We start from the raw sequence: 72,089 nt of genomic DNA, 5'->3' as shown, positions 1-72,089 counted from the left end.
ATTACCATCACCAATTGTGAGTTTCTCCTTACCACCATAAGGTGTGTGAACAGTCAGATTGTCAAGATTGGAAGTGAGATGTGTTGATGCTCCACTATCGGTGAACCATGATCCATGATCAATGACCTCCGAGGTGGCCACAAAAGCAGATGGAGAGGCGGAATTGGAAGCTGGAGAAGACTAAGGTGAATTGCGTGGGTCAGATCCCATGAAAGCCTCATTAAACCGATTGTAACACACAGCGGCAGAATGACCATATTTGCCGCATACTTGGCAAGTGGGACGAGAGGAATGAGGTTTGCCACCCCTGCTACGAGACCCACGTGGAGGGCCGAAGCGAGAGGAATGAGGAGTGAAGCCACGATTGCTGGGGAAAGACGAGCCAGGACGTTTGTGAGGAGGAAATGAGGACTTCTGGGCGAAGTTAGCAGTAGGAGACTGAAGATCCGTAATGAGCCGAGAAGACGGCGAAAGGGCACTAAGACGTTCCAATCGACTATCAAAGCGAAGCAGAATATCTTGAAGTTCAGGCCAAGTGAGATCCGAGCGAGCCTCAAGCTGTACAACAATGGACAAGTAGTCGGAGTCCAAACCATTCAACACGTTAGTGACTAAATGAGAATCAGGATACGGGGAACCTGCAAGAGTGAGAGTATCTGCCCAAGTGCGCATTTGATGAAGAAAGTCAGACATGGTCAAGCTCCCTTTGCGAGAGGTCTGAAGCTTAGTGCGAGTGTCATCCAAACGAGCCTTGGAATATGCACCATATAGAGAATCGAGGGCACGCCAGAGAGAAGCGGCAGAGTCGCAGCCCATAACGTCAGTGGCAACGGCTTCCGTCATGGAGCCGTAGAGCCAGCCCATCAAGAGCTGGTCATTGATGACCCAGTTTTCAAACTCAGGGTTCGGCTGAGGGGGAAGAGGATCTGCAGAAAGAAACTCAGGTGGGCGGGGCTTTGAGCCATCTAAATGTCCAAACAGTCGATGACCACGAATAACAGTGGAAACCACCGTCTTCCACAAGGAAAAATTGTGACGGTCAAGTCGTACACCACATGGATGAGTGAGAGAGCCACCAAACGGAACGAGAGGGGCTGTGTTGAAGGCAGGGAGGGAGCTGGATAGTAACGAACTGTCAAAGGCAGCTGCACCAATGGCGGTGGCGCCTGAGGCACTCTGTGCTGGAGTCTGATCAAGTCCAGGAGTCGTCATGACGGCGGTGGCTGGTGGACAGGTGACTGATACCAAGATAGAAAAGAGAATAAAGACAGAATATACGATTGAATATTCTTATCAGCTCAAAAGATGCTGATGAATTCTTTTCATTTATATAGGCACTTTTCTGCATATTACATTGTATAACAGTAGCCATTACAATTCTTACACGTATTCAATATTACTAACAGAATTGGAATATTGTGTAACAAATTCCTCAAACTCTGTACAATCATTACAGCTGTGATTTGCCAGGGACCACTAGAGCCTGGAACATTCTGTTGCAGTAACCATTCTGCTGCATTGCTGGTGCAGGTGGATTTCATGTCTTAACATTATATGCTCTCTAACAAAATATATTTTGTTGCTCAAGATTTTAGTTCTCATTGAATTTGTCTCTTTACAAAATTCGATAATTGACGTATGATATTACATGAAGGAAAAAACTATAGAACTACGAAAACTTGACAACATCAATCTGATTGGCATCTTATTTATATTGGTCGTAATTATTTTATAACATTTTGCTTGTTATTGCTGAACTTAAAATTAATGTGTGTGGATTAGGTTATTTGAATCTCAAACTATGTATTTTTTGTTGTAGTTTGTTTTGGGTTCCAGTTTGAGATTGTGGTTGGTTTTGAATTCTAATAAAAAATGCTCAAGTTTAAGTTTGATAATTGGATATTTGCTGGGAGTACAAGCGTCTTAAAATCTTTGTCAACATTGCTCGTATTATTAGTATGTTGATTAAGTTTGATGACACAACTATAACACGTAAATTGAGTTATTTTCTACGCATTTTGATTAGTGTTATATTTTTTTTACGTGCTGGATTCTATTTTGATTAAAGAGGATGGCTTTCAGTATTCTACTCAAAATCAGTGACTAAAAAATAATTGACTTATGGATTGCAATATTGATGAGTTTTATTTTGATTCTTTCAATAAAAAAGTTGCTGGACATAACAATTTGGTACACTGATATTGTTGATTGTTGAACGAATGAATCCGATTGTATTGTTTTTTTTTTACTTCATTCAAGTCAATGAGATGTGCATGTCTGTATTATCAATTAGATTAGAGCACTGCTCTACTCCATTTTTTAAAATACTTCATCAAAACACACATTTTTCTATTTTATGTCTAAATTTTACATTATACCATATATTAGTTTCTTTATATATTTCTCTACATTATTTAGATATTATATCTTTAAACATATTTTATTACTTAAAGTAAAATAAAATAATTGAAAAATTAAAAAATATATATATACTAAATGGAGAGAGAAAGCTTATAAAGAAAAATAATAATATTAAAATATTATATAAATGATATGTAAATGTGGATATGAATTAATTGGAGTTTGTGCATAGCTATAAATATATGTATAAAGGAACTGATGGAATATGTTTTTATGAGTTTTAGCTAAATATTATAGAGAAAGTGTATTACAAAATATATCACCAAAACATACATTTTTATAATTTACCTCAAACTTTTACATTATACCATACATCTGCTTCTCTATTTTTTCTCTACATCATTTATATATTGTATTTTTTAAAATATTTTATTCATTTTAAGAAATAAAATAATTAAATATAATAGTATCATACTCATATATATATATACACAAAAGTTTATAAAAAAATAATAAAATATTTATAACTTGATGAATAGTGTTTCACTATATATAGAGAAATACTATTCATTTAGGTAAAAAAAATATAACTTTACATCACCTATTGGAAGACTACCTATCTATATTATAAAGAATAACACATTTTAGCTCATCCATTGAAAATGCTCTTAGTTATAGAAAGAAGATAATGATAATAATAATTTGGTGCTCTCTCATTAAGACCACCACCACCAAGCTTATCTAGTAATCTCTAGGCTATTTTGGAGCTTGAATTTTATTAAAAAAAAGAAAGGGACTATTTTATTTTTTATTTTTTTGTATTTGGAGTTCAATAAAAAGTGGGAGAGAATTTATAGAAGGAAAAATGAGGAAAAAATTGTAATCAAAAGTGAGATTTTATTTTCTTTATTTTGGTGAGAAAAGTTAAGGAAAACTAATTTTGGCTCCCAATATGTCTCTCTCAACAAGTTTAACATTTATTTACTAGTGTGGTGGTGACATAGTGACAAAAGATGATCTATCAAGGTTTTCTTTCGGCTTATCTAAGGATCAATTTCCACCAGCTGTAGTGAGGTTGAAATTATTGTCTCTCCAGCAGGTCTGTCTTTTCTTAGGTTGAAGTGACCTTTGATATTTGGTAGACTCCATAGATAGTTATTGGGAAAACATAAGACATGTCCATTTATATTTCACATGTGGTTTTAGTATATGTCTAAAATGGCCCTGGGCTGGGGCGTAAGGACACCACCGATCCCTTTTTTTATTTTCAATATATATATATATACACACATGTACATGTATTAAAATACAAATGCTTGTTTGTTTAGAGAGAGAAAGTAAAAGAAAGTTGGTGTAGATATTGGTTGTTTAGAGGGAGAAAGTGTAAGTGAAAGAAAAAATTATAAGCAAAAGTGAAAGTAAGAAAAAAATTGTACACAAAAGTAACATTGTATTTGGGTAGATAGAAAGAACTAACGTACAGAGAGTAAGGGAGAGAATGTATTTTTAATGCATACAAAGTATCCTTCATATTTTATAAATATGTTAATATTACTCTAGTTTGGTTTGCTTTCACTACGAAAGTAACTCACTCTATAAGAGAAGTAACAAGCAAATTATTAATTTTTCAGCTAAAAAGAGTAAAGCATATTGAGAAGAGAACTTAACATAAATATGGGAATCTTAGCTAAACTTTAAATATATATGGACAAAAAAATAATTAAGTCAAATATGGTAATACACGGTTAATACAAAAATATAAATATGGAATTCCCATAAACTAACCAACCAGATTCCCATAATTTTCGATCAAGAAAAAGATTTCGCCCACTGCCAATCAAGAAATTTTTTGTCCGCGTACAGCAATTCATCCACCATTTTTTCCGATCACAGCTTCATATTCTCCATTGTTTCCGATCAAAATCCGATCAAGAATTGGTGGCTGCTACTCTCATCATCGTCTCCTTTTGGTAAATATCCCGACAGTAACATCATCTTTCTCCAGTCATCCAATTAAAAATTCAATTCAATTTCAGATCTTCTTCTTCTTCTTCTCTGGCAGATCTTCTTCTCCAATAAACAGATCTTCTTCTCCGATTACATCCCCTGCTTTTACGTTCGTTCACATCAGCAAAAGCAGAAATCCATCAACTTCTCTTATTTCTCAAACAGGTAAGCAAATCTTTCTTCAAATATACGACATGCAAAATATGTACACAAAGAATCTGCAAATTACTTCCTGATAAAAATCTTGACTCAAACTACTTGTTTCAAAACTTTTTTAATTACACACATGAAACCAGTTACATCACAAAAAAGTTCAACATTACATAATTCAAATATTACAAAATAATATAAAAATAACAACAAAATAAATACAGTAACCAGTTACATACGAAAAATAATAATAATAACATTCTGCATAATAAATTATTATGAAAAATGTAAAAATACAAATTGATTTACGTTTATGAAACCAGTTACACAATATAATTTTAACTTTGCATATTTGAAAAATAAAAAAAATAAAAATAAAAAAGACAACACATTCACTAAAGTAACCAGTTACACACACAAAAACAGAATTTACTGCAACATAAATAATTATGGAACCTGGAAAATAGTTCTCGATTCAGTAAAAGAAACCAGTTACTAAAATAATTTCAACATTAATAATATTCATTCACTAACACAACCAGATACATTTTAAACATCACTAAAAATTATGTTGTGCTATATTGCAGATATGGAGACCATAATGACATTGATTCGTTTTGGAGGAAAATGGACAGATAGATATCAGTATGATGAGTACACCATGACTGGACTGGTAATACCAACAAATTTTTCTCTAAACAATTTGGTTCATTTAGTGAAAACTGAGATAAAATGCAATATTCAAAATATTGAGCTGAGTTATCAGTTATCACCAGGTATGCCACCAATGAAATTACTCACTGACAATTCAGTCCTATTCTACTACATTAAGCTGAAGAAAAAAAAAGCAAAATGAAGTAACTGAGCTACCACTATGCATCACCACTGTTGATCAAACAATAGCTGAAACTGTTCAACACACTACATATGAAGAAGAAACACAAAAACAGAACACAGATTTAGAAAAGCTAGTTCTTCAACTAAACAACGAGCAATCAGCTACAGAATTACAATATCATGAAGCAACCTACACGAGAAATAACCAGGTACAAACCTTCCCAAATATTACAGACATAGCTGATGATGTAGCAGAATTTATCATAGAGAGAACAGAAGAAAACAAAAGAAAAAGAAAAGAAGAAACATAAATTATAACTGATCATAAAATTTTCAAAGTTGAAGAAGGCCAGATTTATAAGGACAAAAAGCGCTTAAAATCAGCTCTATGTTATTATGCTATGATCCACAATTTCCAATTCAAGACAAAAAGATCTGAACCAAGAGAGTACCTGGTAACCTGTGTGGATGACAATTGTAACTGGTTACTTAGAGCTTCAAAGTTCAGGAAAACATAAACATTTAAAATCAGAAAGTATGTAAAAACTCACACCTGCTCCTTGGATATCATTATGGAAGACCACAGGCAGGCTAATTGCAATGTCATTGGGGAACTAATAAAATCAAAATACATGTCAATAAAGAGAGTACGCACACCACATGACATAATCAACGACATGCTAGATGATTTTGGTGTTTCAATGGGGTACCAAAAAGCCTGGAGAGCAAGAGAAAAAGCTTTAGAATTGGCAAGGGGAAACCAAGATGATTCATACCAAAAACTTCCCATCTACCTTCACATGCTAAAAGTCTCGAACCCAGGTACAATTACACACCTGGTTACAGACAATACAGATCACTTCAAATATATGTACCTAGCATTTGCAAATTCCATCAAAGGATGGAAACACTGTAGGCTAGTCATTGTGATAGATGGAACTTACTTGAAGACATCATTTGAGAGAACTTTATTCACTGCTTCAACAATGGATGCTAACAACAACATATTCCCATTAACCTTTGGAATAGGAGACTCTGAAAATGATTCATCATGGTTATGGTTTTTCACAAAGCTAAAGGAGACATATGGAGAAAGAGAAGGTACTGTTTTCTTCTTTATATTCTTATTGAAACAAACTAAACTCATAAAATTATCAGTTTAATAATAACCTAGCAATAAAATAGTAAAAACAGTGTAAAAAAAAATTCATATAAATTAATGAAACCAGTTACTCAATTAGGACAGAATAACCAGTTACTCCATTGTGATTTTGCAAACAGGTATGGCAATCATTTCAGACAGGCATAAAAGCATAGAAAATGCTATAGACGATGTATACCCAAAAGCTTTCCATGGAGCATGCATATTCCACCTGTTAAACAACATCAAAGTCAATTTCGGTGTCCATGGGGAGGACCTAAACCTAAACTTTGTCAAAGTAGCAAAGGCATATAGGGTACAATCATTTGAGCACTACATGCATGAAATAGACAAGATTGACACACGCATAAGACCGTATTTACAAAAAATTGGATATTCAACTTGGTCTAGATGCCATGCTCCAACAAGAAGATATACAATGATGACATCAAATATAGCTGAATCAATAAATGCTGCATTGAAAGTTGCGAGAACGCTGCCAATCACTACAATGATGGAGGGCCTTCGAAGTTTAGTTCAAAAATGGGTATGGAAAAATGGTAACAAAGCAAACGGAACATTCACACAAGTAACAATAGATACTGAAACTGTGCTTAGAGAAAACTTTATTCGTGCCATTAAATTTCAGGTACCTGACATATATTGAGCATAGAATATTATTTACCAAAACTTTTAGTAACCAGTTACTCAAAAATATAACAGTATCCAGTTTCTAACATGTATTTCTCTACTAAAATAAACAGGTCTTCCCAGTAAACACTATACTGTACCAAGTTGTGGTTGAACAGAAATGAATTTTTTTGGTCAACCTAATGGAGAAAACATGTGAATGAAAAAGGTTCCAACAAGACGAAATACCGTGTGCACATGCAATAACAGTATTCGCCAAAACACGACTGAAAACATATGATTATGTTGCTGATTACTACAAAACTAAAACTATGAAAGCAACATATGACTCAACTGTTCATCCATTGCCAAATGAAAGCGAATGGACACTGCCAGAGACTTTAAACAAAATTGTCCTACCACCAAAATCAAGAAAACCACCAGGCCGCCCTAGAAGGAAAAGAATCAGATCTAGAGGAGAACCAAAGGTACAAATAAAATGTGGAAGATGCGCGCAGCCAGAGCATAATAGAAAAACATGCAGGAATGAACCAATCCCAAAGCAGCGAAACCCAACAAAGTCAAAGAAAATAGACAAATAATTTTTATAAAGAATGGATATACTACAATTTCAATAATTTCATTTGATGTAATAAAATTGTATCTTAATGTTTTCTACTTCAATAAAAGTACAAACTTTTTAAGCATTTTACATTTTATAAACTTGATACTCAACTTCATGGTTCCAAACACAAAGATATTCAAAATCTGAAGACTCAAGTACCTGGTTACAACACATATTATAGAAAGAAAAAAAACAGATACTATAAGTAAATTTAACAAACGACTACATATACATGTAACCAACGGTTTAAAAACCTAATTATATAACCACAAATCTTTCACAAAAAACAAAAAAATATAAATGCTATAAACTTGATACTCAACTTCTAGGTTCCAACACAAGATATTCAAAATTTGAAGATTCAAGTACCTGGTTACAACACATAAAATAGAAAGAAAAAAAAGCAGTTACTATAAGTAAATTTAACAAACGATTATATATTAATGAAACCAACTACTTAAACAACCTAGTTATATAATCACAAATCGTTCACACAAAAAAAAAACAAGAAACATAAATAAATCAAAAAATAATTAAAAAAAATAGAAATAAAAACTAAAGAAACAGTAACCAGTTACCTGAAACATATAGCTTTTACTATCTAACACAGAAGAAACCGGTTACACCATCTTCATACAATAATAATCGAAACCTATATGAAAAAAAAACATGTACATAACAATATCTTCACACTTTAAAAAAAAAAAATCACCAACTCTATTGAAAAAAAAATATACACATAAAAATAAAATACATTAAAAAAAACTTTATAGTAAGCCAAAAATTGAAACCAATTCTTTACATTGACTAAAAAAAAAAAAAACCATATATAAGTACAGTACTAAAACAGTATCCAGTTACAAACCACAACTTCACTATTAAACAAAGAAAAAAAAAAAGACATGTCGTTAATACAGCTAAAAAAAAAAAAACTCCAACATCTCTACTTATAATTCCTCCTCCTCTTTGATTTATTTGATGGAGCATCATCTTCTGTCTTGTACCCACCAATCTGCTTCTTTTTTGCATGACTATACAAGTTAATGGCAAGATAATCACGATAGGTAGCAATTTTGGCAGGCATGCTCTTCGTGATGTCATCAATCTTCCCATGGATAAACAAATCAGCATACTTGATAACAAATACTCCATAATCACTGCAAAAAAAAAAAAAAAAAAACAACATATGAAATTATTTAAAACAAACAAAATAGAAAAATAAACAACAATATACAAAAACCAGTTACTTACTTATCCTCTTGAAACAGTAAGTCTTTGGCAAAGTTAAAATCAATTGGATCCTTCTTCCCAACAGAATATGGACCAACATTCAAGTCCAAATCTTTCCTAGAACAATAAAAATCAAGAAAATCTAGAAAATATGGTAAAACAACAGAATAAGCCTTCACATATGGCAAAGCAATACTCTCATTCTTCTTCCCCGTCAAAGAATTGTAAACAGTTAACATCCTACTCTTAATGGAAAAGTGAATAAAAACCCAATGCAACTGAACCTTCACATGCACAGGAAAAAGAACATGATCCACATCCACCCAAGGAGTGTTACAAAACAAATATTCACCAATAATGTAATCTGAAATGAGGTTATCAAAACGAATGCTGCTTGAATCACATTTGGCTGCCACAAAGTTATCATACAAACTCTTGATAGTTGCATCAAACCAAGAGTCTGTAGTTGTAACCCTCTTGTTCAAACCATCAATCAACTTAATCTTCTTCCTTAAGTAATAAAAACATACATTGATATGCTACAAAAAATAAATAAACATACAAAAATTAGGAACCTGGATACTAGCCAGTATAAAATAAAAAAAAACAAGCTACACACAATGCTACAAGAACCTAGTTACTACCCATAAATAATAAAAACAATTTACACACAGTACTAAAAGGAACCTGGTTACTTGTCTTAACCATGATCAACAAAAAAAACAAAACATCTAAACAAACAAATACTAATTAATAAACATTATACCAAGAACCTGGATACTAGCCAATATATAATAAAAAAAACAAGTTACACACAATGCTACAAGAACCTGGTTACTACCCATAAATAATAAAAACAATTTACACACAGTACTAAAAGGAACCTGGTTACTTGTCTTAACCATGATCAACAAAAAAAAAAAAAAACATCTAAACAAACAAATACTAATTAATAAACATTATTCCAAGAACCTGGTTACTTACAGTGTCCATAAGGTCTTCCCCACAAGTTTGAAGCTTGTAAAACCACATCTTCTCAAAAATTTTAACAAAAGAATAATCCATTGGTGGATTGATAATGTTATTGACATCAGAAAATTTATTCTTCCTTCAAAACAAAAATATATATATATATATATTAACAAACAATTAAATATCAAGAATAATAATATTAAACAAAATATAAAATAACATACTTATTCTTAAAATTCATTTTATCCTCAATCCAATAAATATAATCCAGGCATTCATTCTTTGAAACATTCTGCCCAATTTCATCTTCAAATGGAAGCAATCCTCTAACAATCACCACTTCCTCTCCCTTCCTCTTCATAGTTTCTTTTACTTCAGAAGAACCAAACTCAGTAACAAAAGGAGATTTGACATGAGTACTAGGTTTAGGCTCCCTCTTTTCAATAGCAACAGGAACTTCATCATCATCACCAACCATCACAACTTTCTAATCATCCTTACTCCCACTAAATCTCTTTTCTCCTTCAGCATACTTAACAGTTTTATCAATAACATTCAAAATCTCTGGATCCACATATACTTCTTCAAAACTTAAACCAACTAAACTGAACTCAGGCTCTTTGAAAAATCCTATAATGAATAAAAATAAAATCAATTACAACAAATTCAATTTTAAATAAAATAATACAAGAAACAAAAACAAAAATAAATTTCAAAACCTTATCTCCACCCACAACATTTGATAACTCCAACCCAGAATAAACAGCATCAAAATTTTCATTTAAATCATTCTCGACACCCTAAAATAAATAATGAAACTGGTTACAACAGTAACTGGTTACACTAATCAAATACAAAAACTCTTCAACTGTTTAAGAAACATAAACCAGTTACCTTACTACCATCAAACTCTTCAGCTGAATCAATTCCACAATCCTAGCCAAAAAAAAAAAAAAAAACAATCTGGTTACAACAAAAAATGGTTAAAAAAAAATAAACCATAAAAACAAACAAGTTATCAGAAATAGGACTGGACACATTATCAAAATCAGCTGGCTTTTCCACTTCATTAAAATCAGCACTTTCATCACTTGTATTTGCAACTTTTTCAGAATTTTTTGCAACAAATTTTGCAATCATTGCAGACAAATCACTGAGTTTCCCCATGAACTCAAATCTCATAACTGCAATGTCACTAGTAATAGATTCTTGGCTTGCTTTTATTGATGAGATTGATTCACAAATCAATCTCAACTTTTCACTATCAACCTAAAAAAAACAAAATAAAATACTTTACAAAACAGCAAAAAAAAAAAAAAAACATAAAAAGAAACCTATAAATTTCAAAACAAAATAATATTTTTTTTAACTAAAACAAACAACAAAACTAACCAGTACCTGGGTACCCGAACTACTGTCTCCATCTTCAGCACACACCTTCGACAAGTATAGAGGCTCAAACTTAAACTTCTTCACTGCCGGTTTCTTCCTCTCCTCAGAAGATGGATAGACATTCAGGATAGTCAACTGAATAAATTAAAAATATATATATAAAAAATCAAGAAACTGGTTACCATCAACTGAAACCAGGTACACAAACACAAATTCAAAAATGAATAAAACAAATTTAGCAAGTAACCAGTTACAAAACAAACATATTATACCTTCTGATTGTTGAAAACTTTTCCCACCAAGTTTGAATAGAAGGCATTATCAGTACTCTTCCAATTCAACAAACGTGGAAATTTTTTCCCAACACGTTGACAAAACTCAGGACTCAACTCAGATATACTTTCATATATCCATACAAGAAAAGCAATTGGAAACCCAAGAAGTTTGTAAGGGTGAAGGCCAACCTTCCCATCAACGAAAAGTCCATCAAAGATTTTATTTCCACCCTTCAAAGCAGTTTTCAAATAATGAAAACTCCTATCCCATACAAACTTCCCAAAACTAATATTTGCTAATTCAGAAAAATCTCGATCAACCATCTCAAATAAGAAATCATCAACCAACTTCTCACTAGTATAGCCGTACAAATAGTTAACTAAGATATGAACTATACCCAATTTGACAACATCCTCATCATCAACTAAATCCTTACTAATAAAAGCATTTCGTAATTCAAACTTTGACACCTTACCAACAAAACGGCCAAATATTTTTTTCTTAAACAAAACTTTCTTTTTTTGAAAACGACTTAAATCAAAATCACCATCACATCTAAGACTCGTAACTAGAGCAAACTCTTCAACAGAAAACCTACAAACTCTACGACCAAGCTTAAACCACATTTCCCTTCCTCCCTCTCATGAGACACCTCTCTCAATAACACAAGCAGGGCAAGTTGAGTTTGAAAATGAATATCACATACTTCTAAAAAGTGCCCAAATGGCGTCTTCTTAAACAATGATTTATGACTTTTCGTCAACTTAGATTTCAAGTCAGTAATGACACTCTTGTCATTAAAATGTTGAACCTTACTACCAAACCTCTTGGAGGGGTTTATCTTTAAATGAGCCTGCAGAAAAAAAAAAAAACAATTAAACATGTAACCAGTTTCAAAAAATACAAACATGAAAAATTGATAAGTACTTTACATTTATAAAACCACTTATATGTATTTAACTTTGTATGGTTGAAATATACATATATAAAAAAAAAAATTCATTCACTAAGGAAACCAGTTACAAACTCATTAAGCAAAGTATTCCACTGTTATCTGCAAAGTAACCAGGTACACATGTAACCAGGTACAAAAAAAAAAAAACAGTTCAACAATAAAAAAAAAAACACAACAATAACAATAAAAACAAACACAAAACAGAATTGAACATTATGCAAATTAACTACAAATCTACAAGAAACCAGATACACAACCATAAAAAAATAAAACAAACAGAATCCACCGAATGTGAAACACAATAACAGAAACATAAACAGATGAATTTTTTTTTATTATTATACTTAAAAAAATAAACACATACTACAACATGTTTAGTCTCATGAGAATCATCTCCAGCGTCCTTACTACCAGATGCACACGAATCCTTCGTCTGTTTAACAGTGGAAGGAGATTTACTTGTCTTCCTTGCAACAGAGGAAGGGGATTTACTCTTCTTCCTTGCAACAGACTTCAAGTGTGTAATGTTATTCCTTCGAGGAAGAATCTCGCCAATATCATCCCCTACATTCTTCGATTCATCCTCTACTATACCAGAAATTTTCTTCTCAGAACCAAAAACACCACCGATTTCACCAGAGTGATCCATGACACAACTTCGAAAATTAAAATATACAATGCACTGCATAAAAAAAAAAAAACTGTTAACCCAAACTCTTAAGTCTCCTTGTTTTGATGATTAACAAATATTTGATTATTATTTGTTACTAATGATTTGTTGATTTTGTAGCAAAAACCAAAGTGAATTAGCACTTCAAAGTCAAACGTATGACCAAGGGCAAAATGGTCATTTTACCAAATTTTCTGGAAATGACCTGAAATGGACTTCAAGACTCAAGAAACTCAAGATAAAGGTTTAATTTCATTTCTTAGTCTTGTAAAGTGATTGCAAGTATACTTTAAGTCATAAGTATAAAATTTGGCTCACTCACGTACTAAAAAATGGTGATTTTTTAAAATGAGAAATAAATATCCAAAATTCACTTTTAAGAAAATACATCCCGATACGGTCGTAACGCAATTGGAATTTTTGAAATCGGATAAACGAGCTAAAAGTTATAAAGAATTGAAAAACGGGAAAATATGCATAATTCGGATTTTGCTCTCTGTTTGCCATCTGGAATTCCGGATTGGCAACCGGAATTCCGGTTGCTTCCAGACCGGAATTCCGGTTCCCCATCCGGACTTCCGGTTCGCGGCAGACAGCTTCGAAAATTAACCCCTAACGGCTATAAACGGCTAGTTTTTTCCCAAACTCTATATAAACTCGTTTTTCACTCAAAGTTGGAGGTTGGCTGAGCATTTATTACATATACCAAACCTAATCTATTGATTTCAAAGAGCTCTCAAAGTTTAACTCATCCAAACACATTTTCACACACTTGAGCCAAAATTTGTATTTATTTCTTCTAAGTGTGCTTGCTAATCACTCTAGGTTTCTCATTGTATTATCATACTTCTAGAGTGATTTTTGCTTGTAATATCAAACACATTCCCATATTGAGATTGAGGTGAGGTTGGCACCGGTTTTGTAAACAACCCGGTTAGAGTGAGATTGACACTTCAACAATCCGAAAAAGAGGTTGATAGTCCTTGGTGGTGGAAAACTATTGTAAGAGGTTTGGAAATACCTTGGTGAAAAATTCACGGCTGTAAGGGTTAGTCAAGCCCGCTAACTTGGCTCGATAGTTGAACTCAAAGCTAGGTCCATAGCTTTGAAGACCAAGGACGTAGGTGGCTTAGTTCTACCGAACCTTGTAAAATTTGAGAGTTTGCAATTTCTTAATCTTCAACTCTTTACATTACAAGTTTGATTATTTGCTATATCTATTTGATTGCCATATTATTTGCTTTTACTTGATAAATTTGATTTATTGCATAATTAGGCATATTAAGTTTTAAATTTCCGAAATTAGTTTAAATTTCCAATTCACCCCCCTCTTGGAAACATATCTTGGGTTAACACAAACAACACAAATGAAAAAAGAATAACAGATATACATATATATAGAGCACAAATTACAAATAACTACCCATAAACTTCCAAAAAAAAAAACTGACAAAAACCCCACTAAAAAACTAACGATAAAATCGTGCACAAAAATTAAAAACCACCATTAACACAGATTAAAAAACAACCACCCACGACAGAAAAATAGATAATACAAAGCAAAATTAACAATCAATATACATTAAAAAAATAATAATAATAAACCCTGAAACCGGGTACTCACCGATACGAAAACACCACAAAGAGGCACAAAATCCACAACAAGAAACTTATAAAAATCCTAAAAAAAAGAACAAAAAGAATAAATCAACACAAAAAATCAAATGCTGAAGGAAAGAAAAAATTCGAACCAAACGATATATAAAAAACGTGATACTGAAGCAAACGGAAAATACACACCTGAAACCAGGTACTCACCGAGGCGAAGACACACACAGAGGGCACAAAATCCACAACGAAAAACTCAAATAAACCCTAAAACAGAACGAAAACTAAGAACAAATATCATCACTGCCAATTGCTGAATAAAATATACTAATATAATTAAGAAAACGTGATGCAGATAAAAACGTGATAGAGTATATGTACTCAAGTACCTGCATGCATACTGAGAATTGATTTTCCTTACAAAAAAAAATTTCAAAAAAACAAAAAATAATAATAATAATAAAAATACTTAAAATGACTGAAAAATCCTCACAAAAATTCACATAAATGCATAATAAACAACTACTGCATAATAAACAACTACTGAATTAAAATTTTATTACAAAAAAATTTACCAAAATAATAAAAATAATAATAAAAAAGACAGAAATTCCCTAAAAAAAAAAAAAAAATTACCCATTTAGAATAAATAAACTTATATCCGTGACAACTTATAAATGTAATGGGCCTGGCCTTATATTAATCTGGGTCTTCAAGTGTCGTGTTTGGATCATTGAAATCCATTGGGTTTACTTGGTGGGCCCAAAACCAGCATCAGTCCATTTTCTCAGTTTCAGTGGCGTCTTCGTCTTCTTAGGGCAGGAAGAACAGAGCAGGTATGGAGGGCGGCAAATGATGTGTTTACGAAGTCATTTCTAAGCAAAGTTAAAGCAGACCACATTACCGTTGTGTTACAGGTATTTCCTTTCCTTTTTAATTTTTTTGTTTCAGAGGATGGTTCTCAAACTTACTTTTCAGTCGCACTTTCAACTTTATATAACGTTTATTTCTCTTTTCTAAGCATCTGTTTGGTTCCTAGGAAAATTTGTTTTGAAGAATAAACTAATGTATAATAGAAATGCTTTTGATTTTCTATGCCTGTTAAGGTATACATGTTGCTCAGTTTAATTGAGTGGCGTCGTGTTATGGTTTAAGCTTTATATTGGCTCATTATATCAATAAAAACATGAAAAAAAAAGCTCAACTAAGTGCAAGTAATAGTATATACATATGTGTGTGTGTGTGGATATTCTGGATTGAATGATTAGCTTTTGTTATTATAAAGTATGCCAAAAGATTTTTACTCTGTTTTTCTTTTTCTCGTTGAACTTTTGTAGTTCCAGGGCTCAACGGTTTTGTTTTGGTTTAAGGTTTTGTTAAAACAGTAGTATAGGATGTTTGGGGATGTAGCCTCGAGAAGTAAGCTCACTAAGAAGCTCAAAATTTCGGGTTTAAAATTCAAAGATACAAAGAAAAAGTCTCAAAGAACACGTAGTGACAATAAGGATGGTGGTGGTATGAGGAAATTTAGTTCTGATAAACCAAGGAGGGGAAGCTACAGTGAGGATGGTGGTACGAGGAACTTTAGTTCTGATAAACCAAGGAGGGGAAGCTACAGTGAGGATGGTGGTACGAGGAACTTTAGTTCTGATAAACCAAGGAGGGGAAGCTACAATGAGGATGGTGGTATGAGGAACTTCAGTTCTGATAAACCAAGGAGGGGAAGCTACAGTGAGGATGGCGGTACGAGGAACTTTAGTTCTGAGAAACCAAGGAAGGGAAGCTACAATGAGGATTGTGGTATGGGGAACTTTAGTTCTGATAAAACCAGGAAGAGAAGCTACATTGACGATAGTGGTATGAGGAACTTTAGTTCTGATAAAACAAGGAAGAAAGTCTACAATGAGGATGGCGGTATGAGGAAATTTAATTCTGATAAAACAAGGAAGAAAGTCTACAATGAGGATGGTGGTATGAGGAAATTTAGTTCTGATAAAACAAGGAGGAAAGTCTATAATGAGGATGGTGGTATGAGGAACTCTAGTTTTGATAAATCTAGGAAGAGAATCTATGCTGACCCAGAAATTGGTGGGGAGGTAGTATTTGATGGCAATGTAGATAGACCTAATAGAAAGCCTTTGTCAAAGAAAAGACAGAGCCAGGAGAAAGATGATGTTATTAGAGCAAAGGGGAACAATGTATCTCCTCGCTCAATGTGGGTTTCTAATAAGTTGGAGGATACCAATTCTGAAGCTAAAATTTCTTCTCATAAAGCTAAGAAGGCAGGAGAAAATGTTCGATTTTCTTATGTATCTCGGACAAAGGGGATTGATAAGAAGGAAGCTGGTGAACTGGGTGGTGGTGAAACTGGTTTGTTGAAGAAACATACCAAGAGTAAATTTGACTTAAGTAAGAGCTTTGACCCAAGTAAGAAAAAGTCTCAAGATATGTATTCCTCAAATTCAACCAAGAAATGGGTTAAAGACAAGAAGAACCAAGGTGAAGACTTAGAGGTTCAAGATGAGCATCCAAAGAAGACGAAACGGGTAATTCGGATAGATCCACATGATATCTCAAATAAGAGGCTGGACGATAGTCCAGTGAATGTTGGTAAGTTTTTGTCTTAATATATATCTAGTTCAATGTGTGTCATATGCATGTTGTATTTTTTTTTACCTCATTAATTCAAATTGTTTTGTTAAAACTAGAAGTTTCAGGTAGTATACTATCATTTTTGCTATTTATATTATTTATCATTATATTAGTTTAATGTTTGCTTAATGGTTTATTTTTCCTCTTTACATCATTACATGGTCTATTTCTAGTGTTTTGGATGAAAATGACTTGTGGTAACTCACCTTAACTTTTGTGATGTGCTATCATATGCTGTTACATTTTTAATTTCTCACGACTTTTTCCTTTTGTGCGTGCTTTCCAGGCAGTATAAATGAGAAGAATAACAATATGGAAGAAACAGCTGAGGTTTCAAAGAATGCACAATTTCGAGCCATCCAACCTAGTTCCTCAATCCTTTCCTATGTGGAAGATAATGTAATTTGTATGCGTCCTTCTGACGTTTGCCCCCTCTAGAGTTAATTTAGTTGTTATGCATTATTCTGATGGTGATTAGGCTATTTAAGTTATTTTTTTTGTTATTTCATTATACATGTTATGATTTTGATAATTTGATTAACAGTTTTTAGGTCGTAGACGCATGATTGAACTGCGGAGGGCAGGCTACAACACTGAGTTTTCTGCTCCTTTGGATAATATTCCCTTCTCTACTAGTTCGGAAAGAGAACGAATTGAAGAAACTGTATGTCATTTGGTGCATGTTCATGTTGAGACAATATCCTTATATTCTCTCGTCACATACACTAAAAAGATGCTGATACCATAAATTAAACCCCTTTACAATGACAAGTGAATTGCTAGATTCTTGTAATTGTCATACTCACAGGTGCTAACTATTTTGTACAGATATTTAGGAACAAAATGACATTTTTTGCTGCTGCAAAGGCTTCATCATCATTTCCTCCACCTGAGTTACCAGAGATTGCTTTCGCAGGTAGATATTTCAAAAGTTTGTTCGGTGCTTGTTTTTTTATTACTTCGGATAATTGAGAATGTTTGGTGAGGATTAATTTTGATGTCAATTCATGAATTTTACTATCCATAACATATGACAGTTTTATTCTGTCAGTGACTACATTTTGAGTTTGATTGTGGTAACTTTGTGAAGAAAATAGAACATTATGCCACTAACTTTCCATAGGCAGGATCTCTGTGATGGCTGTTTGAAATACAAATTATGGTTACTGTTCTCTTAGTTTGTAAGGTGTTGTCTTTTCTTTGTTTAATTGACAGAAATTTAGCCTTTAGAAGTGGTAATTTGTTTATGTCTGGTCGTTTAGATTTTGTATTTTAAGATCCAGTTAAGCAATGTAGTATACAATATTATTAACTTATGATTGCCATATTTAGGAAGATCAAATGTTGGAAAGTCATCGCTACTAAATTCCCTTACTAGACAGTGGGGTGTTGTGCGGACATCCGACAAACCTGGCCTCACTCAGGTGTGTAAACTTTTTCAGAAATTTTGGTGTTGGACTTTGGTCTGGCCTTTTGATTGCAGACATCTGACAATATCTGACAATATTGTGACTTTTCTGCAGACTATTAATTTCTTCGACCTGGGATCAAAGCTGTGCTTGGTTGATTTACCAGGCTATGGGTTTGCTTATGCAAAAGAAGAAGTTAAGGATGCTTGGGAAGAGCTTGTGAGTGCACAAATAAAAATAAACCTTTTATTGTTTGTATTTTTTTTCTTTGTTTCTTGCATATTTACAGCTGCATGATGATTGACTAATTAAGTTAGTAATCTTGAATCTTGAGGGGTGTTGGATTAGATACTCTAATTTGCACTGTCACTGTTTATCTTGCTTCCCTTAGTATGCCATGAAGGTGTCTGAAATTTTTGATTGTACTGTATTTACTTTTCAAGGTGTATAGTGGACTGCTTGTTTTGTTCTAATTTTACAACTGGCTTTCCCGTGTTAGTGAATCTAAAATATCTACTTATTTGATATGCTAATTAACATTTGCAATTTTTTTTTAATTTGTAGGTGAAGGAGTACGTTTCCACAAGAGTTGGTTTGAAAAGGGTATGTCTTCTGATTGATACAAAATGGGGAATGAAGCCAAGGGATCATGAACTTATTGGCTTAATGGAAAGGTACATAGACTGACTTGTAAATTGTTATCATGGTTATTATCATTATTAATTTTTTCACTTATTGAACTTTTAACTGAGTTAATGGAATGTGCACATATGCGTGTGCTAGAAAGGATTACTTTGCTGGAAACATGAAACATTTAATTACTTATTTTCTGGACCTTCGATTTCTGCATGTGAACTTTGCAAATTGCAAGCATTTGAGTATGATGATGTAAACTACTTGCTTGACAGATCTCAAACCAAATACCAGATTGTTTTGACCAAGACTGATACAGTCTTCCCAATCGATGTAGCACGTCGTGCAATGCAAGTTGAAGAGGTGACCATAGAACAAGTCTAGTGACACCAAATTGAAATTAGCATTCCTCCTTCAGTCTTTGTGAGAATACCAATTATTCTGATTATCTTTTGATTTTACAGAGCCTCAAGGCACACAAGTCTGTTGTTCAACCCCTGGTATGAAGACCATATTTGTTTGAATTATAATTTGGTATGCGGATCACAATTGTAAGCAATCTAAATTCTCTGGTTTGTTCTAAATTCAGATGATGGTAAGCTCAAAATCTGGAGCTGGTATCCGAAGTTTAAGAACAGTACTTGCGAAAATTCCTCGTTTTGCCAAACTCTAATCTTCTCAGGTAAATCTATTGTTGATGGAGCTTGTTTTCCCAAATCACTCCCTCACACCCTAGCCTCTAAACAAATATATATATCATCTCAAAATTGTTTACTTGCAAATTTATTTTTCTATACCAATCCAACATTTTGGATGGTTTATATTTTATGCATCACTCCCTCACACTCTAGCCTCTAAACAAATATATAGATCATCTCAAAATTGTTTACTTGCAAATTTATTTTTCTATACCAATCCAACATTTTGGATGGTTTATATTTTATGCATTGCTTCTGTTTTTAGGGGTTTTTTTTTCTCCAGCTAGGTGAAATTTTGCATTCTTATCTTTCCTTGCAGGCTTCCCATTTTCTGGGGAAAACTCGAAATATATTATTCAAGAAAAGAGGGGGATGAGCTAAAAAACATAGCTGAAATGGTTGGTATTGTGGAGGACAGTACTACTGATTGCTTAGTTTGACAAATCCCAGGTGTAATTTTTCATACTAGATCATTGAAATTTATCTTGGGTAGGAAATTTTGTAGATTTATTAGGATTTTTATCCTTTGTTCATCTTGACCTTAAAAAAAATCATTTCTTGATGTTGGGAGTTTCATGAAAATATAGGTTTTGATCCTTGTGGTTTCTGCAGTCGAGAATCATCTTGGCATAACAACAGTGACAATGATTTCAGAAATTGACGTTCGAACTGGCCTGTGTTGATCACACAAATAATATAAAATTATAATATGGGTCTATCCTTTTCTTTCAAGGCGGCTGTGGGAGCTGCCAAATTGGAATAGTAGTTGTGTTTTGGTTTTTAGTATGGTATATCACTCTTTTCTTTAAAGTTAATAATTCATAAAAATCATATAGATAACATAAATTGTGGTTGGTAGTTACATAAAATTAATATATGATGTTAACACTTCAATTAGTTTTTCTCAAAAAAAAAAAAAATCAATTAATAATTTGATAAATTGTATTTAGAAAAAATATAAATATGACAATCTGTGGTTAGAAAGTGGAAAATTTAGAGAATGATTTTTTTAACAAAATGCGAACAAAATCAATTAATTCACTTGCTCAGTTTAAAAATTATAAAAAAAAAGGGCGGGAATCACTCTTACAAAAACCAACAACTAAAGTAATTATAACCATACAAAGATTAACTATAAATTAAAATCATAAGACAATCTTATATATAAAGTGTATTGTAGTTCTTCCTTCTGAGTTTGAATTGTGTTTTTGTTTTAAAAAAAACAGTTTTTAGTGAATGAGGCGAAAACCCTCATGATTTTCGTTAGAGCATGCTTTTCCCAACTTTTCTTTAATAAATGAAAAACTTGACTGTTATCTGATAGTTCTCTTTGCTCATGGTCCATAAATAAATTGTTTGATTATAAAAATCTGACTTAAACATTAGCACAGATAATAGAAAAGAAGAAGCCATCTTCGCTTTTTCGGGTTTTTATTCGTTTTTGACTTTTGTGTAAGAAACACTTGACACCCTTCGGTAATATAATAATATAATAATCGGTGCCTGTGGTGTCTTTCTTTTGTAACTTATTATATTTAAAAATGATTATATGATATCGTATTTTTGAATTGTAGTCAATTATTTCATGAACACTACTTTATTAACATCAATTAAGGAGGTGTTTTGAAATTGTGTTTTTCTAAAATATTTAATGTGTCATTACTATAGTATATTTCTCTTTAATAAAAATATAGGAAGATATATATATATATAATTTTTTTTATTGAATCGAAAATCAGAATGGTTAGGGATTATAATTTTAAGGTTTTTTCATAAATGCACATTTTCATGATTTTTTTTTTTACTTTTTTACGACTTTTATGTTTTTTTTTTTTCAATTTTACTAACTCGAGTTTTAAAAATTACAGTTTCAATTAGACATTAACTCTACAACAAACAGTATTAAAAAATAACTTAAAATCAACTAGACAACAATACCATATTAATACAGTATTAAAAAAATAATTACAAATTAACTAGACATTAACTCATTACATCAACCCAAAATAAACTAAAAAACCTCAAAACAAAGTTTAATATGAGAAACTAATCACATCCCACAATAGTTTAATAACATGAAATAATTATGTCCTTTATTCACATGAGTAAGCTATATATATTTAAAACTTATCCAACATTACAATCCCCCAACACTTTAGACTTGCTCTATGCATGTTGACACGTGCATAATATATTTGCTATTACTTTGACTTGTCAACAAAACTTACTAACTACACAAAATATATATTAAATAAATTAAATCATTAAATTTGTAAAAAAAATGAAGAGAGTGCTAGCTCCAAATATTGTCTTTTGCATCAACGAAATTGAACTCGTACAACATACTGACTTTGGATGGCAGCCACCTCGAAGCTCCATGGAAAAATTCATATCAAGACCCCTCTCAAAGTTTATTGAGCTTTTAAACCACCATGAAAACCAATATCGAGTGGTGGGGGAAGAAATGTTTCGAAGGAGTTTCAGAGTCAGAGTCAGAGTCTCATCGTCTTGAAGGCTTTTTTCAGCTCTGTTCGAGAGAGGATGTCGTCCTTTGTTCAAGTCTAGTATGATGAAGCTCCAAAAAAATGACATATACTGTTTTGGAATCTATAAGTGTTGCTAGCAGAATGTACACCGTAAAAATGAAAAGAAAACATTTCGATCGTAAATATTTTGAAATCTCCGCCTCCACCTGTTACAATGGATGTCATGAGCTTGAAGTGGACGGCCGATGACAAGGGGAAGAGCGACAGACTGTGTACATCGTAAAAAATGTAAAAAAAAAAAAAAAGGCTTCGACCGTACACATGAAAAAAAATCCCACCTCATCGTATTATTGTTATTTATTTGCTTAATATAGTGCTTTGCGTAAATATCCCTACATTTTTTTCTTCAAGTGACAGAGTCTCTTTTCAGGAGAAGTCATTCCACGAACTAGGCTAAGCCCACCTGGGTAGGGAAATATATATTCAGTATTGTATGTTATGGTCATAGGCATATCCTATTGGTATTGTACATCTTCTTAGAAAAATAAGGTCTTAAGTTCAAATCTTCCTCCCCTAATGTAAAAAAAAAGTAATAATATTATAAAATAAGAAGATTTGTGACCAAAATGCTTATGTAGTCATATTTGTATCTTTATGTAGTATTTTTTTTAACCAATCTGCTGCGGACACATGATTGCTGAAATACGATTAATGGTCAAGGAGCAATGGCATACCAAAACACTTAACAACAGAGATTTTCCCTACCAAAAAATTTACTTAAAAATCTAAATGCTATAAATATTACTACATAAGGATTTCCACGACAAATCTCCCCATTTAAAAGGGAAATTTCATGTTTTATGCATGATAGTATAACATATTTATTATATATGCTAACATAATTCAACATCCTAAAAGTACGCCATTTTGTAAATTTGGACCCAATTAACCCTCACATTACCAAACATTCTCTCTATCTCACTCAAGCTCTCTCAAACACATATTTGTGGCTTCTTAGACTTGGTCATATAGGACTAGACAGAATAAATCGGTTAACAAAAGATGGACATTTGAGTCTAAGAGTTGGAGCTCTTCCAGTTTGTGAATCTTGTCTAGAAGGCAAAATGAACAAACGTCATTTCTCAACAAAAGACAATAGAGTTAAAGAACCTTTGGAGCTTGTACATATCGATGTATGTGGTCCAATTAATGTACAAGCAAGAGGTGGATATGAGTACTTCGTCACCTTTATTGATAATCACTCAAGATATGGTCATACTTATGTAATGCTTAGGAAATCTGAAACTTTTGGTAAGTTTCAAGAATTCAAAGCTGAGGCTGAGAAGCAATTAGTTAATACTCTTAAAACACTTCGATCAAATCGATACGGTGAATATTTGGATTTAGAATTCAAATATTTCATTCTGGAGCAGGGTATTCTATCCCAACTTAAAGCACCTGGAACGCCACAACAAAATAATGTTCCAGAAAGAAGAAACATGACTTTGTTGGACATGGTCAGTTCTATGTTAAGCTACTCTTCACTTCCTCTCTCATTCTGGGGATATGCACTTCAAACGACGACTTACATTTTGAATGTGCTCCCATATAAGACCATAAGCAAAACGCCACTGGAATAGTGGAATGGAAACAAACCTAGTTTGTACCATTTCCGCATTTGGGGCTGTCTTGCTCATGTTTTTAGATCTAAATCAGGGAAACTTGATTCGAGGTTTGAAGTGTGCATTTTTGTGGGCTACGCTCTAGAAACAAGAGACAGTTAATTCTATAGTCCTAAGGACAAAAATGTATTTGTTTCAACAAATACGACCTTCCTTGAACACGATTATATAAATAACTCTAAAACTCGAAGCTAGGTAGTATTGGAGGAATTCACAACTGATAAGATTTCATTACCTTCATCATCATCATTAAATGGTAAATGATAAACCGAGTAAACCATTATTCTTGAAAAGGAATCCCCAGTGCAACATCATAGTGGGAGGATTGTGAGACAACTTGTTCGCTACGTACATGAGGCACATGTCCTTGTTTCTGATATAGACAAGGACAATCCATTAACCTTCAAAGAGGCTATGGATGATCCTGAAAAGGAGAAATGGCAGGAATCCATGAACCAAGAAATGAAATCTATGTATTCCAATTCGGTCTGGGAACTTGTAGACCCACCTGAAGATGTCAGGCCCATTGTGTGTAAATGGATATACAAGAAGAAAAGATGTGTGGATGGGAAAGTGAAGATTTTCAAAGCAAGGCTAGTATCGAAATGTTACACTCAGAGAGAAGGTGTTGATTATGGAGAAACATTTTATCATGTGGCCATGCTGAAATCCATTCACATCCTTTTATCCATAGCTGCCATGTATGATTATGAGATATGACAGATGGACATCAAGACAGCCTTCCTTAATAGCCATCTTGATGAAGTAACCTGATAGAATAAAAAGAACATTCAGTCACGTTCTCTTTCTCTCTTGTTCTCTTGTTGGCGTTCAATAGCGTTTTCGAAGGAAAATCGAGTTTTAGGACCCAGATTCAAATAAGGTTAAAGTAATAACGATTATAGGGAAGATTAGAATCTTGTTAGCTAGAGGATTTAACTTGGAAACAACTTGATAAGAGGTAATCCAAGCTCTAATTTTGATAAGAGTTTTCGAGTTTTTAAACTTTGATTGGATTTTACGTTTTTGATGAGTTTGTGAATTGATTAGGACTTGGGTATTGATGGTTTTAGGCCATTAAGATGTTTGAGAACTTGTTTTTGGGATTTGGATATGCTTTGATAAGTTTATGGAGGAATTTGAAATAGGTTAAACGGAGAAAATGGCTGGGTTCGAGATTGGGTCGCGACCTTGTTCTTGGGCGCCGCGACCTGTGTGAACCCAGGACCAAGGACCAATAAGGGTTCTGCCTATGGGGGGGGGGGGGGGGGGGGGCGGCGCTGAAACTCTAGGGGCAAGTCACGGCCCGCGTCCTGAAGCCCAGGCAGAGGGTTGTCTATCTGGGAGGCGTGCCTCGACCCCCAGGGTCAAGTCGCGGCCCGCCTGAGTATTTTGGCTAGGTTGGGTTTTTGGTGATGGAAACTTAAACCTAAGGGCTCGGGATCGATCCTACTACCCGATTTGGTAGGATTCGACGTCCTGGAGGCTAGGACTCAGTCCGGAAGCCTTTATTTACTCATTTTCTATGGGATTCTATATTATGGTTGTGACTAGGTTATCGCTAGGGGCTCGGAATCAGGATCGTGCTCGAGGGTCGTTTATTGGTAACCTGTGCTTGAACTAAAGGTAAGAAAACTGCACCCAGTATTTGATACATGTGATTATGGTTTGGCCTGAATGTTGAATATAGAATTGATCAGAGCTTGAGTCTTTGTAAATGTGCATGATTATTATTATGCTTGTGATTCCCGAATTGTTGAATAGGAACATGAATAGGGCATGAACGCCTGAGTATGTGCATGATTATGTTTATGCTTGTGATTATGGATTAATCATGCTGAATGTTTTGTATCTAGATATTTGACATATGATATATGCCTCTTTGCATTATCTTATTGAGAAATGCTTGACTTATTAGTCAAGGGCGGCAATAGCGCGTTGAGCGCTGGTCGTTTTGGTTAGGCTAACCAGAAGCGCTAAGTACTCTTAAACAGAGGATAAGACTAAGGGACCCGGGGTGACTTATTAGTCCCATATCCTAGCATTGACTTATTAGTCAAGAACGGCCTTAGCACGTTGAGTGCTGGTCAGCGCCAGGTACACTTATACAAAGGATAGAGCTAAGGGCCCCGAGGTGAATTATTATTCCTATATCCTAACAATGACTTATTAGTCAAGGACGACATTAGCATGGTAAGTGTTGGTCATAAAGCATTGGCTTATTAGTCAAGGATGGCATTAGCACAGTGAGTGTTGGTCGTAAAGCATTAACTTATTAGTCAAGGACAGCATTAGCATGTTGAGTGCTGGTCACAAGGCATTGACTTATTAGTCAAGCATGGCAATAGCGCGGAGTGCTGGTCCATATGATTTAGCCTAATCAGGAGTGCATGATACACTTGATCGACCTATGGGTCAAAGATAACTAAAGCGCCAGGTGCGCTAGGCCAGTTCTAAGGCTGGTTATACAAAGGACATGGCAAAGGGCCACAGGGTGACTCATTAGTCCCATATCCTAGGGCATTGAGCCACTATGATTCCATAATCATGTATTTTGGGCATTGGGCCCAATATGATGCATTGATCATTTATCTAGGGCAATTGGCCCCATATGACATTGTAGTCATTTATATGAATGGTATGCATGCATGAGTAGAGTTATTACTGCTATGCATGCTTATTATGATTTGTAAATATGTTATTAACTGCTTATGAGCATGTTTAAGTTTTCTTGCTGAGCCTTGGCTCACAGGTGCTATATGGTGCAGGTAAAGGGAAAAGAAAGTTGGACCATCTTTGAGTTGGAAAGCTTAAGTGACGATGTATACATATGCGGTTGCACGACCACCACGGTCGAGGGTTTAAAGAGGAACTAGGGTCAAACCTTATTTTGCTGCTTAGGTCAGATGTTTATAACTCTTTTATTGTAATTAACCTTTTAAATGTATTTTGGGATCCCATGTATACAATAAACGTTTTAGTGAAACGTTTGTATCTTTGACAAAAAAAATTAACCCTAAACTGTTAATCACGTTTAGTTACACAGTTATGTCCAAATGATTCGTTTAGCGAGTTTAGCACTATTTAAAATATACAGTGTAACGGTCCCTGGGTAGTAGGGCGTTACAAGTACCTTGACCAGGCGATATAGGCACCTACGGGCACGTTTGCCCTCTGGTCGGGTGTAGGCTTGTATAAAGTAATCCCAGGAAGACCATACTTCTTAGGATACTTTGCCACCATCCTGGTCGATATGACGCTTGGAGGGGCGATGTACCTGGGTACTTCTGCTCGTGGGCCTTCATGTGGATGGGCCTTAGATTGAATTTCTGGTGGTGCAACGTTCAATGGTTGAGGGTCGTTCGAAGGACCTCGATGTTAGCAGATGGTTGGGTTGTAGGTGAGTTTGTGGTTTTTCTTTTCCTATGGACAATGTGTTTGACACGACCCATGTTTGGTTGATTCTTTGGAGGATTTTGAGGAAGGCTAGTCGTAGGAATAAGAGGTGGTGTTGAAGGCTCTGGAAAAGGCAGAGATGGTTGTTCTTGATCCTCGAACAACAGAGCAAGCATGTCGCTTTCTATTGGTCTCTCACCTCCCCAGGGGTCATGCATGAATATTTGAGAAGAGCAAATGGGAAGTGAGAATCTACGACCAATAGAGAAAGAAGAAAAAGAAAAGTAAGGATAACGTTGCTCGTGTATAAAAGTTAAGATTTTATACAACTAGCATCATCCTGATAAAAACACAATAAACATGCGAATAGGTTGGAAAAATGGATCAAAAAGCAAATATGAAAAAGTTTTTTCAGAATAACTTTTCAACTCCGAAAATAGGCGGGAAAAACCCAATTTTCCCGAAATATCCATAATCAAATTTTCACTTCGATTTTGGACCCGAAATTAGTGTAAATACATCCCATATTCTTTCTAAACATTGTTTTGTACATTATATTGGCTAAAATCCCTATTCTAGCATAGTTAATCTATGTGTTTTTTGCCTAAACTCGATTTACCCAAAAACTCGCCAAGAACAGTGTAAACCCAATTATGAAAACAGGTAAATCAAAGCCAAAATGCATGAAAATTGCTACAAAGATAAGAGGATGGGTTTGAAAACTTACTTGAAGTACGGATTGTGGAAGAAATCATGAAGGTTTTGCTTGAAGTTGCTCGAAGATGCCTCGAATTGCACTGAAGTCTCTGGGTTTCTTGAAGGTTTTTTCTGAGTGTGCTTGAAGAGAGAGAAGGTTCGGGTAAAAAATGAAAAGGAGTGAAGGGGTTTGTATTTATACTGCTTGGGGCATTAAAGGTGAGTAATGATGAGAATAGGGTTTCGATGCATGAGAAATTGCAATAACCGTCAAAACGTATCTAGGGAACCAAAAGGGTAATGATTACTTACCTTTTCGAGAAAGTAAGTATTGAGAGATGTGACGGGTCAGCCGGATTGCTGGTCGAATAAGTTTATTGTATGCTGATCGCATTAAAATAAATTTGGGGGGCAAATGTTTCCCTAAAATATTTGCATGATGACGTGGCATGTTTAAGAGGCACATGGAGAGCACGTGGCTGGTTACTGATGAAGACCTAGTCGACCAACTATCAGAGTATCAAGAGGAAATTGAGTAGCTCGATAGGCGCAAGGAATATGCTGAGCTGCAGGAAAAGAAGATGTGTTGATATATGCGATCACATCTGCTCGTATGACCAAGGCCAGTACTCAGGGACAATATGAGTTAGATATTCCCAAGATATTTGATTACTTTTATATGTAAATATCATTGTTTATGTTACTATTTTGTTATGCTTGTAGCAAAAGTTAAGGACGGCTCATAGGCCCATATGTACATCCGTGAGCCTATAAATAGGACTCATGGGATTCATTTAGGATATACGCAATATTTTGTATTCAGAAAGAACAAGTGCTTTTATACACGATTCTTTGTATTTCACTTCGGAACTTGTGAAACTTAGTGAACCCTAGTTCGCTAATCGCAGGTTTTGTAATTTACATCAATAAAAACACTAAGTGGACGTAGATTATTACCAATCTCTGGGGCCGAACCACTATAAAATTATTTTGTCGTTTTAGTTCTTAATTCTTATCATTTTTAGTGACTCCGTGTCATTGACTAAATCCAGGGTCAACAGTGTTTATTAGATCTTTTAATTCACTCGTTAAGGTTTCTTAGTCTAATGAGGCTAATGACTTTGTTTTGTAGTATCAATATCATGAATGGCTGTGAACATGATTTACGATAATGGAATCCATACTTTCCTAACAGATTGAATATTGGTTCCCTTAAGGGTTAATTCTGGAACTGAATGATTATTGAGCTCAAATCTATAATTTGATTATAGATTAATTATTCGCTGGTGAATTAATGGTACTTAAGGATCAAGATGTAATTAGAAGGGTAAAACAGTAATCTTGACCAGCTCTAATTAACGAACCAATAAATGGAGGACAGAACTACATTTATTGATTATATCAATGGACTACATGAGAAAACTCTGTAAATATAATTCTATAAATACTTAGAGTACAATTCCATATTTATAGTGAAGTAATCATGGAATTAATAAATAAGATTATTAGATTAAAGAGTTTAATTAATAATCTGATTTATTGGAGCTTCGTATTATAGGTCTATGGTCCTCAAATCACCTCTGTCCTACATTGTCAATGGTAATAATGTCAAAAAAAAGATTTGTAGAGAGAAAGATTTAATTGCAAAGGAATTAATTTTCCAGGGCAATGAAATAATTATGGGTAATTGATTAATTATGAATTAATTAATTATTTAACTATATAGTTTTTATTTTGAAAAAATATATATTAAAATAAATATCAATCATGTTTTGATTAATATAAGGAGAGAGGTTAATAATTATCTTATTTATAATAAGATATTATTTATTTATTTAAAATTGATATTTTAAGATAAAATTAATTTTGAATTAACTGATATTTATTTTAGAATAAATATATTGTCTTAGATATTGATTAAACAAGCAAATGAGAAAATTAGGGAGACCCTAATAATGTGGTGCGACACACTCACTGCACAGTGAGTGTGGTGTTATGATTGGTTAAATACAAATGGTAAAGTGTTAAAACACAAGCATTGTATAAACACTTAGTAGAATTCACATAGTTAAGATGTGAATTTGAGTTTTAAATTGTACGCACTTAGAAAATGCAAATTTGGGTCCAAAGTGATACATAAAAGTATCTAAGGGTTCCCAAAAAAGTTGGTGGCATTTGGTGCATTTTTTGGACCTTTGCTAGCAGGCAACGTGTCGCTTGTTGTATTACGTGGATTTACGTAAATGCTCAAAATAACATGTTTGGCAAGTCTAATCCTATTGGTTACAGTGATTTGGGAGACTTGATCACTCTCTCTAATCTGTCTCTACCCCCCCCCCCCCCCCCCCCCAAGAATCTCTAGTTTTCTCCAAGAACTCTCCAAAAAAGTGCTTGACTTAGAGAGTCAAAGGCTTGTTCATTCTCAATCCTCATTTCCTCAAAGAGAAGGCCTCAAGCATCAATGGTGGCTGGGAAATAGAGTATTAGGACAACGTTCTACAACGTGTATAAGCCTTGGTTTGTGTTTAATTTGCTCAAGGGTTTGCTCAAAGGATTGTTGAAAGTGGTGAATTTGCCTAGGATTTGAAGCTTCATCAAAACTTGAAGAACATCATTGTTCTACTTGGATTTGCATGTTCTTTCTCAATTTTTTTTTAAGTTTTTGTCAATCCAAATTTTGTGTAGATTCTATTTTTTGTGGTGGTGTTATCTCACTCTCCCCCAACATTCTAATACTCTATAATCTGAGATAGCATATCATGGAAGAATCTAACTCTCTTTCGGCTTTGAGATTCATGACACAAGACTTTGTTATATTAGATAGATTTGATGGGACTAATTTTGTGTGTTGGCAAGACAAGATTAAGTTCTTGCTCACTACTTTGAAAGTGTTCGATGTCTTGGATAAAGACCTAAAAGCCTTGGAAGAGCCCAAGGAAGATGATACTCAAGAAATTGGTTGAAGAAAGGAAGAAGCACGATGAAGATGAATTGATATGTAGCGGTCACATCCTCAATGCCCTCTCGGATAGACTCTACGATCTCTACACCAACACCAAGACCGCCAAGGAGATTTGGGAGACCTTGGAAAAGAAGTGCATAGCAGAAGAGGAAGGTACAAAGAAATTCCTTATTACTCAATACATGGAATTTAAATTTTATGATGATAAACCCCTTCTCTCTCAAATTCATGAGCTGCAAATTGTTGTGAATAAATTATCTACTTTTAAAATTGTATTGCCGGAACAATTTCTTGTTGGTGCCATTATAGCCAAGTTACCTCCTTCATGGAGAGGCTATAGGAAAAATATGCTCCATAGAATTGAAGAGATTTCTTTGGAGGAAATTCTCAAACACTTGAGAATTGAGGAGGAATCTCGATCTAGAGATTTGAATAATGAGAAGTCCAATGGGGAGACTACTAAGGCAAATCTTGTGGCAAATCCTCCTAACAAAGGCAAAAGAAATGGCAAGAACAAGAGCAAGGGCCAAAAACCCTTGGGGCCCAAGAAGAATGATGGTCAATTCAAGAGTTCCAAGGGACCTTGCTTTGTGTGTGGCAAGAATGACCACTTTGCTAGAGATTGTAGGTTCAAGAGGAGCCATAACAATGAAGCAAAGGTCAACTCGGCTCAAGAGGAGCTAGTGGCTACACTAAGTGAGGTCAATTCCATTCATATAAATGTGAGTGGGTGGTGGTATGATACTTGTGCCACCATTCATGCAACCTATGATAGATCTCTATTCAAGACCTTTGAATCTTCAAAGGAAAGGCATGAAATCCAAATGGGCAATGAGAAAAGGTCCAAGGTTGAAGGAAAGGGAACTATTGACTTGTTCTTCACATCCAGCAAGAAGTTTCTACTCACCAATGTTTTGTATGTACTGAAAATGAGTAGAAATCTTGTGAGCGGCAATTTACTTGGCAAACTGGGAATCAAGGTTGTGATAGATTCCGGTAAGCTTATTTTATCAAAAGACAATATTTTTGTTGGAAAGGGATATGCTTGTGATGGCATGTTTAAACTTTGTACTTCCATTGACAATATGAACAATAAAGAATCTTCTTCTTGTTATATGTTTGACTCGAATTTTATTACTTTGTGGCATGTTAGACTTAAACATATAGGATTTAGCACAATTAAAAGGGCTGTCAAATGTGGATTAATTGATTGTGATAATGCTGAGCATGAAAAATATGAATTATGTGTTAAATATAAAATGGTAAAGAAACTTTTCCCTAGTGTTGAAAGAAACTCTAAGTTGTTAGATTCGATACATAATGATTTATGTGAACTAAATGGAATGTTGATTAGAGGAGGAAGTAGATATTTTATTATTTTCATTGATGATAGCTCTAGGTTCACATATGTATATTTGCTTAAAAATAAAGATGAAGCATTTGATGTGTTTAAAATGTATAAAGCAGAAGTTGAAAATCAACTTGAAAGGAAAATTAAAATACTTAGAGGTGATAGGGGTGGTGAATATTTTTCATATGAATTTAATTTGTTTTGTGAAGAACATGAAATAATTCATGAATGAACAACCCCTTATACTCCACAACAAAATGGTATAGCGGAAAGAAAGAATAGAACATTTATTGAGATGATTAATGCTATGCTATTACATTCTAAATTGAGTTTTAGTTTGTGGGGTGAAGCCTTGCTATTCGCTTGTCATATTTTAAATCGTATTCCCATGAAGAAAAATAATATATCTCCATATGAGTTATGGAAAGGAAATCAACCAAACATTGGTTATCTTAAAGTGCGGGGGTGTCTTGCTTATTGCAAGATCACCGATCAAAAAAGGACCAAGTTGGGTCCAATAGCTATAAGATGTGCATTTGTGGGTTATGTCCAATATAACAAAGCTTATAGATTATTAGACTTGGAGTCTAATGTAATAATTGAATCTAGAGATGTTGAGTTCTTTGAGAACATGTCATGCGATGACAACAAGTTAGAACCAACTCAAACTAGAGAGCCTCAAGAGAAGACTCCTAGAATAGTTGGTGAGCAACCTCAATTGCCTAGAAGGAGCCAAAGACTCAAAGATTTGGGATCAAATGAAAAGTGTTCTCCAATAGAGACACTATACCTTGTTGAAGGTGATAACGAGGAAGTTACTTGGAAACATCCAATAGTACTTCAAATAGAAGATGATCCCAAAACATTCAAGGAAGCAATGTCCTCAAGGGACACCACTTTTTGGAAGGAGGCAATTAATGATGAAATAGATTCAATTATGTCAAGCCACACTTGGGAATTGATTCACCTTCCAAAGGGGTCCAAACCAATTGGGTGCAAATGGGTATTTAGAAAGAAATACCATACCGATGGCACCATACAAACCTTCAAGGCTAGGCTAGTAGCCAAAGGTTTTAAACAAAGAGAGGGAATCGATTATTTTGACACATATGCACCGGTAGCAAGAACTACTTCTATAAGATTGTTGTTTGCCTTGTCATCTATATACAACCTTTATGTTCACCAAATGGATGTCAAAACGACATTCCTAAAAGGGGATCTCGAGGAGGAGATCTATATGGAACAACCAGAAGATTTTGTTCTTCAAGGAAATCAACCTAAAGTATGTAGATTTGTCAAATCATTATATGGTTTGAAACAAGCTCCAAAACAATGGCATGATAAGTTTGATAAAGTCATTGTTTCTAATGGTTTAGACACAACAATGTTGATAAGTGCTTATACTCTAAGATTTGTGGTGACTTTATCGTACTTGTATGCCTATATGTAGATGATATGCTGATTTTGAGTAATGACATGAAAGGAATAATGGAAACGAAGAGGTTTCTATCTTATAATTTCAAAATGAAAGACCTTGGAGAGGTGGATACCATTCTAGGTATCAAAGTTAGAAGGAATAGTAGGGGTTTTGTGTTAAGTCAAACCCACTATGTTGAGAAAGTGCTCGACAAATTCAGTTATCTCAAAATCAAGGAGGCACATACACCATTTGATTCAAACATGAAGTTTGAAAAAAATGAGGGAAGAGCGGTGACTCAATTGGAATATGCAAGTGCAATAGGTAGCCTAATGTACGCCGCTCATTGTACAAGAGCGGATATTGCATATGCGGTTAGTAAACTGAGTATGTTTACTAGCAATCCAAGTATCAAGCATTGGAAAGCTATTGAGAGAATACTTGGTTATCTTAAGGGTACCAAAGAGTATAATCTTCACTATACAAACTTTCCAAAGTGATGGACCCAAAACGGGTATGTTTTAAATATTTATACTCGCAAGCGCACGAATCGTATTTATAGAATAGTTTTCGTGTAAGTACGAGATCGAACCCAAAGGAGTTGTCTAAAATTGAAAAGAAAACTATTTTAAACCAAAATTAATAAATTCTAACCTAGCTCCAAAGATTTATGGGATTTTTGTATAATAAAAATAAAATAAAAGACAATAGTATTGAAATTAAAGACAATATATATAAATAAATAAAAGACAATATATATAAATATAAATTAATAATAGAAATGAAAATGGTAAAATAAGATTATTAATGATTAAAATCCACAAAATATAAGTTCAATAATATTTATAAGTACATTGATTCCCAAGTTTTAGTGATAGTTAAAATAAATCAAACTATCATTTTCTAAATAGATTTATAATTTTAAGCACAAATTATTTCTAAAAATATATGATTTTTCTTCACTTTTCAAAATTATAATTTCAAAGCATTTAGTGTAAATCAATCTAATGAAATAACAAATAAATCAATGAACATTATTTATAAGGCAAAACATAATATTTTTGTTCTAAGCATGGATGTGTACAATTTAATGACACATCTTACACAAAGAATATTATGATTTTGCACTAATGAAGAACAAAGTGTAAATATGTGCTAACAATCCAAAATACATGATATTTAAGATGAAAGAAGATATTTGAAGAAGAAAATTCCATAAACTTTGTTGCACAAAATGGGAATTCAACATACAAAATAAACACTATCTAGTTACATATTGTTTCATCATCACCTTAATAATCTTAAAAAGATTAGAAACACATAACTAGAATAACAAATACAAACTAAAAATTACAAACATAAATAGGAAAATTTGGAGGATGAACCCCCAAATTGTTCCTCTAAAAATACATAGAAAAAAAATAAAAAGAAGAAGAAGATGAAGAATAGAGAGGTTTTGAAATGTGTAGAGTTTTTGGTATGGTAACCTCCCTCTCAAATGGACACACCCAAATCCCTTATTTATAGCCAAAAATGATGATTAAAATAATCAATTTAAATTAATTAAATTGATTAAATTAATTTAATTAATTATAATATGGAAAATAGGGGTAAATTATAGGGTGAAATAATAATATTTTGGGGTAAAATATGTAGAAAGTGGGGTAAAAATGTGGTATTTTTGAGACAAATGAGACAAGAGTACATATATGTAATTTAAGGGCTCAAGGCAAAATAAAAGTTGAGTGGGCTGCTGGTTGTGTACAGGCCAAAAGTTGGCTGAAGGAAGGCTTGAGGCAGGCGTGGTGGTGCTTCAGAGGCTAGGTGATAGCCGAATGATGGCAGCTGGAGGCTACTGCAGCTGGAGAGAGGCGTGGACTGCTGGCTGAGCAAGGGAAAGATTGGTGTGATGTACATGGGAGCTGCTGGGCGTGAGGGAGAAGCTTGGTCTTCAATTGGGCCTTCATGGTGGGCCTTGGGCTTTCTTTTGGTGGGTTGAAGGCTCATGCCATTTTTTTTCAATCCTCTTCAAAATTGCCATAGTTCCTTCATTTTTCTTGCTTTTTCAACCCAAAAAACATGCAACAATTCTCTACAAAAATAAACATAAATAAAATTAAAACTAAATATTTTCACTAATAAAGTATACAACAAAAGTTCCATGAAAATATTAATTAAACTTAATTTACTTAAACATTTAAGCTCAAAATTGCATCTTTTTACTCATAACTTAACAATATTAATTTTAAATAATGAAACTATAACATTTTACAAAAAAATAACTATAAAAACACACAAAAATATATAAAATCAAATTAAGACTAATAAATTTTAAAATTACTTAAAAACTTAATAAATTACTTAAAAACTCAAGAATTAAGCAACAATTAGCACATAAAAAGTGGTCAAATAACTCTATTTTGTAGAGTTATCACAAAGATACTTGAAGGATATTTCGATGGTAATTGGATATCGGGAATTGGAGATAATCTCTCCACCACCGGTTAGGTGTTTACTCTTGGAGGAGGTGCAATCCTATGGCGCTCCAAGAAGCAAACATGTATTTCACACTCAACCATGGAAGCAGATTTTATAGCTTTAGCGGCAACCGAAAAAGAGGCCGAGTGGCTTAGGAATCTCATGATGGATATTCCTTTAACCACAGATATGGTATCAAAAATTTCAATACATTGTGATAGCCAATACGCACTTACTAGAGCATATAATAGTGTGTATAATGGAAAGTCTAGTCACATTAGTCTAAGACATGAATATGTGAGACAATTAGTTCAAGGTGGAATCGTATCGATCTCATATGTAGTGAGAACTTAACGGATCCATTTACAAAACCTCTTGTGAGAATGTTAGTATGTTCTTCTTCAAAATGGTTGGGATTGAAACTTCTAGAAGAATAGATTCACCAATGATGGAAACCCAACTCTCAACTTTTACAAATCAAGGGAAAGAGTTCAACAGGTAAGAACAAGTCATTGGTAAGTGAATAGTCGCAACACTAAAATTTAATGACGAGTTCCATCCGAGATGGTTAGTGTTGGTTGCTATCGAGTCAAGATTAAGCTTCGGACTTTTAATGAAGTTCAATTGAGTGTAACAAGCATCTATAAAGGTAGCAAAGATATTGTAAGAACTTCACCTATGTGGAATTAGAGGTGGTGCCGGCTCCCATGGGAGTTGGAGTTTCTCCCCGGAAAGTCTATGAAGATATGAACACATGGTCACGATAGCGCTAAGCGAGAAAGTGGGAAAACAAAAGATATGGTGGAGGTGTGTGAGGTATCACTGGTATTATCATATGGAATACTTGGTTCAAGCTCCAAGCTACTAATGATTTATGTAACGCCCTGCTAATTAGGGTCCATTACCAGGTGTGTTTTGAAACTAGTGTTGGACTTACTAACAAGTCATTTGGACTAAACATGTGATTAAGCCACTAAGGTTTGGGTATTAAAAACTTTTGATCATCTCATAAACATTTCCATTAAGTTAAAAACAAGTTCTTTACATGGGATCCCAAAACACATCAGTTTAAAAACTAATTACAATACTCAGATTACACAATAAGCTGACCTAGGAGGCAAAAGCTGGGTTTAACCCTAGTTCCTCTAAGCATCTCGGCCGTGATGGTCGAGCGGACTGCATATGTACATACCACTGCTAATGCCCTCCGACTCATGGCTGGTTGAGCTTCTCCTTACCTTTACTTGCACCACAAAGCACCTGTGAGCCAGAAGACTCAACAAGAAAACATAATCCTCAGCTCACTGAATAAAACAACTATCAAACAGTAATAACTGAAACCAGTACATTCATCAAACCCAATTGGAGACCATAGAGTCGCACAAGTGCATGTTGCACTTTCTTTCAAGTTGTTGGCATCCGAGCCAGTCAAGTGCATGTTGCACTCCCAGGGTGGCCTAGCCATGGTGGCCTGCACTCCACGTGCATTATTCCAATCTTAGCTTATAAACTAAGTTCCTTATGCCCTTGACTTGTAAGTCAAGTCACCACGTGCCCCCAACTTATAAGTTGAAGCCTTGGGACTCTCAACTAATAAGACGAGTTTCCTAGATCCCATCATATTCTCAACTAATAAGTTGATCCTCACTTAACACCCTAATAATACCCTAGTTTATAAACTAAGCTTCACAGTCATAACAGACAGTCACATGTTTCATATAGCATACTTATCAAATAATCACACAATGCAATTCACACAATAGTCATAAGCATAATCATAATTATGCACGTTACAGCGTACCTAATCAGATATTCACAACATAATTATAATCATGTTCATCACCTTAACTAAGCTCTAATCATGCATTCACATAACAGGTGCAGTTTTCTTAACTTTGGTCCGTATGCGGGTTATTAGCGACGACCCTCTGAGTACGACCCCCGATTCAAGCCCTTAGCGAAAACCTAGTCACAACCGCGATAAGGAAGTTCCCATCAATAACAGGTAAATAACAACTTCCAGACCAACTCTTAGCATCCGGGACATCGAATTCCACTTAACAAGGAAGTAGAATCAATCCCGAGCCCAAATGGTTAGGTTCCCAATCTAAAAATCTCATTTAAGCCAAAATTCCCCTTAAGAGTCGCGGTCCCTCACACCCGAGCCGCGGCCCGCCCCTGCCTCCGAGCCTGGCTGGCTCAAAATTCTCTTCGCAGGCCACGACTCACCATAAAAGAGCTGCGGCGCACCCCCATAAACCCAGAAATTTCTAGGTTTTTCTTCAACTGAACCCGGCCAAAACTTAACCAAATCCGACCCACACCTCCAATTCAATTCCCACAACATATATACTCATTCTCACTAATAAAACTCAACTAATTATCACAATAAAGCTCATGAAACTTACCAAACCCAACCTCTCAATTATCAAGCATGCATAGACATCCTTACTCTAAATATTCAGCAAAACAAACCATACAATTTCAGTTCAGAATTCTTACCTCAGCTGTGATGAAACACTTGAGTCTAGCCTCTGATTTTCCCCAAGCCTAACACCTTGATTTCCCATGCTTTCCTCTTCAATTTTCCAAAAACTATTCAAACACCCATGGAGCATGAAGAGAACGTGAGAGAGAAAGAGAGGGTTGCTGAAGTCTTTTCTTTTTAATTCCCTGTAATTTCTCAAACCTTCTCAACATAATTCAGCCAGCCAAGTCCTAAACCCCAAGTGGAATTGACTAATTTGCCCCTTGCTCTTAGCCTATTCAACAAGTGCTCACAAGGGAAATTTTTTCCTTTGCCTTAAATCACGCTATCCACAATTTGCATCTTATAATTCCCGCTACTCCCAATATTCTCACACAGTTACCAATAAATTCCCATTACCCACTAATTCCCGGTAATGTACTAAATTACTAGAACACCCCTAAGCTCACCCCGAACCAGGTATTAAGACCCTGTTGTGACTTTTCCGCTAACTTGCTCATCGGGACCACCTCTCGTCGAGTAACTCAAATATTTTCACATAATAATGTGGTCTCAATCACACAAACACATATTTAATATCTCTAACATACAAGCATGATTATATTATAATATAATTCACATAATAACTCAATTATTGCCTCCCGGCCCCCTAATCTAGGCACTAAGCCCTATTAGGAAATTTGGGATGTTACAATTTCGATAATACTTTGTGGTATTTTCACTAAGATAAAGTTCAAACCGAAAGGCACACTATTTTATGAACAACAATTGTTTAAGCTAGAGAATGTGGCTTGTATTTAACCAAGTGAGGGATTGTTATGATTGGTTAAATACAAATGGTAAAGTGCTAAAATACAAGCAATGTATAAACACTAAGTAGAATTCACATTGTGAAGATGTGAATTTGAGTTTCAAATTGTAGACACTTAGAAAATGCAAATTTTGATCCAAAGTGTTCCCAAAAAGTTTGGTGGCATTTGGAGCATTTTTTGGACCTTTGGAAGTGTCCAAAGTCAAAGGGGGTGGCGATATGTCGCCACCCATGAGGTGACACATCGCCTGAAAGCTAGGTTTTCTAGAAACCCTAGCAAGCAATGTGTTGCCTACTGTAATACGTGGATTTACGTAAATGCTCAAAATAACGTGTTTTGCAAGTCTAATCCTATTGGTTAGACCTAATGACAGTGCCTACTCTATATATGGGTCAAAAATAGTGATTTGAGAGACTTGATCACTCTCTCCAATCTCTCTCTACCCTCCTTCTCTCTCTAGCTCCAAGAATCTCTAGTTTTCTCCAAGAACTCTCCAAGAAAGTGCTTAACTTAGAGAGTTGAAGGTTTGTTCAATCTCAATCATCATTTCCTCAAAGAGAATGCCTCAAGCATCAATGGTGGCTGTGAAATAGAGTATTAGGACAACGTTCTACAATGTGTATAAGCCTTGGCTTGTGTTTGATTTGCTCAAGGGTTTCCTCAAAGGATTGTTCAAAGTGGTGAATTTGCCTAGGGTTTGAAACTTCATCAAAACTTGAAGAACACCATTGTTCTACTCACGTTTGCATATTCTTTCTCAATTATTTTTTAAGTTTCTGTCAATCTAAATGTTGTGTAGATTCTATTTTTTATGGTTGTGTTATCTCACTCTCCCCCAACATGTGGCGCCACACACAAGGATATTTGTGGTGGGATTTGAATTTTGAATTTCAAAATTATTTGTTTAATCAATAATTTAATTATTCTTTTTAAATATGATTTAAAATTAAATAATTAAATAGGTTATAACTGATCAGTTTTATTTTAATAAAATATAGATTAATTAATTAAGTTAATTATTTTTATAAAATTGAAAGAGCGATACTTTCAAGAATAAGTTGTTTTAAACAATTCAAAAGTTTAGAATGTTAGACTCTCCCTCTGAAAAAGAAAGTGATAGTTTTTCCTAAACCTGAAAAACTATTCAATACATCTTCTATCAATCAAACCTCTCTATATCTCATGTGTTGAGTATATGTAGAGAGTTCTAAATCAACATTTTGAATCCTATGTGCCCAAACACGTCATTGTATGTTTAAGGATTGGTCTGGAGGATAAATGTGTGAGCTTTCAAAATTTGGATAGAAAGATCGTTGATTTATACAAAAAGATTCGTGGATTCTTGATAGGCTTCAAGATGTAATCTCTAATTTATTTGTATGTGATTTAATATATGTATGATCCCGACTGCTATTAATAAACTTTTTAAGAGACCCATTCCACTACGTAATTCTTATTTACACTTTTAATACCAACAATGCGATGCTTCTGCGATGCATCCACGAAAACTTGATTTTTATGGCCCAAAATCATACATTTGCAATGCTCTGCACTGAAATTTGATGAAAATTTTGGTGAGACATAACTTTTCACTTGGATATTAGTTTTAGTTATTTTTTTATTTTAGTTAGTTTTCGAGATCTACACGTTTAGAATATTTAAAGTCTTAAAGTCTTGATGTAAAACACAAAAAAATCATGGATGCTTCAATGATTGTGAGTTTTTTTTTTCTTTGTTTTTATATGGTCGTGAGTAGAGCATAGGAGAAATGATAGAAAGAGATCGTTTGTGATAGGGCAACAGAACTTGCTGTCGTGGGGGAAGGTAGTGGTGGTGCTGTTGCTGCAAGAGAGATGTCCAAGAGAGAGTGTGTGAGAGATGTTAGAGAGGGATGATGATTTGAATGGCAATGGTATTTCTGTCCAAAAATAAAGAATGTCATATTTTTGGGATGTTAATTTATGAAGCCATTTTTTTTTAAAGCATATACCTCAAATTTTCCTTTAAAAATGATTATATGATGTCGTATTGTATTTTTGAATTGTAGTCACTTATTTTCATGAACACTACTTTACAAGCATTAATCAAAAACAGTTCATGAGCACTCTTAAATTATGGTAAGAGCAATAAATTTGGGTACATTGGTTTGGTAATCCAAAATCGGGACTTATATTACACATCGTTCTGAGTTAGTCAACTATGCGATGGTTTGAAATTAAATGGGAGACAACGTAGAGAGCACCATAGTAGACTTCATTTATTTAAGAATTGTATTTGGAGGATGTGTTGTGCACAAACAATTCGACCCAAAAATATATAAAAGAAAACCCACCCAAAAAATTAAAAAAAAAAAGAAAAGAAAGACATAAGGGGTCTAATACTATATGGCACTAAAGATTAGGTACACAATTTCACCGGAAACATTGTAATAAATAATAGATAATGGATAATGGTTCAGACATTGTCAAATGAGTTAGGTCAAAGGCAGCCATCGTATGCCTCCAAAAATCATTTGCATTATTTGATTTTCTTGTCATATATTCTTAAACCATTTTTGTCAAAAACTTCAACTGCACCTTTCTCTTTTTCTTACTTTCTCTTTCTAACACACGCTTCTCAATTTCTGGAGAAGGAGAGAGAGAGAGAGAGAGACACACACACAGAGGAGAGAGAGAGAGAAAGAAATGTGTCCTCTGAGGATAATTCTGATATTCCTTTCGGCCACTCTCGCCGGCTTCTTTGTCCTCCGTAACCTCAAGTCACAATCCGACTCATTATCGCCTGCCGACGATGAAACCCACCACGATCTTGACGAGTCGGACAAAACCCATTTGTCAAATTCGTCGACTTCTTCGGTTAACCGATTCTCCAAGGTTCCAACCCAAACCCCAAATGATTTTTTCTTCATTTTGTCAGCTTTGATTGATTGTTTCCGTTTCTGGGTTTTCTGAAAAGTTTCAATCTTTTTGATCAACTTTGTGATTGTTTATGTAGGTTCGCTCAGCTATGGAGACTGGATTTTGGACCTGTGTGGATATGGCTAGTGGTCGCTACCTGTGGAGGCATTTGTCTAAGAGATCTGAATGATCTCTTTTCGTTGACCGGGTTGTGTCTGATTCTTGTGAAGATTTTATTGCTGTTCAGGTTTGGGTTTGACTATGGTGTATCATTTAGTTGACAAGGAGTTTCATTGGTAAATTGCCCGTGTAAGAAATGTAATTGTTGACTCAATTGAAAATCCATATATTGTTAGCTTAATATGCATTAACAGAATCTTGTACTTCTATATTGAAATGTAGCAGTTGAAAGTTGGGGTTGTGGTATAGTAATGAAATAAGGTGACATTTTCGTGTCTGTTTAAACCCCCTTTTTCAATGAAAGAAAATCAGAAATACATCAACTCCTTGAATTTACTTTCTCTGTGTTATTCTTCTCTGAACTGTCCACATGATGCACTTCCTCAATATCCTTGCTTATTATGATGTTTAGTAGAAGTGTTTGAAATCCGATTCTGCCATTGTTTTGAATGCCTTGCTTTTTGAAGATTTGGGTTCTTATTCTTTATAGGGTTTTTATATCATTACATATGTGTCGAATGTACTGGGAATTAGCTAACAACACGAGCATGGGTGAAAGTATCTTCTTAGGATCACTTGGAAGTAAAATAGTGACAGCATCCAATGGAATAACCCTTGGATATGCTAAGAATCATCATGGTGATGGCCTAATGTAGTTGTCTCTTTCCTCTAAGTTAAAGGTTTTCTGAAGTTCAGAACAAGCCTTTGGTTGGTGAAATGCTAAAGTGTTTAAAGGTCTTGCAAACGGTTGTAAAGAGAGTTTGTCCTTATGAAAAGCCCACTTTGGTAGAAGTGGGATCAGTGTTTTGTTTGCTTGGATAATACTTGGAAATCTTAGTTTCTGAGTCATAATTGTCAAGTATTTACTGTCGGATTGAAGCCTTTTTTGTTAAGATATAGACTTACTTCTGCCTGTCAACCTTAACCTTGGTAGGTGACCAATCTATTCTGACTAGTTCTAATGGATTCTTGCAATTCACAATTTGACCAAGCAACTGCACAGAACATATACGGTGTAGCTTGGACTGTTTTTTTGTTCTCCTATAAAGTTCACTGATATGAAAACTGATACTGATATTTTTGGTAGTTTTTATGAAAAGGGTACAAAAGAAGCTGGTGATTGAATGTCACAGAATCACCATATTTGGATATTTATTTAAGATTCCTGAAACACGATGGTTGATCTCTTAAGCTTTTTGTTATAATATTTCAGCTCTGGATTGGAATATGCTTAGATAATGTGTTATGTGTGCTCTTGTGAATTTTACCAGATACAAATCATAAGCATGTAGGGTAGCTACCCATCAATCCAAGTGAGAACAATTCAAAGATGTTGGAATATTTGGGATATCTTTTCTCCCACCACCTTTGCCATTGTCATAACTCATAAGGAGAATCTAGTCATGTTAAATTTAGAGGGTATAAAAACATTTTCATCAATTTATTTATACAAGACAATTTGAAAAATCCGATATAGTTATGTTGCAGTTAATTGGTCTGGACGGAGAGATTCATTTCTCTACCATATCGATGAAAGCCACGGTGTTAGTAAATTATAAGTTAAATGAAAAAAAATGACAGATTGAAACTCATTTAAGTATGATGAAATATGGCTCAAGTTATCCTATACTAAAAACAAAATGGTCTAATTTTTAAAAAATAGGAAAATTTACTTTCGGAACCTAAAATATTAATAGTACACACATATTTTTTTAAAACTACAGTTTTTGACTCATTTACCATTATATATCTCTCCAGAAAAAAAAAAACTCAATATATGTACTTAAAAAAAGTAATAAAATTTTGTTTAAATTAATTTTATGTTTTTTAATTAAAAATATTTATTTGTTTTTGTTTTTGTTATGGTGAAGAATTGATTATAAGGTTTTTAAGTTTGATCGTTTTAGCTATTTTAATTTGAAATATTTTATTTGTTTTGGTAATTATATATATACTAGCGAAAGTTTAGTATTATTGATAAAATAATCACGGCCTAATACTTTTTCTTTATAGATATAGGACCAGCCTATACACTTATAATTTCACAAAACAAATAAGAACAAAAAATACATTGATAAAATAAAATATTATGATTTGTGTACACACTATACACCAAAATATTATACAAATATATTTATTTTAGATGAGATTATTGCTACATTACTATGGATATTTTTTGTGCATATTTTGTGTGTACACATCATATTATGAGTATATATAAATATATTTATATTTAAGTACTATTTCAGTAGTAATTAATATATATGTATATCCTAGATACAAGTACACATTTATTTATAGAATTTATTAATTATTTTTATTAAATTTATATTAATATCATATAAATTTTAAATAAATATTTTATTTTAATTAAATAATTTATTTATATTTGTTTATGTTTAAGTTTAAGTTTATGTTTGTTTTAGTTTTTGAATTTGGGAGTAACAACAAGATATTATATATTATATGTTTAATATAATACTAATTATTATACATGGATTTTAAATTTAAGTTTTTTGCTAGTTTTAAAAAAAAAATTGTTGTTAATTGATAGTAGATTATATTATATGTTAAATATGATATTATTCTAATAAGTGAGTTTAAGTTTAATTAAATTTTATTTAAGTTATAAAAAGTATGATTTTATTATTTTTAAATAATTATCATTGTAAAATATCTCAAAAATATCATATATTAATTTGTTTAATTATTTATTATTTTTAAATAATTATCATTATAAAATATCTCAAAAAATATATTATTTTAATTTTTTTAATTATTTATTTTATTTTATTTAAGTTTAAGTGTTTACAAACTACCGTTAAATATAAGAATATTCTGTTAAAGTTAACATTAAAAAAAAATCGTTAAACAAAACATTTCTGTTATCTACACACTTATTATATATAAGATATATATATATATACATGTATATATACTAGGTAGAAGCAAAGTATAATGCATGTTTGCTTAGTTTTAAAGTTGTAAACATTGTCTATAATTTTAATAAAATCTGGTTCACTTTTTTTTTATATATATATATAATATAATGAATTATAATTCTATAGAATATATAAATATTTATATCAATAATCTCTACATACATGACATCTAAATACAACGTTGACATAGATATATATTTACATGGCTACATGACATATATATATATAAAATACAATAATATTTAAAAAGAAATTATTAATAGAAATAAAATAAGAATAGAAAAAGTCATAGTGTAGACAGTAGTATATATGCATCAATTATTTTTAGTTTCTAATGTATTTCACAATGTCCTTTAGTGAATTTGATGAAGAAAAAGAGCTCAAATCACTTGATAAAAAACAAACTATCACACAAAATTATATGATAAAAAATGATATGTATACATTTATTATTTTTAAATAAATACAATTTGATTATTTAAATTATCATAAAATATATTAAAAATATCCTATTTTAATTTATTTATTTTTGTTTAAGTTTATGTTTGTTCTAGTTTTTGAATTTGTCAATGGTATCAGAGCCATCCTTCATCCTATCCTACTGACGAGTCTCTATTTCAAAATATGGCAAAAGAAACATCATCCACAAGCTCTGCAAGTTCTAGTACTCCTATAATATCACCTTTGTCACTTACTCCTTCCCCATCTTTCTGCAAATCCACAGCCAATAAACTTGACTTTCTTTACGAACTATCATATGTTCCTGAAGAAAACAAGATTGCCAATAACAACCTTCCCTTGATCAACCCGTACCAAATATTCCCAAAATCCATTACTCATTTTACCCGTTCCATTAAAGCACTTATCAAACCATCCTATAAAGCCCCAAAAGAATATATCCAAGCCTCTAAATTCAGTGAGTGCCAATTAAGACCTACTCCTGAGGTCCAATTTGTCACTTTACAAATCCCTCCTGAATTTATTCCCAAGTGGATTGTGCAAGGATTCACCCACATACACTTTGGTGCCATCCGCTTAGTTATTTCCCTTCATGGCCGAAAGGGCCTTCCAATCGACTGCCGAATAGGTCTGCTCGACACCCGAATGAGGAAATACCAACATGCAAGCATTGCCACCATAGAGACTACATTAAACGCAGGAACAGTAATAACTACGCTGTTTCCTAACTTTAATATGTCTTTCAAGGACAACCGTTTAACTGATGATTTTAAAGTAGAGGTCTAACTCTCTGGAATTGACCAAGATCTCACCTCCATTGGAGCTACCCTTCACTACCAAATGGCGTACATACTCCAAGATCACGCTCTGGATCTTTCCTTGCCAACAGCTGACGAAGCATTACTGGTCACAGTGGACTCTACCCAAGTTCCAACATGCACTCATATTCCAAGGCAAATCTCTACAGATGATCTTATGAAGATTTTGCCTAGTTCATGGATAACAAATTATGAGATGCTCCATCAACCTCAAAAAGCTGTCCAGACTCTTACTGAACCATCTTATCATAAATGAGAAGATGGCTCTGTCGAAATAATCTTTGACAGAACTCAAACCAAGGCTCCCAGTTGCTTTACCACCCAGTATATGATGACATCCGTCACACCAGCTAATGTGGAAATCCAATCCTTCGATTCTCAAGGCAGTCCTATTTATGCTTTTGAATCTTCGGATGGACATAAGTATTGGGATGTTTGCGACTGCAAAAGTTGCCTAAGATCGGAAGAAGACCTCCCAAAGCCAAAGCAATGTCCGAGCTTGGGAAAACGACTTAAGCAGCGACTAAATCAAGGAGAAAAGGAAATAGGATTGTTAGGCCAACCCTCTGGAAAGTTTGACTATATAGTCAAATATTCTACTCCCAAAGGCTTACCTGACTCTCCTCCAGAACCAACTGGATGGGACATTGAGCTTCCTCCTACGGGCTCCCAAGAGCCTCCACTTTCGGCTCCCCAACAGAACATTTTGCCATGCTACAAAAAGGCGGCAAAATGGATGCAACATCATGGCGAAGCTTTTCCTGCTCAAAATTAGTTCCAACAAATTCCACAAGTATGTATGATGACCACTACTGATTATGAGTCATATTTTCCTCCACTCAAGAAATTTGACAAGCAAGATGACCAAGGTACAGTCTCTCACCAACCAAAGGTTCAAAACTCTACAACCAGAAATGCAGACGGGACTCTCAAAAAGATATCTCCGGCTGAAGAAGTTCTCAATTGGCAATCAGAAAAGATGATTTCCCAAAACAAGGTCTTGAAACAAGTTGAGTTACAGAATACCAGAATAGAGACGGTAGTAAAACAATCCAAGAATACTGTCATTGACAAACTCACTGCAAAGATCCAACATACTCATGAAGAGCTTCTAGCTATCATCAAAGCAAACTCAGTTCCGATGCCAGTATTTCTAGCAAAAGAAGCTGAGATGAAGAGCCTCAAAACCCAATATGAATCCCCCAAGAACCGGTTCTGCCAACAAGAACCGACAAAGGCACCTTCAACTAGCTACTTGGGAACTTCGTCCCCATTCGGGATAGCTACGACGCCAGTCCCTTGGAAGTTTGCTATAATACCAAAAACATCTCAGCCTTTTCCTATTACCGGATCTGTACAAGAAGACTCTGTTGTAAGACTGAGGCGCATGCTTGATGAAAGCCAACAACAGAAGTTAAAAAAAGGGAAGAAAAAAGAATCACCGAGCCAAATGACAGATGAACTCAAGCAACTTATGGTTCATCCAGCCGCAAACCCTTTGTCACAAATGATTCGCCATACAAGCACTCTCCACATCGCAGATAATGAAACGGACTCAGAAGATCAAAGTTCTTCGACTAGTTCAGACAATTCTTCGGGTGACTGGTCTGAAGAATTAAGCTCAACTTCTGATGATTCCATACTGAGTGACTCCGAGAGTTTATCCAGTAAAACTTTGTCTAGCGATGACGATGAAACATTTCCACATCTGATGATGCAACCAGCTGAATCAAACTCACAGACCGAACCAATTATCACAAGCGAAGACGAAAGTGGAAATGAATCAACAACACAACATGTTCCCCCAAAACGAAAAAGTAAAGGTTCAAATTTTCAAACTTTTACTTTAGATGACCTCCCTCCATCAAGATGGCGCGAAAGGTTCTAGGAGTTTCAAGCTTGGCTTAGCCTAGAGTCACAAAGACCAGAAGCACAGACAGGAACGATTCTCCTCAGCTTTGTTACCCATTTTACAGGCACCCTACAAGATTGGTGGACAAGTCTGGGCGATTACAGACAAATGACGTTTTTGCAACTTCCATCTGTCACAAACGCCCTGACCTACCTGTATATTGAGTTCTGTGGACAAGATGCTCAAGTCACTGAAAGACTTCGCGCAGAATTCTTTAAACTAAAGTGTTGTTCAATGGATAAGAGAGATTTGGAAAAACATTATAAAAAGATGACTCAACGATTCTACCAAATAGGTGGAATTGATGATCCAAATCTAAAACAGGCGTTCCTCTCTTCCATACCAGAACCACTAGGAGAAGAAACCTTCAGACTTCTCTCGGGAACAGGAAGAACCTTAGCTGATGCTACGATTGGAGAAATTTATCAACTAGTTCTAAAGGCATTGGAAAAGATGTGCTCTCAGCACAAATTTATCCAAGAATTCATGAAACAATCCAAGAAGCTTGGAAAGGTTTGCAGCCAAAAGGAACTACGAATCAAATGCCAGTCAGAATTAGCATGTTCCCGTCGTCCAGAAAAAAGGAAGCACAGCAAAAGGTTTAAAACCTTGAGGACCTTTAAATCCTCAAGGGGAAAAGAACGCCGCTCCTTCAAGTTTCTAAGGAGGAAACGCTTTTTCAGGAAAAAGTTTGACAGATGTTTCATCTGTGGTGAAAAGGGACATTATGCCAAACAATGCCCCAAAGAGAAAACTGCCAAACTGATCTCCCACATTCAACAAACAACGAGCATATCGCTCGAAGAAAATGATCTAGAATCCATCTTCTCTACTGATGACGAGATCAATTCAGAATCCCTCTGTGCGTTCGAACAACAGAAGACCCCAGATGAGTTCTACCACATGGCAGCAATCAATACAATACAACCATCGCCAATCATCTCTATGCAGATCCTCCCTACAAAGTATGCTCGGCCAGTCAAAGTAGCAGCCTTCTTCGACACAGGAGCATCATACACCATGATGAACCTTGATGTTCTTCCTCCAGAATATTGGAGGAAAGAAAAGCAATTCTTCCACGCTGCAAACGGAAGCATCTTCTGTACAGAGCTCATCAGTAAACCAATCAAATTACAGTTCTTCCCAGGATGCTCTATTATTCATAGAGAATTGGTTCAAAATTACCAGGGAAAGATTTAATCATTGGTTTTGATGTCTACACTAAGAAAAATGGTTTGAGAATTCTTCCTAGTGGCCTTAGTTACAAACAACATTTTGCTCCATGGGAATCTATACCAAACTATTTTCTCATGCCTCCTGATCCATTCTCCAAAGTCAAACAAAGACTCATAGAAAATTCTTGTGCCACAAGTCATGCTGAATTCCTCCAGAAATGTGACCACCCTCTTTGGAAAAATCATCAGTTCTTCATCAGTTTACCATTTAAGCTCAATGAAGATATTAACCCTACCAAGGCAAGCCACCCAGGTATGAACCCAGAGCATCAGAAAATGGCAACTGAGGAATGCAAAGAACTACAACAACAAGGACTGATCGAACCAACCACCTCTTCATGGGCATGCCATGCTTTCTACGTCAACAAGAGATCAGAACAGGCCCGAGGAAAACAGAGGCTGGTAATCAATTATAAGCCTCTGAATGAATTTTTGGCAGATGATAAATTCCCCCTACCAAATAAAAATTCTCTATTTGCGAGTTTGTCGAAGACCCAAATATTTTCTAAATTTCACCTCAAGGCAGGGTTTTGGCAGTTGGGTATTAAAGAAGAAGATAGGCCCAAAACGGTCTTCTGCATTCCAAACCACCATTATCAATGGACTGTCCTTCCCTTCGGTCTCAAAACAGCTCCATCACTGTTCCAAAAGGCCATGACTAAGTTCTATGACCCTATTCTAGATATAATATTAAGTTTAATTATAAAATGTATGATTTTAGATATGTTTAATATAATATTAAGTTTAATTAAATTTTATTTAAGTTATAAAATGTATGATTTTATTATTTTTAAATAATTATCATTGTAAAATATTTCAAAAATATTATATTTTAATTTGTTTAATTATTTATTTATTTAATTTTATTTAAATTTAAGTCATATTTACAATCTATTATTAAATATAAAAATATTCTGTTAAATATAAAAATATTTCGTTAAAGTATACTAAAAAAAATAAAAAATGTTAAAACTAAAAAAAACTCTATGTACCTGCTATCTGGAATATATATATATATATATATGAATATTTATATATATATATATTTATATATTTGAGTACAAAAGTCACAAAAGTGCTCTAACTAATATTTTTGACCAAGTATTCTATATAGAATGTGACGATATTTGAGTGGTTACTATGAAAGTACTATTAAGGGGCATTATATTAAGACCTCACAATTTAATTAAGGCACCTAATATAATATATCTATTTTTGGGTACTTCTCCACTGCACCCCAAGATGAGAGGTATACTAGTGTACTCATTTATAGTATTTTGCTCGGAAAATATTTTGGCGCAATTTTTTTTATGATCTTGTATATTATAGTTTTATGATCTTGTATATTATAGTTATTTAGAGCATTTTGTAAAGTTTTAATAAATTTTGAATAATTTATAATATTGAAAATAATTTTAAAATAAATTATTTTCCATGCATATAAAAAAAAGCAGTCACGAGTACAATAAATTGTTTGAATCTTATTTTTCGGCATTGTAAATTATTTAAAATTTTTTGAAAATTTGCAGAACTCTAAATAACTACAATATACAAGGTCATAAAAAAATTTGCACTGAAAATACTTCTCGAGCCAAAAACTAAAAAAGGGGTGCGTTCAAGATTTCCCTTATATTTTTTTATTATGTTATGCTCAATTTTTAAAATTGTTTTCTTCTTTTTCATATTCTAAAAAATACATATAAATAAAATATAATTTAAATATTTAGACACAAAAAAATTAAAATTAAAATATATATGAATAAAAGTGAAAGTTTCTTTTTTTAAATTATACATTATTTTTTAAATTGTGAAAATAAAATAAATTGATTGAAATTAATACAAAAAAATTGAGAAAAGATATTAAAAAATAATTTAATTTAGTTTTTTTAATAAATGAGGTTACTATATACATTATTAAGGTGTAAATATCATCCAAATACTCTTAATTGGGTTAATTGGGGTGATATAGATATAGTTATTCTATTATGAGAATTTACTTATTTGGTATCCTATATTTTTGCAAAGTATCATTTTGATACTCTCTATTTTCAATAATGCTCAGAAGGTACCATATATTTTAAAATTATACATATTTGATACACTAGACTCAGATTTGATAGATAAAATTTTGTCAATATGATCAAACTGTCATCAGTTATATGTAATTAAGTAATTAAATTTAAATTTGAAACTTACATAATTGACAACAGTTTGATTAAGTTGGTAAAATTTTATTAATTAAATTTGTATGTAGGGTACCAAATATGTACGATTTTAAAATACAAGGTACCATATGAACATTATTGAAAACAGAGAGTACCAAAATAATACTTTACAAAAACACAGGTACCAAATGATTATCTCTCCTTTTATTATCTATATATTTTCACAATATTTACCAGTCAACTACGAGCAAAAAATATGAAGACACGTGGACACTGAACACAGGTTCTCACAGTCGGTCCAATCATCTTTGTACTTTTTATTTATGATATGACACGTGGTTTGAGCAGAAAGCATATGCTCAGAATCTCACAGATGTTAACCGTAGCTTAAACGAGTCTCTTAATTATCCACGTCACCTATAATTTTCATTATTATTAATTTTTTTTTTTTGAAAAACAGTTCATATATTATTATTCTTACAATTTACCAACGGTCGAATTTTTATCTGTATCGATCTAGAGAGAGAGAGAGAGAGAGAGATGAGGCAGAGGAAGGTGCGGCAACAGGTCTCAGAAACCCTAGCGAAGGAATCTACAGAAGACGATGGAGAAATTATCAAAGGGTTCTTCGCTTGCTATCTATTGGTCTCCCTCAACCCGCGTCACAAAAGCCAGACATATATCGGGTCCGTCATTTGCAGAGAATTATTTATTGTTTCTGGTTTTCTTAATCTTCAAATTTCCAAGATTTTTTTTTGAATAAATGCAGATTCACCGTGAATCCACGGCGTCGTATTAGGCAACACAACGGCGAGATCGGCTGTGGTGCTTGGCGAACCAAGAAGAGACGCCCATGGGAGATGGTCTTCTGCATCTATGGTTTTCCTACTAACGTTTCTGCTCTACAGGTTCATTTACATTTATTAATTTTATTTTCTTAGCTTTGTTCTTATAGACTCTTCTTGATTTTAAGTAAACTGTACTGGGGTTGAGAATAGCTCAGTCTCAGTTTGAACTTTAGTTGTTTAGTAGCTCTGAACTCTTTGCAATAATCCTTCAATTAGCCATTAAACCTCTATTGGAGAAAGAATAGTTGTAGCTCATTGCTTCCTATTCCTTTTACCTCAAGTCTTGTTCTTTGGAGGAAGCTGTTTTTGTCTTTATTTTGTATCTGTAGGCATTGTATTGATCTGCCAAATTCGGCTGTTAAGGAGTATCTCTTTACCGATGGTTATATTCTAAATCATGTGAATAAACCTTGCAGTTTGAGTGGGCTTGGCAGCACCCGACAGAATCCTTGGCAGTAAGGAAGGCGGCTGCAAGCTTTAAATCACTGTCTGGAATGGCCAATAAGATTAAACTTGCATACACGATGCTTACACTCCCATCTTGGCAGAGGTATGCTTATCCCATCTTGGAAGTCAGACATTGCTATCTAATGTTTAAAAAAGAATTGATTTGTTTTTATGATCAGTGTGAAGATCATAGTCATAGAAATTGTTTTAATGTAAAAAATGATTTGCTTTGATTGTATGACAGTATGAAAATCACCGTAAACTTTTTCTCAACAAAGTACACAAAACATTCTGCTGGCTGTCCAAGCTTGCCAGGACACATGAGGGTTAAAGTTTGCCCCATGGATGAGCTTCCTTGCTATGTTGAATGGGATGGAAGCTTGAATGAAAACGAAGATGAATGGGATAATGAAGAGTTGGATGGAGGAGCTTGTGATGCCAGTAAATTTTCAGAAGACACATCTTCAGATTCTATACAGGAAAACTCTGAAGAACATGATCACAACGGTTTTGAGAAGATTATCAGTGAACTGTGTGAATCGATTAGCGAAGGAGAAGATTGTACAGAACTGTCTAGCTTTTCAGAATTGAATGGGAGACCATCCTCAAATGTTTGCGGTAGCTCATTTACAAGAGAAGATATTGCTGAAGATACAGTTTCGTCTACGTTTATCAAACACAACAATTTTGAATTGAAACGATCAGCAATGGAAGATAATGACCAACCACCAAGCAAGCGTTATATTGTGCCTAGCGAAGTAGAGGTGATAGATGTGACGACTCCATCTCCAGTTGTATGCAGAAGTAGTTTGTGGGGCAATAACTTCTGTCAAAGAGCGAGGAATAAAGAGCACCATACTCTACCTAGTGAAGCAGAGGTTATAGATTTAACGAGTCCATCTCCTCTGCGTAGAAGCAGTTTGTTTGTGGGTTAGTTTGATTGACTAAGACTTTACCTAAAAAGTCATTAGATTGGAAATGAATCGTTGTAGCATAATAAGACAGAGATCCCAACATATATTCCCTTGTTTGTTATGGGGGTGTTGTTGTAGAAAATGCTTGTTTTCTGTGTAATAATATTATGATTCCTTGTGTTGAACATTTTATTTTATGAAAAAGCAGTATTCTAGCGAAGACCAAAGATCAAATAATTGTTGTAATGTTACATAATTTGAATACACGACTATTATCTAGAGCGATGACAAATTATTTGAATATTGTCCACTTTACTCTGTCAAAAAAGAACCGTGTAGTGCAACCGCGTGGCTAGATGCCGATCGTCCATATAGACCATCAACCTAAAAAATACGAAGATCATGTTTGTAGATAGAGCTCTCTGTCACGAGCAACTTTTCTAAAATCGACACCAAGGCAAAACACCTGTGGTTTTGGTATACCAAACCGAATTCCAAATTATCTTGTCACGGGGTTCAAGTTCAACAAAGCAATAATATCAAGAGTTTACATTGATGGAGAACATGCATTAACACCATGTAATTCGAAAAATATATCCCAAGATTTTTGAAAAATGCAGCCCAAGGTGTGTCCATCTTCCCATATGTTTATGCGGCTAGGTGGCCATTGGTCAAGTTATACAAAGCTTCAGTTCATGTAGAAAAGCTACCAAAATCACCAAGACATTTCAAAAGATAAGAGAGTAAAGGTCAATTGAACCTTTTGTACAACATGAGTAGTTTGTAACAAAAGTTTAAAGTTTGATGTAAAACCATAAGAAGTTGAATAGATTCTTAAAACGAATATTGCAATGGGTCATCTTCCCCAATAACACACAAAAGATACTTGCTAAGAAGGATATGCAGAACATTTCTAGAAATTACTATTTGTAAACTGTAAGTGACTATGCTATCATTGTTTCTTTTACTGTATTTTCTCTCTTTTTACAAGAAAGAAACCTCAAAAAAACTTACAGGAAAATTGGAACACCAAGTAAGTTGACAGCTGTACAATAAATTTGAGAAACAATGGAAAAAGCTAGCAAAGGGTTAGTGTAGTTGTTACTGCTGGTCCTGGTGCTGTTGTTCTCGACGTTCTTCCAGTTGTAGTTCTTGCTGCTCCTCGTGTGGCTGTAGATGTTGAAGCTGTTGGTCTACCTGCTGTTGTTGGTTACCTTGACAAACCCAAACTATATCTTGGAAAGCAGGTCTAATGTCATCGTTCAGTATCTTCTCATACAACATTGTATCTCCATTTGATTTCTTAACCTCAACCAAATAAAAAGATGGAGTGACCTCAAAGATCTCTGCATCAATGGACAAGAATCCCTTTTTATCTTCGTTAAGACCCTCCAATCTCAACAATCCTGCATCCCTCTTCTTCACTTTCATCCTTAGTTGCTTAGCAATTTCTTCTAGTTTGGAGATGACGACTGCAGCTGGTTTTCTGAAAATGAATCTTGCTTCTCTCCTGTGAGGATTTTCTTCAAACAAGCCAGTGAGATCAAAACCAGCTGAAAGGGAGATAATATCAAAAGCATTTAAGTTTGAAGGTCTGATTGGCTCTTGTTTATTGCCACTACCACATGCACCAGAGGTATCTGTAGATGATGGATCCTTGTTTTCTGGTTCGGGTTTAGTATTTTTGAATTTCATTCCTTTTCTGAACCAAGAACTTTCCCTGATTTTTTCTATCGTAATCCTAGTACTGGGGTTTGGATCAAAGATTTTGGACAACAATCTCCGCACTTCAGGAGTGAACCAACTGGGGAATTTGAACTCTGCTTTACCAATTTTCCTGTAAAGCTCCATCAAATTTGAATCATGAAATGGAAGATAACCAGCCAATAATACATACAAAACCACTCCACAAGACCAAATATCAGCTTTTGCACCGTCATAGCCTTTCCTGTTTATGACTTCAGGAGCAACATAGGCAGGAGTTCCACAAGTGGTGTGGAGCAGGCCATCTTGGCGCTTGCAATTAGCAAGAGCACTCAATCCAAAATCTGAAACCTTCAGATTATCATTTTCATCCAGTAATAAGTTTTCTGGTTTTATATCACGGTGATAAACACCTTTGTTGTGACAAAATTCAACTGCATTGATTAGCTGGTGAAAGTATTTCCGTGCAACATCCTCTTTCAGCCTTCCTTTGGCAACCTTGTTAAAAAGCTCACCTCCTTTAGCATATTCCACAACAAAGTATATCTTAGTTTTTGTAGCCATGACCTCATAAAGCTCAATGATATTTGGGTGTTTCACCAGTCTCATAATCGATATTTCTCGCTTGATCTGATCAATGAGTCCAACCTTCAAAATCTTTTCTTTATCTATGACTTTGATGGCCACACTCTGATTTGTTACCAAGCTCCTAGCAAAGTAAACCTTCGCAAAGGTACCTTGGCCAAGTATTCGCCCCAACTCATATCTTCGCATCAACACATTCGACGTATTTTCCATCCCAAAGCTTCAAAATCTATATAACAACAAACTACAGAGTCCCCACAAATATATACTATGTATACCTTACAGGAACTGGGGTTGATTTTAGCATAAGCTGTTCAAGGTCCATCGTCTCCATTCAGATAATTTATCAACACAACAAAAAATTTATACCTACTTGGTGGTCCATGGAGCTTTTCAGAGCCGAGACTAAACGAGCTCAGCTCTAATAAATTCTAATCCTCAAGGCTTTTAACGACAAAGCTTTGGGCACAGAGGCACATCCTTCAGCATTCCCTCGATTTTTCACGTTCCGGGCAATTATGAAAGAATACTTATAGATTGATATCTGTTATGGATCTTCAGCACAATTTTGACTCCACAATCTGAACCCAGAAAGATCAACCAATAAGAACAATAAATACAAATTTAGCAATAAAAATTGCGACCTATAAGACAACTTTTTCACAATTAATTGTATAATCTTTACAAATGATTGCTCAACTTGAAACAACACAATCTATTTCTACTGAATCTTACATTACCAAGTTTTGATGCATCAATGTTAATAGAAAGAAGTAATATTTTTAAAACCATATAAATATATATTTATATTATAAATCTTCCCAAATAATAAAACTTGTTGCATATCACATCATTGATATAACAGAAATTCGATCAAGTACTATAACTTTTATGTATCAAAGACAAATTCATCAAATTTTTTGATTCAAATCAACTCCCGCTCACTACCGTGTTCTTTACAATAAATCTTAAAAATGAAGAAGAAGGTGAAAACGATTACAGAACATGATCAGCTCGAAAAACCATAATCACAAAATCAGACACTAAAGCAGATGAAAATCTCAACAAAACTTTGATGATTACAAGTCAAAAACTATTTAAAATTTCCGTCGTATAAAAAAATCGAAATTTACCTTTATGGTAGAGAGAAGAAGTTTCTTTGGCTGAGAATTTTCGAACCAGAGAGAAATTTCAAATAGCCAAGAAAAAAACAGAGAATTTTTTTGGCTTATGATTATGAAATAGTGTACTCACACCTTTACAGAATTTCCCCATAAAAAGTTTACCTTCATTTATTTATTTATTATTTAATTTTTTTTCTATTTATTTTTGCGGTGAGACTTGGACCAGACTGGAGTTGTCACAAGATCTCGAGTTAGTGGGCCTGACCTTGACGTTAGAGCCCATTTCAAGGGACGTACTCCGGTGCAAGCAAGATCATATTAAGACTTTTTTAGAACTTTGAAGACGCTCATCATGCGATACCATTACCCCACGTGTCAATAATTTAATCAAACGGCCGAAGAGCACTCTTCCGAGGATCCAGTCTCACCAAATAATTTGTTGTCATGTTAGTGAAAAGGGTTATTTGTGGCATATATACCACATTTTTTTTTACAGACTAAATATCAAACGTTATGATTTGGGCAATTCCGTTACTAGCACTCCATTATTTGGAAAAAAAAAAGACACATGTAGGGTTGAATAAATCTTGTTTATACACTTATAGGCCATTTGATAATTTAAAAAATAAAACTATATTAATTGATTTTAAAATAAAAATATATATTTAATTTAAAAAAAATATTAAAACGAAAAATCAATTTGTTGATGCCGTTTTTCGTCAATTTAAATCGTAGAGCAATTAAACAACGTAAACTATGAAGCGAATGAATAATGAAAAAATACAAGAGGGTTTTTACGTGGTTCAGCAATTAATTCTGCCTAGTCCACAAGTCTATGTTATTAAGACTTAGAGATTTCTGGAAATTCTTCAGAGATGAATTACCCAGATCTTTCTCTCCAGCAAAAAAAAAAAATCGATCATTTACAAGTGGTCATTCCTCCTCTATTTATAGGGGAGGTTACAGAGTTCATTCCCACATATTTCGGGAAGATATTCTGTATATCAATTTAAATAATGACATTAAATATAATATCTTTTATATACATAGAAACGTCCCATAAGAATCGGGAACGGATAACAGACTAAATGATATCCTTTAAATATTGGGATTATACAACAATAAATATGTCCATACTTAACAGGCTATCCCAGGTGACTCATTGGGTCTTCGAGATAAGCAATCGGCCTTGTGGCTGTCAAGACTTATGGTACTGCTACGAGCTTTCCACCCTACTTCAGGACATGCTCGGAGTAGATAGACACTGTCGAAGATATCACACTCGAGCTTGCACCTCCCAAGCTCAGACTGTTTAGTCCAAAGACAATCGATAACTGATGTATCCTAACATCGTGCTATTTCGAACTCAGAAAGTATCCCGAGGTTACACATCTTCGAGGTCGTTGTTTTACTTCAGATAATTTACAGCTTGACCATACAATATTTTCATACATTTCGAGCTCACACTTGACGAGCCCAATTTTCGAAGTCATAACCTCTGGTCTCGAAATCTGGGTGTAACATTTTGCCCCCTCAAAAGTATCAGTTCGAATCCTATGAGAAGGAAACTTTTGAACTGCTCTTCTTGGAAACTGTACCATAAAAAACACTTGAGTGTGGACACGCGTCAATCGGGTATTGGTCAATCAAAGTACTTGAGTACCTTGGAAACCTGCCCACGCTCATTCGCCTGCCACTCTTTATGGTAATATCATTTCACAGGTCCCTGACCGTCGGATCTGATACTGAATCTGGCCAATGGCCCAGATTAATTTGGCTTTTTACATTCCCATGGGTCTATAAATATGTCTCCACTCGTCTTCCCTATTTTACTTTCATGTTCAAGCTATCGCAGAGAGAAAAGAAGAAAAAACCAAAAAAATTTACCCTGTCCTTGCATGTTCTCCAAGCCAAGAAGACAGAGCAACGTTTGCCTCTTCGACTCCGTGAGATCGTTTTTGCAACCGCTTATTCGGTCATCAATCTCTCTATTTTCGTCGACTGCATTGTGTAAGTCTCTGTTCATAGCTTCGTATGCCCGTATATTTTTCATGCATGTTTGTATTGTTGTACTGTTAATCCCTTCACTAGTTTTGCACATTAGAGTGTTTTAGTAAATATTAGTCTTAAGTTTTGATATCACGGGTTCCAAACCTAGATCATGCGTAGAAGGCCCAAAAATGGTTCCTTTACTGAGTTTTTTGAATTTCGGATGACATATCTTGCATGCCAAGATATTGGGTACATAATTAGGGTTTTATAAATTGTACGTTTCCCAAAAATATCACTTTTTGAGTAATCGCCAACTTTTTTCCCTGAAATATCGGGATATTAAAAAATAAATCCACCTTCCTTTATTTTCGTGGAATATATGCTCCGAGATTGGCCTCATCTTTTGGACCGAGTTTTCCTTGTAGCCTCGATTATTCGAGCTTAGATCATTCTGATTTTCATTCTTAACTGCTTGTTCGTCTGGCCCTCACCCTTTTTTCTCTTGTTAGATGCCGCAGAACTCGAAAAAGCGGTGGGGGTCAAAGCTCGCAATTCCTTATTTGCCGAAGGCTCCGAGCCCGGAATCACCTTTCACTTGGAACAAGCATCTGATTTGGGAGCACCAACTAAGGCGCGAGCAAGAAGACACCGGAGATCACTTTTGGTGCCAAATCGACGAGGTCAAGGAGGGAAAAAGGAAGAGACTTAGGGTCGTCGTATACCCGGATCCAGACTCCGAGCCCAGGCCAATTCCCATCAATCCCACTCTTAGAGTGACAATCGCCTTCAAGCCAGGGGACCTTCAATTTTCACTTATGGGAGAACCAACAAACCCCCCTTCTACCTCGCATCCAACCTCCATTCCCACCTCGAAGAGAGAGTTCTTTGAGGCCGAGCACTACTGGAGCTCGATTTCTTCATTAGGGCAGATCTCTGACATCTTGGCCCTTCACAACATTGGATTATCGGGCTCGCTAAGGTGTCGAGCTCCGTCATCCCACGAGCGAAGTTGCCGTGCCCCGAGAGATGGGAACCCTGACAACAAGCTGAAATACACGGCCTAGAGCCAGGAACATATGAGGGCAGGGGCTTTACTGCCCTTAAAGTCCGTTTTCAAGAACTTCTTGGACTTCGTTGGGCTCGCCCCTTTCCAGCTCAACACTAATTCATACAGGGTTTTGTTCGCCTGAGGTTGCTTTACCACGAGCTAAAGTGGGAAGGACCTTCACCAAAGGAGATCATGTATCTCTTTTGTTTGAAAAGTAATCCCTCCCGAGCTCGGGGAGGAGACGGCTTATATTACCTCTCGAGCTATCCCAAAGAGAAGAAAATCTTTGAGGATCTACCCAACCATCCCCCAGACTTCAAGAAGACTTTCTTTTGGATGGATGGCTTGGCTCCTTCCAGACACTATTTGTTCAGGCAAATTCGTAAGTACCTAAAAAATTCCTTTTTTTTCTGCTCGAGTTTTTTTTAAGCTCGCGCTTAGTCATAATATGTTCATTTTTCCAGCCAACTACCATCGTCCCACTCCCACCAAGGAGATGAAAGAGCACAAGGAGGCTTGCTCCAGCTTCCCTACGGCAGGAGGTCCCTCTCCTATCTCCTTCATGAAGACAAACTCCGAGCCTGTGGCCTCCTGGAGAAGGATCAGTCCACATTTGACTGGTCCAACAAAAAATATACCAAGTGGGAGTTTGTGCCTCTCCCAACTGGCAGCCTTCCTCCGAGGTGAAATGCTAAGCCGCCATCCCCAGCTCGACGTCGCAGGAGCCCGTAATCGAGGAACGAGGCCAATGACGAAGCCTCGAGCTCAAGCTCGAGTGACAGAGGTACAATCATCCTTAGCTCAGATTTGTGGTCTCCCTCACTACTTAAGCATAAGCCCGAAAGATTAGTGTTGTGTAAGGATGATAGGGACCATTTTTATGTATGGTCTTGGGTAGATGAGAGGGTTCATAGGTTCGATAGTTGGCTCAGGAAGTATGACACTATGTATAGCTTGAACGAGGTATGGAACGAAATAGTCATTCAATATGGGACAAATGACTATAGAGAACTTTCGAGGTTGACTTCAACTTATAGGGAAGGTACTCCCCCCGCCTCCTCTGAAGATGGGGGAATTACGTGGTCGCCGAGCATGAGCTTGGGGGATAGTTCTAGTTAGGTTTCTCTCTACTTGTCTTTTTATTCCTTGCCTGTCTACATCATGCTAACTTTTTCATCTTGGAATATCTCATAATGTGGTGTAACTATGCAAGTGATATGATTCCGACCTCGACACTGTGCTCGCTAGTGGCGAGGGAGCCCAGAGAAGTAAGCACCCGAGGGGCTCGCGGAAGTCTGACCGACCCGCCAAGGTTCTCAAGAGGACGAAGAAGACACCTCCTCCACCAGCTCTAGCTGCTACGAGCCTGGCTGTGGATCCGACTCCTCAGGTCGAAGCGTCCACTACGGTTGAGCTCCAACCTCCTCCGATCATGGTTCATTCAACTCTCGGCCCACCTCCGAAAAAACCCTCAACTTCCACAACACGCATGTTGTCAATTTCTACTCACGTTGATGAGTATGTAATCGACAATGCTACAGGACCCCATGGAGATACACTTGGCTCGGACATTCTGTCTCGAGTGGGCCAGAGCTTTGGTGGCTTTGACGCCCTTCATTGGCAAGACTGCAACACACTTTATGAGAAGAGTATTGAGCTCACTGCTGCGGTAACTTCCCTCATCTTGTTATTAGTTGTACTTGTACTTAGTTCATGTTCTAATTTGATTTCTTTGTGTGTCAGACTCTTGCTGTCTCTGCTCAGCTTAATTATAAGTTGAATAATGAGGTCCATTTGAGCAGGTCTTATGCCCAGGAGTCGAAGGATCTCCAACTCAAGCTTAGTGACGAGCTCAAGGCCACAAAGGCAAAGATGGAGGCTGAAGCTGAACAACTAAAGGCCAAGACAGCTGAGCTCGAGAAGGTGAATGCCCGGCTCGTGGAGCTTGAGAAGATTAATGCCAAGCTTGAGGAGGAGAAGGCGGTCACTTTCAAGATTATGGAGGGCGAAAAGGCTCGTTTCCTTCCAGAGTTTAAGGAGAAAAGGGATCGGGCGATCGACCTAGCCATGTATAGGATTTGGGCCAATAATGCCGATCTCAATACCAGCTTCTTAGGTCTTTCGAGGCAGAACTCGTGGCCAAGTGGCAGGCTCGACTCAATGAGGAGGAGGCTGCTCGGGAGGAGGCAAAGAGAGCCAAGGAGGAAGTTGAGAAGGCTAAGGAGGATGCTTCTCCCTCCTAAGTCTTTACCTGGGGCTGCGTCCCTTCAAATTTTTTTGTACTCTGTTTTTTATGCCCCTGGGGCCAAGACAATTTATAGCTCGTTTAAGAGCTATTTTTTATTTTGTTTATGATATTCGCATTTGACTTTTCTTTGATATATTTTCTTTTTATTTCTTAAGTCGAAATATTTCAAGCAATTCATATTAAATGTCCTTATGTCTGATTATTCATACAAACATGTGGTGGATTTTAAACTCAAGCATCGATGCATTCATGCATAGTTTACTCAACGTATCCGTGTCCGATCTCGTTATTTGTCAAGGTCGAAAGTTACTTTTACCATGCACCCGAAGGTACTTATATGGTGTGTAACCTAGGTGGTTTAGCTATATCTTGCTTTTTTAGTCACTTTTTCTCGTCCTTGGTAACTCCCCAAGGTTATGAGGTCGAAACTATCTTTTTGCTGGATATTCCAGCCTCGATCTCGACTTAGCTTGAAGTAGGTTATGTTGCAACTTATTGTCGATTAGTTTTAGCTGGTTCGTTCCAAACCTATCCAGGTCGTGTTTGGTTTGTAATCCATACACTTATATTCTTGATCTAGTTATATCTAGATCGCGTATTTGGTTATATCCAACTTATCTTAGCTCGCGTATTTGGTTATATCCAAACACTTTTATTTTTTAATAATTTTGTTATGTCCAAACTATCTTAGCTCGCGTATTTGGTTGTCTCCAAACACTTATATGCTTTTAATAATTTGGTTATGTCCAAACCATCTTAGCTCGTGTATTTGGTTATATCCAAGCACTTTTATTTTTTAATAATTTTGTTATGTCCAAACTATCTTAGCTCGCGTATTTGGTTGTATCCAAACACTTATATGCTTTTAATAATTTGGTTATGTCCAAATTATCTTAGCTCGTGTATTTGGTTATATCTAAACACTTTTATTTTTTAATAATTTGGTTATGTCCAAACTATCTTAGCTTGCGTATTTGGTTGTATCCAAACACTTATATGCTTTTAATAATTTGGTTATGTGCAAACTATCTTAGCTCGCGTATTTGGTTATATCCAAACACTTATATGCTTTTCGTATATGCTATTTTATTTTTTCAAGTCAACGGTATATATATACCACTAATGCCCCCTTAATATCCTATGAGTTTGACCATAGGTTATTAAATCAAGAGAGCTTGCAAAAAATACAGCATAATCAAACGAAAACGAGGTTTATTCGAAATTGAATAATTTATTAACATAGAAAATATAAAAAAACATGGTTACATGTATCATTGTTCCTATACAATTGATAGTAAGGTCGCAAATGTTCGCTATTCCATGCTCGTGGTACCAAATTCCCATTCAATCTTGCCAACTTGTAGACGTAAGGTCGCATAACTGATTCGATCTGATAAGGTCCTTCCCAATTAGGCCCGAGCACGCCAACAGCTGGATCCCATGTTGCCAAGAACACACGCCTAAGCACCAAATCTCCCACCCTGAATTTTCTATCTCGAACCCTTTTATTGAAATACCGGGTAGCTCGCTGTTGGTATGCAACATTTTTTAGCTGTGCCTCGTCCCTTCTTTCTTCAATCAGGTCCAGACTTACTTCGAGCTGGGATTGGTTCGAGGCTTGATCATAAGTGTGGGTTCAAATGGTGGGTATTTTGACCTCAATTGGCAGCATAGCCTCACATCTAGATGCCAGAGAAAAAGGGGTATGTCCCGTTGAAGTACGGGCTGTGGTTCGATATGCCCACAAAACTTGGGTCAATTCTTTGGGCCATTTCCCTTTAGCTTCTTCCAACTTTTTCTTCAGAGAACTCAGGGTTTTGTTTATAGCCTCGACCTGGCCATTCTCTTGGGGATGGGCCACAGAGGAGAAACTTTTTATTATCCCATTTTTCTTGCAAAAGTTGGTAAACAAGTCGCTATCGAATTGAGTACCGTTATCGGACACTTGGCATCCCATATCGGCAGATGATATTTTTTACCACGAAGTCCAAGAATTTTTTCGAGGTAATTTTCATCAGAGGCTCAGACTCGGTCCACTTCGTAAAGTAATCTACTGTGACTACTGCGTATTTGACTCCACCTTTGCCAGTTGGCAACGAGCCTATGAGGTCGATTCCCCAGACCATGAATGGCCATGGGTAGGTCATCATAGTTAACTCGGAAGGTGGAGTTCGAGGGATTGAGGCGAATCGTTGACACTTGTCGCATTTCTTGACGTAATCAAACGAATTTGCTTTGATGGTAGGCCAGAAGTATCCTTGGCGTATGATTTTCTTGGATAGGCTATGCCCCCCAGTGTGGTCTCCACAGAATCCTTCATTAATTTCTTCTATGATCTTATTAGCCTTGGGTGGAGTCACACATCGGAGTAACGGCATAGAGTATCCTCTTCTATATAGCCTTCCATCCACAATGGTGTACCTGGGGATCTGATACATCAATTTTCGAGCCTTGGTCCGTTCTTCTGGGAGAATGCCGGTTTCAAGGTACCTAATTATCGGGGTCATCCTGGTTGGCTCGGAGTTTATCATGCATACATCTTCCTGTTCAAGCTCGGTTATACTGGGTGTCGATAGATGTTTAATTGGCACGACATTCAGCTCATCGACCTCGGTGGACGTGGCGAGCCTGGCTAAGGCATCTGCATTTGAATTTTGCTCTCGGGGAACTTGTTCTATCGTGTAAAATTTGAAATGCTTGAGTGCCGCCTTTGCTTTTTCTAAATATGCAGCCATTCTCGTCCCGCGAGCCTGGTATTCCCCTAAGACTTGGTTGACCACCAACTGGGAGTCACTGTAGCAATGTATCGCCTTGGCCTTTAGTTCCTTGGCTATTCGAAGTCTTGCCAGTAGAGCTTCGTATTCAGCCTCGTTATTTGACGCTTCGAAGTCAAATCTCAAAGCGGAGTGAAATCGACTTCCTGCTGGGGTGATCAGTATTATTCCTGCCCCCGACCTATTTTCATTGGAAGACCCATCAACATAAAGTTTCCACAGCTCGCGGGCTAGGGTTATAACTTCATCGTTAGTCACTCCAGTGCATTCCACTATGAAGTCTGACAGGGCTTGTCCTCTTATGTTGTCCTCGAATGGTAGGTGATCTCGAATTGTCCGAGTTCAATGGCCCATTTTAATAATCAGCCCGAGGCTTTTGGCTTGGACAAGACTTGTCTTAGTGGTTGATTGGTTAGCACATGGATGGGGTGCACCTGGAAATAGGGTCGGAGCTTTCGAGATGAGTGAATTAGGTTGAGAGCCAACTTCTTCATTAAGGGGTATCTCGATTCTGCCCCCAGTAACCTTTTGCTGACATAGTATACCGGATTTTGCACCTTCTGTTCTTCTCGGATGAGCACGACGCTAATGGCGTACTCGGTCGTAGCAAGATATAAGTATAAAAATTCCCCCATGATAGGTTTCGACAAGATGGGAGGTTCCGCGAGGTGCTTCTTGAGCTCCTGAAAAGCTAGCTCGCATTCTTCTGTCCAATCGAATTTTTTGCCTCCCCTCAAAAGGTTGAAAAATGGAAGACAACGGTCTGTAGATTTCGAGATAAACCTACTTAGTGCTGCCATTCGCCCAGTCAAACTTTGGACATCCTTATGCTTTCGAGGTGAGGGCATATCAATTAATTGCTTCAAAGGAGTTACCAAGTGATCTCACACAAGCACAGCGGAACAAGATCAAGCATGATGCTCGCCATTACATATGGGATGAACCTTATCTTTGGAAGCATTGTACAGATCAAATCATTCTAAGGTGTGTACCTGAATCTGAATTTCGTTCCATCCTTGCTTTTTGTCATGCGTATGCTTGTGGTGGCACTTTGGACCTAAGAGGACAGCTCGTAAGATATTTGACAGTGGTTTCTATTGGCCCACAATTTTCAAAGATTCTTATGCTTATTGTAAGGCATGTGATCGTTGTCAACGAGTTGGTAACATAACGAACAAGGATCAAATGCCTCAAACTCCTATTTTAATTCTTGAGATTTTTTATGTTTGGGGTATGGATTTGATGGGACCATTCCCATCCTCTTTCGGTTATGAATATATTCTTTTGGCAGTGGACTATGTGTCTAAATGGGTGGAAGCAATTGCAACTAGAATGGATAATTCAAAAACAATAGTTGAATTCATTCGCTCTAACATTTTTGTGCGTTTTGGTACACCTAAGGCTATACTTAGTGATCGAGGCACTCATTTTTGTAACAAGAGTATAGAAGCATTGTTTCGACGCTATAGTGTAACTCACAAGGTGACAGTTGCTTATCATCCACAAGCCAACGGGCAAGTGGAGGTTTCTAATCGTGAAATCAAATTGATTCTTGAGAAAACTGTAAATCCAAACCGAAAAGATTGGAGTACAAGGCTTGATGATGCCTTGTGGGTGTATCGTGCGACATATAAAACACTTATCGGTATGTCACCTTATCGGTTGGTGTATGGGAAGCCTTGCCATCTACCGGTAGAGCTAGAGCATAAGGCTTGGTGGGCTATAAAGAAGTGTAACATGGACATGGTTGCTGTAGGACAACAACAAATGCTTCAATTGCATGAGCTAGAAGAAATACGCAATGAAGCATATGAGAGCTCGAGAATCTACAAGGAGAAAACCAAAGCTTTTCATGACAAACATATTCTTCGGAAAAGTTTTGTGGAAGGTCAGAAAGTTCTCATGTATCACTCTCGCCTTAAACTTTTTCCTGGGAAGTTGAAGTCTCGCTGGTTAGGTCCGTTCATTGTTACCAAGGTTTTTCCTCATGGAGCGGTCGAAGTTGTAAGTCCAAGTACCGGAAAGTCATTCAAGGTGAATGGTCAGAGATTAAAGCCATATTATGAATCAATGGAGAAAGAACAAGCTGCTGTGATTCACCTCATTGACCCTGTATATGTTGATGAATGAAGCATTAAGTCGAGCTAGCGACGATAAACTTAGCTACTTTGTAAATTAGTTTATTTTCATTATTATTTTCTTTATTTAAATTGAACATTATGTTTTTGTTTTTGTTGAGGTAATTTTAGTTTAATTTCTGTAATTTGAACCGTGAAAATCGTGAAAACAAAAGAGAAAAAAAATGAAGTTTGAAAACAAAAAAGAAGGGGACTTAGGCCGCGGCGCATTTTTCCTAAGCCGCGACCCTTTTAAGAAAAAAAAATGAAAGGCATCAGGAGGCTTCGCAGGCCGCGGCACGCACTTTGTAAGCCGCGGCCTACGAACGGAATTTTAGCAAACAGGCTTTGCGGGTCGCGGCACGTATTTCGTAGGCCGCGACACTTTTTCCAGAAAATAGCTTCAGGGAGATGTAGGCCGCAGCACACGAAGTTTTTTTTTTTTAAAAAATAAGATCGAACAGAGACAGGTTTGTTCGTAGGCCGCGACACTCATTTCCTAGGCCGCGGCCTACGATTTCAGCACCTTTTAAATTTAAAAACTTAATTTCCTCATTTCTCTAAACATCACCAAGAAAACCTCATTCCTCTTTCTTCTTTTTCCCATAATTCTTATCACAAACCCCTATCAATTCCTCCATTTTCCCTTGTTTTCTTTATTCTTTTGCCATCACCATCACCCTAATTCATTCTACCCATTTCTTTCTTTCTTCCTCCATTACTCCATAAACACATCTCCACCTTTATTCCCCCACACTAATCCGAAATTCACACATTCCATTTTGTTTTCTGCATTTCCTATACATTTCATATATATAATCCAAGGAGGTTTACATTCATATTCATTGCTTTCATCAAGTAAGTTTTTCCTTGAAAAATATTTGTTTTGTTACTTGAATAATTGAAGTGTGGTGTATTTTGGAAACATTTGTGTGGTTGTTTATTTTGGTAATCAATGTCTTTTGCATTACTTTGATTATTAATTCATGGACATTTTGATTTATGGGAAGTTTTACTTCATGGTCTATAATTTGTTGGAGATGGTATTTTTCTGCACTCTATGTGTTTGATAAAAAGTTTGTGAGGAATGGAGGATATGGTTGGTGTCTGAGTGTTCTTGGGGTGAGTTAGAATTTGTTATGTAGGAGTTGAGTTGATGCATTGTGTCACTTTGACCCCGGATTTGGGGGCATTTAAACTTTGGTATGGATTAATGTTGGCCATTGTGGTGTTTTTCTCTTAATCTTTTAATGACTAACAATTATGTTTTTGGGTTCTTGTTCTTTATTTTCCTAATTTTTGGACAGCCATGGCTCCAAAGACAAATAGGAATCAAGCTTCTTCATCGACGCCAATTCCCTATGATCCTCAAAGATTTGTGTCTATCGAGGCCTATGAGAGTTACTTGAATGCCATTGCTCATGACAAGGCATGGGTCCCTGAGCGAGGATTTGATCTTCACATGCATCATGATCAACCTTTCCTCATGCATCAAATTGAGTCTCGGGGTTGGGAAAAATTGTGTGCTCATCCTGAACCGGGCATTGGTCCTATTGTTCGTGAATTTTATGCCAACCCTGTGGCTCATGAAAATTACAAGGTGAAAGTGAGAGGTGTGAAAGTGTCCTTCAAAGCAGCTGATATTAATAGCTATTATGAGCTACCTCACTTTCAATGTGATGAATATGGTGCGGTTAAAGATAATTTTAATCATTAAGCTATTATTGATGAGATTGCAATTCCGGGTGCTGTATGGACTTTGTATAATAATGGGGCTCCTCGATACATCAAAGCCGCTTATCTGGATAGCAATACAAAAGCTTGGCAGTGGTTCATGGGGGCAAAATTAATGCCGACAGCCCAACTTGGTCATGTTGATATTCATGAAGCTATTCTTCTTTATGCAATTCTCACTGACAAAACAATTAATGTGGGGAAAATTATTCATGCTTCCATCATCTGAAGTATGAGCCAAGTGACGAATGGATTTTATGTTCCCTCATTGATCACTGCGTTATGTAAGAAGGCAGGTGTTCCTTGGGATGAGTCTGAAGACAAGGTGCATCCATTGCGCATTATTGATCACAATACCCTTGATCGATTGAAGGGGAAAATCGTTGTTCAAGTTAATGATCAAGGCCAATCTTCTATTCCGGCGCCTGTTCCTCCTCTGAACGATAGTAGAAGAACCACTCAACAAAGTTTGCAAGCTTTGGAGCAAGAGGTTTATTATGGCCGGCTTGATATTCGGGCTAATACTCAGCATATCTTGGATCACAACCAGAGGTTTGTGGAATATGCGAGCTATCAGAATATTTGTTATAGGATGGATCAGGCTTGTTTGAATGTGGATATGTCTAGATATCCACCTGCTCCTACTTGGTTGCAGCCATACCCACCACCGGTTCCCATGCCCATGGTGCCATATCAGGCCCCTGATGATGAGGATGTTGCTAGCACAGCAGATATGGATATTCCTGAGGAGTGATGTGTTATGAGGGAGTTTTTCTTTCTTCTCTTTTCACTTTATTTTCTATTTTCCTAAGTCTATTGAGGACAATGTACTGTTTAAGTGTTGGGGGGGGGGGGGGGGAGGAGGAAATTTTATGTTTTGTTAAGTTATGTCTTTGTTAATTTTCTGTTATTTTCGTTTTATTTAGTGTCTGTTAGTGTTCAGTTGTGTTGGTCTTGTTGAAAGCATTGGTCGATGATGAAACTTTGAGTTATGCTTAAAGTGATGTTAGACAATGAGGAATTTTGTATGATTTGTGTGCTTGACTCCTATGTGAATTGCTATTTTGATTTATGTTATTTTTCACTCTATGCACGATTGAATTCACCACTTAAATGTGTTGGAAAAGATTTATGCTTGTTGAAATTTTTTTTTTTGAAGTCCCAACCACTCTAGAAATCATTAATCAATTGTTTGAGGAAAAATCATAAGTACACATGATTAGGAAGATGATTAAGGCAGTTCTTTGGATCGTTTGAGCCGTTGAAGCCAACCTATTATATGATAATCCCTAGTTTCCCATGTTTGAGCCATGACGACTGTTACTTTTCTTCTATCAACCAAAATTTTTGACTATATACCTCATTGAAAAAAAAATATATATTTCTTTATTGTATCCCATTGCACCATGGTTATATATATGATTTGATCTTGTGGGATGGTTTGTAAAAAAAAAAGGGAGGAAATACTTATGGGTTATTTGTTTGGTTGTAATTTGTGTATGATCTCTATTTCTCTCCTTGGAATATTATGAAAAAAAAACAAAAGAAAAAAAATGATTTGCAATGAAAGAAAATGCATATATGCAAATTTTGCAAAAGTATAAGTGTGGGGGAAATAGTGAGATCATTCTGGAAAGAAGAGTAAGAAAAAAATAGGTATTTCTTGAATTGTATGGGAAAATTTGGGGCAAGTTCAAAGAATGAAATTGATGTATGCTATGGTGTGATTTGAGCTTAAATGTATCTTTCTCAACTACCCTTAACCTTAGCCTTACATTACAAGCCTGTAAAGACCTTTTGATTTTTGATCATTGTGTGTTTATATTAGTGGAGAATGATTGGTTAATGTCTATGGAGTGGATGCTTTTCATTGAAAAACATTTTGGTATATAGGGACTGATTTAAAAGAAAATGATTTGGCAAGTATGGATT

At 35.3% G+C, this 72,089-nt stretch overlaps 6 protein-coding genes across 6 annotated transcripts; 5 read left to right on the top strand and 1 right to left on the bottom strand.

The window, feature by feature from the left end:
* Positions 1 to 5,927: 5,927 nt before the first annotated feature.
* LOC133791788 (uncharacterized) lies at positions 5,928 to 7,311 on the top strand. Its single transcript, XM_062229705.1, has 3 exons — positions 5,928 to 6,456; positions 6,637 to 7,145; positions 7,261 to 7,311. The coding sequence occupies exons 1-3, from the start codon at positions 5,928 to 5,930 to the stop codon at positions 7,309 to 7,311; spliced, it is 1,089 nt and encodes a 362-aa protein (XP_062085689.1).
* An 8,294-nt stretch (positions 7,312 to 15,605) lies between these two features.
* Positions 15,606 to 20,964, top strand: LOC133792804 (uncharacterized). Its single transcript, XM_062230750.1, has 12 exons — positions 15,606 to 15,771; positions 16,192 to 17,464; positions 17,793 to 17,905; positions 18,051 to 18,170; positions 18,335 to 18,422; positions 18,839 to 18,930; positions 19,030 to 19,134; positions 19,480 to 19,589; positions 19,824 to 19,911; positions 20,013 to 20,048; positions 20,138 to 20,230; positions 20,566 to 20,964. The coding sequence occupies exons 2-11, from the start codon at positions 16,249 to 16,251 to the stop codon at positions 20,219 to 20,221; spliced, it is 2,052 nt and encodes a 683-aa protein (XP_062086734.1). The 5' UTR covers positions 15,606 to 15,771; positions 16,192 to 16,248; the 3' UTR covers positions 20,222 to 20,230; positions 20,566 to 20,964.
* Positions 20,965 to 42,513: 21,549 nt separating this feature from the next.
* LOC133792803 (uncharacterized) lies at positions 42,514 to 43,427 on the top strand. Its single transcript, XM_062230749.1, has 2 exons — positions 42,514 to 42,887; positions 43,009 to 43,427. The coding sequence occupies exons 1-2, from the start codon at positions 42,699 to 42,701 to the stop codon at positions 43,099 to 43,101; spliced, it is 282 nt and encodes a 93-aa protein (XP_062086733.1). The 5' UTR covers positions 42,514 to 42,698; the 3' UTR covers positions 43,102 to 43,427.
* Positions 43,428 to 53,116: 9,689 nt separating this feature from the next.
* LOC133792802 (structure-specific endonuclease subunit SLX1) lies at positions 53,117 to 55,051 on the top strand. Its single transcript, XM_062230748.1, has 4 exons — positions 53,117 to 53,308; positions 53,392 to 53,530; positions 53,887 to 54,020; positions 54,162 to 55,051. Exons 1-4 carry the CDS (start codon positions 53,163 to 53,165, stop codon positions 54,850 to 54,852), a joined length of 1,110 nt encoding a protein of 369 aa, XP_062086732.1. The 5' UTR covers positions 53,117 to 53,162; the 3' UTR covers positions 54,853 to 55,051.
* A 397-nt stretch (positions 55,052 to 55,448) lies between these two features.
* LOC133792801 (CBL-interacting serine/threonine-protein kinase 10) lies at positions 55,449 to 58,392 on the bottom strand. The gene is made up of 2 exons (XM_062230747.1): positions 58,254 to 58,392; positions 55,449 to 57,701 (listed from the first exon to the last, which is right to left on the bottom strand). Exon 2 carries the CDS (start codon positions 57,331 to 57,333, stop codon positions 55,933 to 55,935), a length of 1,401 nt encoding a protein of 466 aa, XP_062086731.1. The 5' UTR covers positions 57,334 to 57,701; positions 58,254 to 58,392; the 3' UTR covers positions 55,449 to 55,932.
* A 9,561-nt stretch (positions 58,393 to 67,953) lies between these two features.
* On the top strand, positions 67,954 to 68,436 carry LOC133791785 (uncharacterized). Its single transcript, XM_062229701.1, has one exon. The coding sequence runs from the start codon at positions 67,954 to 67,956 to the stop codon at positions 68,434 to 68,436; it is 483 nt and encodes a 160-aa protein (XP_062085685.1).
* Positions 68,437 to 72,089: the final 3,653 nt, after the last annotated feature.

This window comes from Humulus lupulus, chromosome 7 (assembly GCF_963169125.1).
Source record: "Humulus lupulus chromosome 7, drHumLupu1.1, whole genome shotgun sequence".
In the NCBI taxonomy this organism is placed as follows: Eukaryota; Viridiplantae; Streptophyta; class Magnoliopsida; order Rosales; family Cannabaceae; genus Humulus; species Humulus lupulus.
This window is presented reverse-complemented; position numbering and strand designations above follow the sequence as displayed.

Coding starts and splice junctions, on each gene's coding strand:
- LOC133791788 (XM_062229705.1), top strand. CDS start 5,928: ATGGAAGACCACAGGCAGGCTAATTGCAATGTCATTGGGGAACTAATA. Junction 6,457..6,636: donor GACATATGGAGAAAGAGAAG/GTACTGTTTTCT, acceptor TTTTGCAAACAG/GTATGGCAATCATTTCAGAC. Junction 7,146..7,260: donor TTCGTGCCATTAAATTTCAG/GTACCTGACATA, acceptor TAAAATAAACAG/GTCTTCCCAGTAAACACTAT.
- LOC133792804 (XM_062230750.1), top strand. CDS start 16,249: ATGTTTGGGGATGTAGCCTCGAGAAGTAAGCTCACTAAGAAGCTCAAA. Junction 19,135..19,479: donor AGGATGCTTGGGAAGAGCTT/GTGAGTGCACAA, acceptor TTTAATTTGTAG/GTGAAGGAGTACGTTTCCAC. Junction 19,590..19,823: donor CTTATTGGCTTAATGGAAAG/GTACATAGACTG, acceptor CTTGCTTGACAG/ATCTCAAACCAAATACCAGA.
- LOC133792803 (XM_062230749.1), top strand. CDS start 42,699: ATGTGTCCTCTGAGGATAATTCTGATATTCCTTTCGGCCACTCTCGCC. Junction 42,888..43,008: donor CGGTTAACCGATTCTCCAAG/GTTCCAACCCAA, acceptor TTGTTTATGTAG/GTTCGCTCAGCTATGGAGAC.
- LOC133792802 (XM_062230748.1), top strand. CDS start 53,163: ATGAGGCAGAGGAAGGTGCGGCAACAGGTCTCAGAAACCCTAGCGAAG. Junction 53,309..53,391: donor AAAAGCCAGACATATATCGG/GTCCGTCATTTG, acceptor GAATAAATGCAG/ATTCACCGTGAATCCACGGC. Junction 53,531..53,886: donor CTAACGTTTCTGCTCTACAG/GTTCATTTACAT, acceptor TAAACCTTGCAG/TTTGAGTGGGCTTGGCAGCA.
- LOC133792801 (XM_062230747.1), bottom strand. CDS start 57,333: ATGGAAAATACGTCGAATGTGTTGATGCGAAGATATGAGTTGGGGCGA.
- LOC133791785 (XM_062229701.1), top strand. CDS start 67,954: ATGTCACCTTATCGGTTGGTGTATGGGAAGCCTTGCCATCTACCGGTA.